The 72,089-nt window shown below is 34.4% G+C and overlaps 4 protein-coding genes across 6 annotated transcripts in view; 3 read left to right on the forward strand and 1 right to left on the reverse strand.

Moving 5' to 3' along the window:
• Nucleotides 1-2,196: 2,196 nt before the first annotated feature.
• On the reverse strand, nucleotides 2,197-5,402 carry Atf-2 (Activating transcription factor-2). 2 transcript variants are annotated; one of them, XM_018457469.1, is made up of 7 exons: nucleotides 4,963-5,402; nucleotides 4,755-4,848; nucleotides 4,527-4,672; nucleotides 4,084-4,400; nucleotides 3,555-3,768; nucleotides 3,153-3,492; nucleotides 2,197-2,902 (listed from the first exon to the last, which is right to left on the reverse strand). In XM_018457469.1, the coding sequence occupies exons 1-7, from the start codon at nucleotides 5,011-5,013 to the stop codon at nucleotides 2,490-2,492; spliced, it is 1,575 nt and encodes a 524-aa protein (XP_018312971.1). In that variant the 5' UTR covers nucleotides 5,014-5,402; the 3' UTR covers nucleotides 2,197-2,489. The 2 variants fall into 2 exon arrangements, with proteins under 2 accessions (XP_018312971.1, XP_018312970.1); XM_018457468.1 differs by having other exon boundaries at nucleotides 4,527-4,675.
• Nucleotides 5,403-7,878: 2,476 nt separating this feature from the next.
• Nucleotides 7,879-23,643, forward strand: LOC108728721 (uncharacterized). The gene is made up of 13 exons (XM_018457455.1): nucleotides 7,879-8,069; nucleotides 11,307-11,781; nucleotides 11,860-11,937; nucleotides 13,968-14,050; nucleotides 14,940-15,738; nucleotides 16,380-16,565; nucleotides 19,560-19,910; nucleotides 21,539-21,615; nucleotides 21,874-21,977; nucleotides 22,050-22,149; nucleotides 22,379-22,591; nucleotides 22,941-23,054; nucleotides 23,157-23,643. Exons 2-13 carry the CDS (start codon nucleotides 11,679-11,681, stop codon nucleotides 23,310-23,312), a joined length of 2,364 nt encoding a protein of 787 aa, XP_018312957.1. The 5' UTR covers nucleotides 7,879-8,069; nucleotides 11,307-11,678; the 3' UTR covers nucleotides 23,313-23,643.
• An 8,737-nt stretch (nucleotides 23,644-32,380) lies between these two features.
• exex (motor neuron and pancreas homeobox extra-extra) lies at nucleotides 32,381-54,349 on the forward strand. Its single transcript, XM_018457590.1, has 4 exons — nucleotides 32,381-32,391; nucleotides 32,566-33,816; nucleotides 50,254-50,417; nucleotides 53,977-54,349. Exons 2-4 carry the CDS (start codon nucleotides 32,586-32,588, stop codon nucleotides 54,217-54,219), a joined length of 1,638 nt encoding a protein of 545 aa, XP_018313092.1. The 5' UTR covers nucleotides 32,381-32,391; nucleotides 32,566-32,585; the 3' UTR covers nucleotides 54,220-54,349.
• A 12,554-nt stretch (nucleotides 54,350-66,903) lies between these two features.
• Galk (N-acetylgalactosamine kinase) overlaps nucleotides 66,904-72,089 on the forward strand; it is an 18,451-nt gene continuing 13,265 nt past the window's right edge. For both annotated transcript variants that reach the window (XM_018457592.1, XM_018457591.1), the window contains exons 1-2: nucleotides 66,904-67,086; nucleotides 71,137-71,309. In XM_018457592.1, coding sequence (XP_018313094.1) covers nucleotides 71,149-71,309 — 161 coding nt within the window. In that variant the 5' untranslated portion in view covers nucleotides 66,904-67,086; nucleotides 71,137-71,148. The remainder of the gene's footprint in view (nucleotides 67,087-71,136; nucleotides 71,310-72,089) is intronic.

Raw genomic sequence — 72,089 nt, forward strand, 5'->3', positions numbered from 1 at the left:
CTCTTTCTTTTTTCCCTTATTTTCTCACAATCGCGTGGATTATCTTATTGGCGCCGATTGATGGATTTGTCATGACAGAATTATATCCTTTCGTAGAGACGTAAAGACCCTTTAATCAAAATCTAGCCATGAGATAAATAATCCACGATTGGTTCAACATTTTTCGTCAAATCGTGTTAGTCAAAGCGAGGTAGCACATATTTTTTTCTCTCTCGCATTACTACGCAGTGAGATAAAACATATTTTTTCTCATTCGCACGATTTTGACGAAAAATATCGGTCCTTGTTGTGGCCAAACTCTGATTAGAGAGTGTCTAGTCACTATCAGATTCAAATGTCAGAAATATCAAATTTAGGCAATCTAATCTAACCGACTAATCCGATCTAATTCTGAGATTAATTGAATTGTATTTTTAAGCGGAAATGTGTTTGGACTGCTAAAAGCATCGATTTTCTATTCATATAGTTATCGTTTATTCAGCGACAGCATAATATTATTCTTAAATCATTTAATCTAGTAAGAATATTATAAAATGGGATAAAATATTATGAAAAAATAGAAAATGGATTTTGAAATCACAGATTTATTTGCGGTTTGGAACGTGTTTTATTTAAGCAGATTAACTTGGTAAAAACGGGGTTTATAAGTCGCATGATGCGTGAGATTTATCTCTTTTAATCATACTTAAATATTTCATAGCCCAATATCCCAAACGTAAATGACTGGAATTATTACATCGTAAATACAATAATTCCTAGAGTAGCGTTCACTCTCTAAAAAAAACAAATGTCCTTTATTTGAACCAAGCGTTATTAGTAAGCGTTTCGCTCTCTATCGCGTATTTAGTTAGGATTGATTCATCGCAGAGGACGAAGGTTAAGGAAGCATTGAAATCGGGGAGAGAACAGGGACACGTACTGTGTCCAACCGGTTGCTATCGACGTCTGTTATCGACACGAGAAAGCAGTTGACAGAGTTTACCGAGTAATCGACAGCATACCAAGCCCGCAGGATGCCTCACACGGCCCGTTGTGTTCTCGAACGTGACTCACTCCGATTCGCGAAGGAGCGGAAATCTTGTATTTGTTCGAGAAAGACGGTTATCCTTTGTTGGCGCGCTTATCTATACTCGATTACCCCGAACAATTCGAACAATCCTCGCTTTTCTGACGTAATGCGCGATTGAAGGTTGAAGGAAGTCGACGCGCGCGATACAGGCATAATGCCACGTGTCTCGGAAATCGGGTCAAATATACTTTTCAGGCAGATAAATTACGAAAGAGACTGACTCTTCATGAACAGTAAAATTGAGATATTCTCACTTCTCTTGAGGGCACAAACACTTGCGCGAACATTTTGAATCCAATTATAATATTAGCACGTGATTTCAGCTTATGCATTTCCAGATGAAAGATATTCTATTACGTGTACATCATAAAAATATTATATAAATGACGTAGAAACATATTATTTTCGAACTAACTGTCCCTTTCGAATACGATAACATTTTTTCCGTTTTTATGATTTGTCGAGTATTTCTTGATGAATGAAAAAGTAATTAATCGCTTGGATGTTTTTCAGATATCTCGAACAATACGCATGGAACGTCAGAATGGAATTCCATCTTTCGATAGCCATTTCCCGTGTTTGAAGCAATGCGTGCCCAAAGCCCCTTATCATTCTCCTGTCCGGTGTAGAGTTTGTTAGACGACTGGACGGAGAACTGATAAGGGCCCGAGGGTCACAGAATCATCGTGGGACTGGATACATTGGATGCCTTTCGTCTGCTAAATACCGAAAACATGTGGCTGGATCAATGCAGGCTGTTTATTCTTCAATTTATCATAATAATATAATATTTAATAATCAATCATTATTATCGCTATTATTAATCGTTAATTTATATTCATATAACATTAATAATTTAGCAAGATAAACAAGATTTTTACAAACAGAATTAAATTTATTTAATTAATGCAAAAATAAACAAAAACATTAATTGATTATATCATATAAATATGTTATATAAAATTTATGTTTATAAAGAAAAACTTAATTTGTTTTTATAGGTAATATCTCTTTGATGAAGAATTTGTAATATATAATTTACTTTGACGAGAATAAAATGAATCGTATCTCAATAAAAATGTTATTGTGAACACAATAAATATAAATATAAAAAAATAGTACTCCCTGTATATTACTTCACATTCCTCTATATTAAGAGTGCGTCTGCGATGATTTAAAGTAAACAATTACTCATCAAATGGTTAAAATATAACACAAAAAAATATTATCGAGTTTATCATATAAAATAAAAGTAGAAGTAGATTTTGTGAACATTTTCGTCATCATACAACTTGCTCTATTCACGATAATGTATCGCATAGCTCATAGAATCGATTCATTCGTCTATTCGCTGATCGTCTTAACCACAAGAACTTCGACATTTGAATTACAAATGTACGAAAGTTTTAAAGACGATTAATTACGTTCCCGTACTCTTAGATGCCGCGTTCTCTACTTCGTAATTGGGGTTTATCTGAATAATCTGCCTAGACGTAGCCTCGCACAATTTTCTCGGTTGATTTTGCACGATCAGTATCTGTTTCGTTCCCTCCGACTTCTCCGGCATAAATTGATTGACACCCACGATCTTCAACGCCGGTAGAGTTTTTATGATCGTCGCATTCGGAATCGCGAGATTCGTGGTACCGCAATCCATCTTCGGAAGTATCACCGGATTTTTCGTAATTGACACGATCGATTTTTTCGTCGGTACACTCGGGATCTCCGTTGTGTAAGAGACTGACCGTTTTACAGAGACGTCATTGGTCGATATCGGCACCGTAAGTATCTCCGGATTATCTACTGATATTATCTTAGGTCCAAGGACTATTCCTATAAAATTCAAAAAATCAATTGCAACAAAATTATTGACTAAGAATATTCTTTCTGTATGTCAAAACAAAAACAAAATATTAAAACGCGACAGTGGATCACTTCAATCTTTTTTAATCAGATTACACAGCAGAACATTATTACCTATAAAAGCGAGACATTTAGAAAATAAAATAAACTTGCGAATGTAAAGTATTAATATTCATGATGTTGAGCACATAATTAATAAACGTCCAAATTAATAACTTGCCTTTTTGCATCGCCTTTGTGACCGGACAATCTTTATGAGTCAACAAAAGAGCTTTCAATCTCGCAACTTCCTTGCGTAAAGTTTTCACCTCCATCTGCAAGGCTGTGTTCGCCTCGTTTACATTAGTTACTGTTCTTTGGAGTTCTTGAATCCACTCTTTTCTTTTGGCCCTTGCACGCATAGAACTGGCACGATTGCGCTCAAGAATGTCTTTTTTCTTAAGCTGATCGATCGTTTTCTTGATTCCCTCCTTTTTTTCAGCGACAGTCACATCCGTTTTCGCACAGTCTTCAGTCGCTTTTTGATTCTGCGCGTTCTTAGACAGGGATTGTTTCAGCTTCTGTAACGGTATTTTTAAAAATTTATCTTGAAACGTAAATTATCGACGTAATCAGATGTTACCATTTTTGCTAATGATAATCTTGAAATCACGGCTTTCTTGGACTCCAATTTCATTGCGCACCGTAGAGCTGGTTCAGTTTTGATAATAACGGTTTGCTGTTCAGTATTAACATTCGATATGTTAGAAGGCTCCGATACCGGTGTCGCACACAATTGCATTAATTTACCATCTGCGGTTTTCAGTAACAACTGCACTTCTTCACCATTGATAGACCTTAGCAAAAAAAAAGATATTCTAAATCTATCAATAATATATATAGGATATATAGGATTTCATCGTACATTGTATAGTAGCTGCAAATATTTTTATATTAAAGAAGCACGTATTAATTATCTTGCACAAAAACATCCAACAACAAAAGCTTGATTGATTATTATATCTAAAAATAACTCTAAAATTAAAGAATTAATGTGTAAATTATATCATTATGGAAAATATTTAAGTAATACAAACGAAATAAGAGAAATTAAGGCTTATTACGATGAAATGCACGGAGTAATTTTATAACAATAAACGGGGCATTCTTACAAGTGAGACGTAGGTTGTGTCGGTGAAAGCTTAGGCGCTATAGGTATATTTGTATTTGAAGCAATAATATCCGCTGGGAGAGTATCACCTTTCGCAGACGTGACAGTCGAATCTTTCATCAGTTCCTGCGTCTCGTTTGTACTTAATTTAATACTGTTACATTCATCAGTCTTTATAGCGCTTTCCTGCTCTTCATCTTTTTCGGCAAGAGGGACTTCGACGTTGTCTTCGGAAAGAATTTGACTATTTGCAGGCAATACATCTGATATATAGGGAAAAATATGAGGGGTATGCAGCGTATCATCCGTTATTCCAACCTATATGAAAAAGTGAACCAATGTTGAATGATATCTTTTATAAAAGTAATGTACTTATAAATAAATATTACTTTATGAATTTTATTAATTATTTGAGTCAATATATGTGTGATTTTCTTGTCTTACCTCTGATACTATAAGCGTGCCAGTATTTCCAGCCTCAACGGCCCTTCGAAACGTCTCTTCAAAAGGATTGACTACGTTTTGCAGATCTTGGAATAAACCCACTTCCTCACAATTCTTCAAAAACCTTGTTGGTGTTGGAGTTTGATCTGCTACAAATATTGATCAATCTTTCAGCACATTTCTATCTTTGACACATAAATGAATCAAATTGTTCACGTGATATCTTACCAACAAATCCAGCACTCTTAGAGTTATTGTTAAGATTTAGCATCATGTCATGTTTCTTTTTGTGCACTGTTAATTGATCCTCGTTTGTAAAGCTCTATAAATAAAAAATAATTCTATTATTTCTTACATTATTATAGTTCTTTAAGGTTTTTGTAACCTCGAAATAAATTACTTTTTTTCAGTAAAAAAGACAATAGTTATCTCATACCATATTGCAACCGGATGTGGAGCAAGCGAAGAGTTTCTCTGAGTCGGTCATTGTAAATATATTCTGAACACTGGTTCCAGATTTTTTTCACTCAAAACGATGAAATATAAAAATATACACAATAATATCTGCAGAATAAACGTGATTAACTCCTGTTTACGGCTATTCCTGTCACGACGTAGTACATTCTCAAGTTACATTCTCCTTAACAAATAGATTGAATTTCTCAATCTTGAAACAACAAACAAAATTATTTTTGCAAATACACCGGATTTAATCAATCGCAGCATTAAAGGAATGCGTTTCGTTATTCACTGCGAGTATTGAAAATCTATAGTTCATGTTATGTATACTAGACTTTCAGTACTTGCAATGAACAACAAAACGCAGCCTTAGTACTTCGCCCGCACTCATCTGCGTCAGCTGTAGCCATGTTGGCACACTACTCCACCTCCACTCTATACCATATCACACTCTATCGCTGTTACCACAACGCGTGCTGACATCTTGTATAAGATAAAAGAGAATTTAGAGACGACTGTAGCCGGTATTATACTCTGTTAAAGTAAGATAAAAAATGCTCCAACATTTCCTTACCTCTAGTTTTCTTTTACTCTTTTTTTGTCTTTATATCATTTTTTAACACTCAAGATACACATATTATGTACTGATAAATTTTTCATAAAATTATTTAATTGATAATTATAATAAAAATTACAAACAAAATAGGCTGATGAGACTGCGGTATTGTATTCAGTGCGTAAATTAATATTTTTATTTCAACATCACGAGTTCTGTAATTATTGTTTTCTTAATTAATAATTATAACGTGATATTAAACATAAATAATAAGTGCGAGTTCTTTAAAATTTTATATTGGCCATCACAAAATTCGAGAATGTATTATATTTTTAAATATTTACGAAAAATGAATGTAAGATTTTTTTATTATCTCGATAAAAAATCATTCGCTGGTCATTCACGTCAACCATTCTATTCTAAGCCGCAGGCATATGCGGAATGTAAATATGGGTAAAAGACCGTGAGGTAATTGCGTAAATGACACAGAAATAGCATAGTAATGGCACAGAGTGATGTGCCTTGGCAATGACTTCAAATTTATGCATGACGTTTCATTATTCATTATATCATGTTATTATACAGCAAATTACGATGGCTGGTTTGAAAGTATAGTTTTAAAAAAGCCGCTTTTTTCAAATTGCTGGAAAAAAACCGGAAAAATTGCTGTTTTTGCTATGTAAGACATAATAAGTAACTTCTAAATTCCTTTATAAAATTAATGCGATCTATGAAATATATTATGTAGCATTATTTTTATTACATTATTTTTTAGTTATCCCCCTCTTCTATTTTTATAATAAAACCTAATCTAACCTTCTCTGTAGTCTATTTTTTTTTTTCAAATATTTTGTTACGAATTCAGTTTAAATCTAAATTATTTTCTAGACCTACTATTATCATATAAACATGATGTTTGGACTCTATATTTTTAATTCTTACATTAACGATGCAATAGTGTATGTTTTGTATGTTTTATTGAATACATTGTGCGACCTCAATCTTTTATACAATTTCAAAATTTCTATAACTTATCCCGCTGTGTACCTTATACGCAATTATTTTCTTTACGGAAAGAACTGAGAAACAAACGTGGTAGGTTTTACGAGCACGCGTGAATTTTTCCAAAATGAATTTTTCTACCTTTGGGAAAAAACCGAAAAAATCCGCGGAAAAATTGGGTTTTTTCCGATCCTTTAAAACTATATTTGAAAGTAATGAAAAAAATATAGGTAAATGTATCTTCTGCGTTGGATAGCGATATATCAATATGAAAACTTTTTGGTATTTACAATACTAGCATAAATTATTAAAAAATTACATAATACAAATTATTATATAATTTAATGAAAACTCGACTCAATAAAATATATCAAAAATTTATAAAGATTTGATCTTTATTTCTATATATTTACTTATATTTAATTCTACCACGTAGATTCTATCTACTAGATAGACATATTTAGTTATATGTGTATCTTATTGTTACTCGTAGATAAAAATAAAACTAATGGAGTATCCAGATATCTGAAAAAGAAATTTTCCTTCCGTTTGTCATTTTCGCAAAACCGTTATAATTACTCGCCGCGTAAATGAGTAGTTACAGAAAACTGCGTATCGTCGTGTCTCTATAAAAAATAATTTCTATGCAACAACATTTCAATGAAAATGAAATTTCGCATGGAAAAAAACAGATTGTCCTTCGCAATTGTGGGCTCTCTATGAAAGTAAGTTTCGGGATTACTAAGCTTTCGGATAGTGAATCGAACAACAAGTGGTGTAGTTTACATATATTACCATAATTAGCGTCTTGCTAAGAATAGATCCATGTCAAATGCGTAAGAATGGGTAATTAAAATTACAATCGTAATTTATGAAACACACAGTGATTTTTTAGAAATACAAAAATAAAATATAAAAGAACAAATTAAATTTCAAATGTTCACAATTCAGAAATAAAACCATCAAACAGAAAGAAATAGGAAAAATTAAATATTTAATTTTCAATTAAACAAACATATTAAATTAAATAAATTTACGATTAAATAATTTACGATTAAAAAGACATTAATTATAAAAGAAAAGCACATAAAAACTTGTTAATATGCTAAGTAAAAAAACAATGAGAAAAAAGATCTGGTTAGAAAGTGATGAGTTCCGTCGAACGCTTTTTATCCGAAAGGAACGGATGTAAAAGACTCTCATTACACTTCGTCGTAATTTCACTGGCTAGATAGAAAAGGAACGCTTTGGGCGCCTTGGGAGAGTGAGAGCAGGCCAAAGAGAGTGGTCTCAGATGCTGATATTTCTGTTCCTCATCAGTAGTTAACCGCGTGTCGCGGTGCTCTATTCATTGGCCCGTCGAACGTGACCACAAACCGTGGTATATGAGTTCTACCGCGCGAATCTCTCAGAAATTTCGAATTAACATTACAACTACCTCGAATTAACAAAGACACGTTCATGAATTTATCCCGAAAGGCCCGAAAATGTGTATTTCCGCAAAGTGATCGGATCTTCAAGCGCAAGTGTGTATAATTGTATAATATCGATAAGATTGTATTTTTAAAAAGGTAGGAATACGAAGATAGAAAAGATACTGAATTACAATCTATTTTATTTTTTGTTAATAAATTGCAAATTAATGTTCACTTTCTAAAAATAAAAATTTTTAAAGCTTTATTAATTAATGCTGAATTATAACTTTACTGATATTTAATTTAATCTTCAATTTTTTAAGTTTCTTTATAGATCAAAAATATTTAATATATCTACATTTATATGATTTCTTTGTGTTACTTGAAATCCCCAAAAAAATTTGCGCTTAAAATGAAATAAATGTATAGTTGAGCGAGAGAGAAAACGGAGATTCTTAGTGTAAAAAGTGCAAGTAACACGAATAGATTTATTATTTCTATTGCCTTCTCTAATATTTATAATAAATAACGCTAATGGTTATCGGTTTAACCGTGACAAACGATAAACGATAATCCATTGAAAAAAGTATGACTTTCGCACTTTCGCATCTCTCTTGCGAATGTCATATCGTGATCCATGGACAAGATTTCAAACTTGCCTTCAACCTTGATCTTGATAAAAATCCAGGTGAGACTGTCGAATCGGATCGTTGCACGTGCTTTCGATTCTTTAGAACGTGACTATCGATACCATCGCTGCGACACATACAGAAATCGTCGTAACAATGTACTTGCTCGCTCGTTTGTAAAAGCATTCATCTCTAATTCCTCGATATCAATTAATGCCTTCCACGAACATGTATTCTCGCTACAATTTTTCTCTTTTTGGAACAGTGGTCGACCAAGAATTTACAGTTTTACGCTTGAATGATTTAAATAATATATCTATATAAATTAAATAATATATCTTCTGAATATATTATTTATCTAAATAAGTATATCCAATTTTCCATTACTTATCTAAATAAATATATCCATTATATATACACATATATTTACATATAACATATTATTTGACATACAATGACATAACAAAAAATTATAATTTTTTGGTTGCTAGCAAAAAGAATGAAAACAAAAAAAAACATTTAAAAGTATATACTTTTATTCTTCTACAATCAGTTATTACATCAAAATTGTATTTCAAAATTAAAATTTTAATGATTTAAATATTCAAATTTATTTTCTGAAAAATTCTCGTTCTTCGACTTGTGTCGTTGTTGTAACAAATAAGTAATATAATTATATATTATATATAAATATATATTTTACTGAATAATATATCTAAAATCTGAAAAAAAGTGTTAAACAGCAGCAGACTAATTGTGAAAGCATATCAATTAACAGGATACATTTAAATTACACGAATGTGTGTCAGACATGCACATGATCCCACTTGTTTATTTTTTACTTTACTTAATACAGAAGAAGCGCAAAGAAAGTCGAGCAATCAAAAACAATAGTGTGCTCGTGTACGGGTTTTAACTCGTAACTTACAACACGGTGGTTGAAAGTGATATTTCAAAATTCCTTCGTCTTCAATTCGCCGCATACTATCTAAATGAAACAATCGAAGTTCGTTCTAGAGTAAAGCTTCTATGTATTTCACGAAATAGAACTGTCGCACGAGCATAATTTATTTCCGCGATACTTCTATGGAAAAGTAGATTTTTCTATGAATTCAATCATTTTTATAATCATGAGGCTTAAATACTAACAAGATAGAAAGTTAAATGGACTAATTTTTAGAAAAAGAAACATATCTATCATATCAACCGTTCATTTATAAATTTTTATCAATCTTTCGTATAAAGTGTTTAATATTTATGGAGAATTGGAATACACCTCTTCAAAATAATGTTCTTAAATACGATATAGGCCCAGTTCCATATCTCACGATTATAATTCTTAACCGAGATTCAGCTTATTTCCCTTTCCAATTGTTTAAGAATTGGAAAGAGATGAGGAATAAGTTGAACCTCGGTTAAGAATTAATCGTGAGCTGTGGAATTGAGCCCAAGTGCTCCAAGAACCCGATGATTCTTCACTCTGCATTCCTCACGAATCGTTGTCGTTGTCAAAGTCGAAAGTTACCGGCTAACTTTCACTAATAACCAAAAGAGAGGGGAAAGGAGGAGGAGAAGAGTACGTCGCCACGCGGACATGGTCTCACATGTAAACCGGCTGAACGTTGCGGAGCTAAAAGGCGTGCCACTTGTCTCAGTGGCCTGGTTTCGTGTCCCACTTTTGTACCAGACTGTACGTGAACGTCTTTGGACACGCTACGTGAATTCGTTCACGATGTGCCGGTGAAGGAACTGATCGAGAATGTGGACAAAGGCTCCGAGATCGACGGGGAAACCAGAACGTCTATGCGATCAACCCTTTGACATGGCACATAACAACATCAAAATATACTTGCATGATTTGCATTATAATTAGTTTAATCAGCATGCAACTTGTTCGTTACGGGGCCACGCGTAATTACAGAAATCATTAAAAGCGAAAGCGAGACTCGCATATTATTGATTTTCGAGCTTAAAATCCTTAAATTTGATAAGTAATCTAAAAGGAATATTTTGAGCCAAAAGATGATAGAATTACGAAATTCCGAGCTACATCATATTCCATGTTAACCCCTTCGGTCACTCATATTACATTGGATTAGTACATATTAAAAGTACTGCTTCATATAAAGCATCTAATGCATAATATAATTAATTTTGACAAAGAAATAACACATATATTCTGTTAAATATCGTGATAATGTCATTATTAAATATGTAATCGTTTAAAATATTTATATATTTTAACATTAACTTTGCTAATTTGATACACAGCAAATTAGTACACTGAAAAAAAAGTTGTTAACTTAACTAAATGCGTTTAGTTCGTAATGATTATTTAGTTCAAATATTTATATATTTAGATTAACAAAATCTTGTAATTTAAAATATATTATTTGTTTGAATTAACAAATATTTGGTTGAATTAACAAATATTTGCTTGACAGTCCCTGACCGCTACATTTAGTTGAATCAACTAATATTTTGTTGAAACAGCAACTTTTTTTTCTCAGTGTATGTACTAATCTAATGTAACGCAAATAACCGAATTCATCGATTCTCAGCTCGAAATAACATTGTCATGGTATAAATAAATTTTTAATGAAATAAATAATGATACGGGTATAATATAATGTGCTAGAAAAATTGTCGCAAAAATATTTTTTTTTAAATCTGTCGAAATCATATACGATCATGTTTTAAAAGACAGGGTCTTTTACAGTTTCAGCAATTAACACTTTCCAGCGAGATTCGTATCATCAAGTCCCCTTTGAACTCTTCGTAGTTGTTCGATTAAATGGAGTGTCCGCGAGTGTAAAGTGTGAGAGCTTTAACAATTCGCAAACAAATTTTACCACATTCAATTGCAAGCGACTCACGCAGCTCGAAAAAGCGTGTAAAATAAAAAAAGCACATCCAGGAATCTTTTTGGACTTTTAATAGAACTGCTGACGAGACGGATTTCAAAGTGAAATCATGAGGAACGTGACAAAATGATACGGCGTCAGATTAAGAAAAATTCATGACGACGTCGTGAACATGTTTAGCGAATGACAGTGAATCGCACGATCATCACTGACGGCCGAAGAGAGAAATGACTGTTCTCAAAGCCGGAGCGCTTATCTCGCTACTTCTGATCGCCGATACAAGCTGTCTCGCTAATAAAAGAAGGAACAACCGATTTCTGAGAAAGTTTGGTAAATAGATAATGACATTTTTTGATATCGTTAAAAATGATTTACTAGAGGAGAAATTTGATCGTATTTTTTTTTTAGGTCAGCCAGAGAAAGAAGAAAATATCGAAAATGCGATCGATTCGCACGGACAGATGAGATTTTTCGATGAACTTGGATGTAAGTAGTCACTATTATTCAACTTACATTATAATACATTAAAAATGAAAAGGGATTAAAATAAATTTTAAAAAATTACTTTAAAAAAAATTCACTCATAATTAAAATAACAAATTAATTTCATGATTTCGTCGAAAGAACCTCTACTTTCTGTCTTAATTAATAACATGATTTAAATATAATAGTATAATTCAAGCACCTATATTTAATTGTCACGTGTCATCAGATAATACCTCTACCAAATCAAAACGCTGAATAATGCTGACATTTTGATATCTATTATCCCCTTAAAACAATTTCAGTTAATAACTGAATAGCATGCGATAAGGATGATTCAGCTATGTGAACGTAATTGTGTACAATGGTAAGATCTCGATGAAATGATAGATATCGGAAAGATTTTAAGATGACAAACCGGTTAGCCGGATACTCATACTTACACAATCAAAAGAATATAGACTATATCTTTATCTGTTACATTCTATACAATTTGATGTTTTCAATATCATTGCATGTAGTAATTATAAACAAATTAATTTAAAATGAAGTGTGAATTCAGCATATCATTCCTCTTTAATGAAGCCTGCCTTTGATAGGCAGGAATGAGAAAGTTACTTTATAAAAGTAACTAATTACAGTTACAACTTTTTTCAAAAAATAATTAGTTACCGTTACAAATTACCAATTCTAAAAAGTTACAGGTACAGTTAGTTAAAAAGTAACGAATCGTTTTTTACAACTCGTTAATTAATAATTTATCCGAACTTTTCCGAGTTATTTTATTTTAAACTCATCTTCAAGATAAAATATTCAAATAAATTATTAATTTTAAAGTATGTTTTTTTACAGTAATTTGCGCTCTGATTACCGCGCTGTAGCTCTCAGTAGCTTTAGTTAAATATTTATTGTTGCAAGAATGTATTTAAAGATAAATTTTTTAAAAATCATAAAAAGAATTTTGTTAGAACGATATTTTATTCAATACAACTACTTATTTAATGCAACTATCATAACTATTCTCAACGAAAAAATATTGCGATTAGATTTAATAATTTTCCGTAAATGTGGACAAAGCACGAAAGATTTACAACTGAGTTAACAAGAAAGACGAAATCGGAATCGTACTTGAAAGGCCACTTACTGACGCTTACTTTCTACAAGAATATTTATAATGAAGCGCACGGAAGCTCAGTTTTCACTGCGACCTCAGCGCACCTCTTCTCTGTTGTTATGAGCGTTTGAAGATGATATTTTTCCTTTTATTGAAAACGATACCTGATACTTCCTAGCTGAATTATTGAATTACACGAGTAATGTTTTCAAATTTTAATTGGACTTAATTCAATCTTTGATAAGAAATTTAGCAACACGATTTAAGTTCTACTTAATTTTTATTAAAAATAAAAATTAAAAATAAAAATTAAAAATAAAAATTAAATATTTTTATTAAAAATAAAAATTCGCATTTTCATGAAAGATATTAGTCCGAATATTAATCGCTATTTACTCTTTTTTAAGTAAACTTAATAGTAAAAACGCTGTCAGTGAAGCGATAAAATTGGGTCACGAAATCTTAGTCTACCGAACCTATTCGATGTAAATGGCCATTTTTAGCGAATAGCCGCCACAGCGTCGATTTTTTGAAATTATATGCGATCTTATATATTTTATTTATGATAAAACTCTTATGCTACTTATTTTTAGAATTTTTTATTTTTAATAAATCTGTTTACTAAAATTTGATGAGAAACAGAAAATATTTAATCATTCTTCCCAATGATCATTCGTCACTGTGATAAAACTATAAAAAAAATCTTAATGAAGAAATAAAATCAACAAAATAACAGTGAAAAGTTCGAATAAAAATTCACAATTTTTTTAATCTCCTCATTTGAATATATAGAAATAAAATATGATAAAACAAAATAACTTAAACGATTCAACAAAGAATATATAATATTATAAAAATAACTATCTCGGTTTTCCGTTTTCACGAGGCGACTGGCCCGAATCTTGATAAAATTTTCCAGCTATTCAGAGTACGACAATTTCGCGGCGACATAATAATTCAACGAAGAAAGAAATGGAAAATAAGATACAACACCACGATATATTCTGATGGTGAAGGTGGGGAACCAATGTGAGACCAAGGGACGACACCGCCGTTGCGGGAAAGCTGATGCCGGTGAAAGCAGTGGACGCCTTCTTAGATCGAGACTCGTGAGACATCGGTTTAAGCCAGTCCACGTGCAGAAGACGCGTATTATCACGGCTTCTCACCATCACTCCGGTGAAGTGTCATAAGGCGCCTTTAACCTTTTGGCATTGTCTCTCGATAATACATACACGTCAACGGTCTCCAAGAGAAGGCTGCGTCTCCTGCCACCTTCTATAGAAAATTTTCTACGATAAATCGAAACTATTGCAAGAGAAAACCAGTGATATCAAAATGGCGGTGCTTACACAGTGCTTTGGGATTCTAAAATCGTTCGAAATACCGTGACTCTCGCGAAAGCCTTCGACAAAGTGAGAGAAATTGTGAAAGAAATTCGACCATGAATCACATTTGCTACGTTCAAGATTAAGGATTTACAATCCGGGATTAATCAGTAACCAAATCTAATTAAGTGTATTCTGAGATTTTGTTCAAAGTTGAAAGTTTATTGTTCACATGAAATAAGAACAAGCTAGCTTTTTCAAAGAAATTTATGGTGTGCCAATTAATTCCTCAAACGTTTTTGCAAGTGAAATTTCAACTAGTCGAATCTCATAAGAGAAACTTGACTTACAGCTTCCAACTAAGTCAAGTTTCTCTTCGAATAATTTCGGAGAAACTTGATTTAGTCTTCAGGTGTGAGATCTCTATATTGTTCTTCATCGATCGTCGTTAATGGAGAAGGAAATGGACTCGTGAATTATCCACATCGTAGTGCGCCCCTTTTAACTTGCAAGTGTGCAGTGAGATCGCGATGATACGCAAGGTATCCTCGAAGTGACACAAGCGGAAGTCAAAGTCGATCATGAAGCTCGCGCTTGGAGTGCTTCTGATCACCGTGGCGACCGCTTTCGATCACCATGATACTTATTCGTGGAAACACAGGGAGGATTGTAAAATTGCAACTGCAAGCCGATCGATTATACCGATCAAAGTTAAAGAAACTCGTCTACAGCGGTCCGATACATACCCATCGAGAAGGTTAAATCGGCGCGAGGACAATGTTCTCCAAAACGCACCGAGAAGATTCACGATGGCCGATGATTCGAATGAGCATCACGATCTCTGGAAACCCGAAGCCGCCAGAACGAGACAGGATCTCACGCGTGAGAATCGAGCCATCGAGAGCAACCTGAAAAACGTGATAGGCATACCGTCCAAGGTCGAACAATATCACTTTTCGAATTTTCCGTACAGCGGTGATGGAACCACTGACGCCATATTGGAGAACACGGATCATCCAAAGAATTCTATGTTCTCTGAAGATACTCAAGATCGTTTTTTAAATCATAATACAGAAGAAATGGATTGGAGCGAGCAGGAAACATTCGAAAAGGACTCACAGAGCGAAGAGGAAGAGGAAATAAATATCCAAGAAGTACTGAATGAAATCAGACAAAAGAGATTAAATGGAGCGCACGAGGAAATGTTAGACGGACATCGACAGGGCAGAGGGAGGAAGTTGACCAGCAAGCAGCAAGGTGCCTTGCTAGTGGAGACACTCAGAAAGAAGCGAAACTACACCAATGATCATCGAGGACATAACTCCAATCTCCAGAGCAGCCTAATAGAGATGTTGGGCAGAAGTATGTAGGATTCAAAATGGGACAAAAATAGGATATAAAAAAAGATTAGAAGTGCGCTTTTAACTAAATATAAAATATATCAATCTTGAAAATGAATTTCATAAATTTATCAAATGATACAAGGTCGTAAATTATAACTGAAATAAATTATTATATGAAATGGTTAAATGAATAAATAAAAAGAACATAGGGAGACAGATAATTCAACATTTTATATCTGATATTTTCAAGAGTTTGTAAAATGAGATATTGAAATATCAGATTTCCTACTATTTACAAAATACATCATCAATCACACGTAAATTATTAATACGAGCAATTGCACAGGATTCATTTCATGACAACTGATATTGGCGCTAAATACGAAAGAGTGAAATTAAAATTACAATTGCGTGATAATAAATAAACAAATATCATCGATATCACAACAGATTTTCATTATAAAATGTTTTTTATTACAAGACAAATTCTTGACTAAATTATTTTTTAATCAAAATTCTTATTTATTAATCGTTTCTCTATTAATATGAAAATAATCCCATTAATAATAAATTAATAATTTAATATTACTATTAAAATATCGATAAACGTGCGACACTCTATATGTATAGATATTAATTGACATGTGGAATCTATTTCAGTGATACCGCAAACGTGCAAGTACAAAGGTGCGAGGTTTGAGTGCGGCCTCAGCATTAGCTGCGTTATGAATGGTGGTCGACCAGTCGATCTGTGTTCCGGAGGTTTACTATGGAGCTGCTGCGTGGACGACGAAGACATACCCGAAAAAGTACCGCGACCGACTGTGGGTCTGTTACAGAATGCCAGTAAGTTTTCTCGTACTAAAGTAAAACTACATATGTCCCAAATATATATGTATATATTAAAAAAGCATATGTGTTGGATCTGTAAAGTAAGCACGATATTCTCTTAATATATAAAATATAATGCCAGTAGCACTTTTTATAGTTCTTTATAAACATAAAAAAGAGTTCTGCACTAAAAAAATCAAAATTGAAAATATGATGTACTAATTTTGGTTTTTAGTATAAAAAATGCGGAACTCTTTATTTTTATAAGAAACTGTAGAACTATGAAGAGTGCTACTGGAACTGTCATTATTTTTTTATATTAATTTAGGATATCGTGCTAACAACTCTTCACAGATTCATATGTATCAAGTTTAATTAATTTAATTTAATAATATTTTATTTAAAAAACGTTTTTCTCTAATGATTTTGTCTGTTAATGTAGAAGATCTTTCTTCTACATTAAAAACGTTTTATTTTTTAAAGTACTTTAATTATATTAATTTAAACGATATCGCATAGTATATTTAAGCAAACCAAAAGGGTTAATCCACTATTTAAGGATGGAGGAGACAATGAAAATGTCATATGTTTTTCTCAAGGAAGAAAGAGTTTTTAATTCAACGATGTGTGTCTCTCAATTAACTCGTGAGGTCCTTTTATCTACCGTCATGCCGCTGTAAATTTGCGACATCCTGAAAGAAGGTCCGTGTTCTCCAATGTCACTAAACTGAGTTTCTGAACCGAGACTTCGAGACTGTATCGCGCTGTTAGCGTCATTTGCTTGAGAGGAATTTCCGTAAACGCTTTTAAATTTTACAGTTAAATTGTCAAATTTCGTGACGATTACGATAAAATAACACATTCGATGTATACTCCCTGCGTGCAGTATAAGGGAGATTCGGATCATATTTAGTGAAGAAGCGCAAAGAAAATTCAAATGATATTATAATTAACGGAATAGGAGATGTAACGTTACTTTTTCAGATTAATGTTAAGGATCAAGATGAGATTAGATCGCGAGAAGGTTGAGAACGCTTGATAATCATGAACTGAAAGGAGACACCGGCTGGAAGTAACCTGATTTCTATCCGACATCCGAAATTACACAACCAACAGCGTCTAGCTAGTGTGTCGCGCGCGTACCAACGATGCGACAGAGTACGGCCAGTACTTTCAAATACAGTTATTCACACCTAGTTTACGCGACGGCATCGCGTTGCACGCCCGTAAAACTTTACGCGAGAGTGCTTTCCGCAAGTCGCTCACCGTAACCGCGTAACTATCAATACAATGGCACAAATAGAAACAGGCGAGGAAACGATGTCACCGACAGAACAAGACAATTACAAATTGTATAATATTATATTATATTTTCTTATGACATTAATTTTATTCTTTTACATTTGTTTTCATCTCTCTCTCTCTCTCTCTCTCTTCCTCATTATATATTTATATTATATTATATGTATATTCTATATCTCATTATATATTTTACAGTACATGGTTTTGTCTAAGTACCGATCACGTAACTTTTTCCTTAAGGCGGAAACGTAAAAAGTGAAAAATTTCTCCATTAACTTCAATGATAAAAATTTTCACTTTTCACATTTCCGTCCAAGAGACAAAATTACATAATGAATACCCCGATTGTATTTCCTGGTTGCAATGAATAATTAGAGAAAATAATGAAAGTGGAAAAAATATTATTATTATTATAACATTATTAGTATCATAATAATGTTCTATATTTATTTCTAAAATAGATTTATTCTAAAAATTGACAGTCTTTAACTGCAGTGATTAAAATATCAGCTAATAACATAAAGCATAATTATAATAATCACTATGTGATAGGACTTAAGATTGTACAATCTCGATTGAAAGTATTAACCAAAAAATCAGGTAAAAAAAGTCAATATCAGTTAAATTAGCTCAAAAATTGCTATAAATATGTCCGGAAAATCATACTGCAAAAAATAAAACAATAAATAATTTGGCTTACAATGGCTTTATGGAGCAAAATGACTATATTTTGCAGTTTTAAGTGAATAACTTTTGAACATAAGTAAATCCAAATAAATTTTTGCACAAACATTTATTAGTGTACATAGTTTTATTAATATACGCATATAAAAAATTTGATTAATTCGTAATTCTACGACCTTATCAAATTTGCAAATAAGTAAAGGAAGTTCATCGATCTCTAGGTCTCTTAAAGCGACATTCCCTTATTTCTTAGAAACTAACGTTTGCACCTTATTAGTACTAATAAAAACGCGATCTGTTTAGCTAATTAAAGAAGTACAAACTCATAATTCATATATTTGTTTATTTCTATACCAAATCAGCTAAAAACAAATTCTATGAATCCGAGAAGAAGATTCTTACGGTGTTCTTTTGCAAATTGCGTAATTAAAATAATAGTGACTGTATTATTGATAATATTATGTCATTTTAAATGTTTATAGTTTCATAAATTAGTTTTCTTTACAGAATAGGATATATCTTTATTTATAGAATAGGAATGTTGGCATTATTGCTTATGTCAGTTTTGGAGTCCATTTTGTCAGACGCTCATTTTTGCATAACTTACGAAAAACTTAATTATTGCAAACTTGCAAACAGTATTATAAAAACTCCTTACACTATCTGATAGAAGACACTTTTTAGTTTGTATTTATGTTTTTGAAGTTGTATTTTTACCTTTTGTTTAAGAAATATTATCTAAAAACAAAATGGTATATCAGTGACCTTCCCTTACTATCAAAACGCATACATAGGAATCAAAGGGAACAAAAAAATTAAATAACTTTTAAACCAAATTCTATACAGATATTCAAAGATCAAATTTTACACAAATACTCAGACATACAATAAAATAATATCTACGAAATTTTTATATTTTTTTGTAATGTTTTGAAATATGACATATACAACCTTAAATTTGGCCGCAGAGCCACAACGCGAGTGATTCCGAGTAGCTAATAGCGACATCGTTACGTTGCCCAGCGTTTACCCTAAATCTCGGGCACCAACAGCCATACGTGGACGACGACGTGCACGTTTACGGCAGCGCGATTAGGCCCAGCAGGCCCTCGCACAGCCATGAGACCCATCGGCCCACGTATGTGGGTGGCGTCAATAATCCAACCAACATTTACGATTCATCTTACGCGATCTGGAACCACGATCGGCCGAACGATCTCGCAGTCAGCCACAACCGACCAACGTTCACCACTCGTCCGTATCACACAGTTCAGGATTATCCACAGGACGAGTACGACGGCGGCTATTCGCCTGCCGCTTCCGGTGGCCCAATCGAGGACTCGTCCAACGTCATGGACTACTCCAGATACCGTGGTAATCGCATGAGAATGCACACAGATTATTGCACCGAGTGTCGCACGATATGTGTCAAGCGCACGAGTCGGAGGACTCACTGAAAACCTCGGTGAGTTCAGATTCCGAAGATTACAGACACGCAAGAATCCCGCCGTGTCTCTGTAGTATGGGAAATTGAGCTCACCTCGAAATTGTATTCTTTACAGTTAAAACTTATATCGCTTCAACATGCCTGGTCGACCTTCTGCTTTTTATGTTTATTGCTATCAATTTTATTTGCAAGAAATTGAGACCTTGCGAGTCTCTTAGATGCACTTGATTATTGAATATGCTCGATGTTGACTGTCGCGATCGATTGAAAAGACATCAATTTATTCTAATCATACTGGATTATAAGTTTGTGTGCGGTGATATTGCGTGATTTATACCAACAAATATCAACAGATAATTATTAGACCAGATATCAGATATAATTTATTGATATCGAGAATGAAAGTGCTGATTTTAAAAAATATAAAGAATTACAGTTTCGACGAAAATCAGTATGAAAGATACGAGACGAACTGGACGAATTTCATAAAATGGATGGACATCGAGACGATACAAAATATTTATTACTAAATATACCAGATTAATAATAATAATCAAATTGATCTACGGTGGATCCCGAATGACGGAGACAGTATTTAAACACGCATACAATGTTTCGCATGGAAACCGCACAAAAATGCTTTCATCATCACATCGCACATCTTTTTGCACAAAGTATTGCCGGGAAACAATCGAGAAATTAAATTTGGAGAAAAAAATGAGAGATACTAAAATAAAAAGTGATTGGCCGAAAAGGAAAGATAAAACGGAAAAGACGAAAAACAAGGAAGACAATAGGAGACTGGATAACTGTATGAAGCAACTGTATGGAATAAAGAAGAAAATTATATTTTAACAGTCCTCTCAGGTTCTTTTAAACATTGAAATACAAGATAGGAATATGAGACAGAATATTTTAGAATATCAAAATTGATTTTAACTTTAACATACAATTTTTAAATGTATAGCTATGTATATGTATATATTATTGGATTGCATGTTAAATTCAATATATTATTGAATTGCACGTTAAATTCAAAATCTGAAATTAAAAATCTAATAGGTAAAATGACTAATTACACGTGTAAAATTATGTAATGAATACTTCATATTCGTATCTTTTTAGGCAAAATCACTAAGAAAATTTCGCAACGATTAATTGTAGATAATGTATCTCTATATAATCTGTGATAATAAACAGAGTTCCTAAAGTCGCGCGAACTTTCTACACTGCGTGCCATGTCTATTTTCTGCTTTCTGTCTTTCACCAAAGCGCGAAGAATCTTCTAAAGTAGACACCTAGGTACCAGTTTAATTGCAGATAATTGTAGAAAGTATCAGTTAATAAATTTTTAGTGTAAGCTTATCTTCTGCATCGCTATAGTCTCATTTTCTCTTCTATGACACGCACAAATATTATCTCTTCGATCATATGTTGATCCCCAAATCACTTTTGCATCATTACGTGTTATCCCGTGTTATCACCAACACATCGAACATTTTCACTTGAACGCGTATTGAGGTCTTGCAATAGCTAACACAGATCATATTTTCAGGCTGTGGCGAACTCTACACGAGGAGCAACAGGATCGTAGGTGGACACTCGTCTAGTTTCGGTAGCCATCCGTGGCAGGTAAAATCCTTCTCGTACAATTTTCTTCTCTCCGTTTCCTCGACTTAGTTATAAACATATCTCTCGCTCGGCCCTCGTGACACACTCTTCCTTTCCTCTGCATTATTCATCAATTTGCTCGGTTCGCCTAGCGCGGAGAGGGAGGAAAATAATCTATTAAATCTTCTCTAAAAGCCGCGAGCCGTGACGCGGACTCGGATACATATTTCATGTAACGCGACTGTAAATAGGCCTTTAAATAGGTTCTCTTTGTTGCAGGCCGCTATTCTTAAGTCAGGATTCTTACAAAGTAAGAAGCTGTCTTGCGGCGGCGCCTTGCTGAATAATCGATGGGTGGTCACAGCGGCACACTGCGTCGCGACGTTAGTATTGACTATTATTGTCAACGGTTTAGTACGATAGAAATATTGATATATGCATATCTTTTATGTCAGAACACCAAATAACAATTTGAAAGTTCGACTCGGGGAATGGGACGTTCGAGACCAGACAGAACGGCTTGTCCATGAAGAATTTAATATCGAGAGAAAAGAGGTTCTTCCTTTAAATATTAATATTTTAAATTTTATTGATTCAACAGTATACGTCCAAGAATTCCACGTCGCATTGAGAAGTATATAATATTAAAAAATAAATTTCAAAATAATTTAAAAATAATTTAAAAATAAATTTCAAAATACACACTTATTTTATCACGCCTGTCTACCAATAAAAAGCATGATAACTTAATAATAATTACGTTAAAACAACAAAATAACAATAGATACACCCGCAATATTCTCCTACCGACTTTCGAAACGATGTGGCTTTGGTGAAGCTGTCCCGGATGGTAGCTTTCAAGCAGCACATCGTCCCGGTTTGCCTGCCGGCGAGGAATTTGAAGCTCTCCGGCCGAACCGCAACTGTCGCTGGTTGGGGACGAACCAGACATGGTCAAACTTCGGCGCCATCCGTTCTTCAAGAAGTCGACGTTGAGGTAAGTACACTATCAACCAACGTACTCATCTTTGATGATAACTTGTACTCGTCTTTTCAGCTAAAATATGTGCAATAAAAATAATATGCAATGTACCGTACAACACAATTCTGTAAACTATTTTTGCGATGTTTTATATTAATTTATTTCTTTTGTGTTAATTAATTAATTCTAATATTGATAAATCGTATAAGAAAAATTTATTTGCCATAGGTAAATTCATATTAATCAATTATTACTTATGCATATAATGTTCGTAGTATTATTTAACTACACGATAAATAATTTTCCTAATTATTTTTATATGTGTATATATACATGTGTATGTATGTTATATATTTTTATTTAGGTAATACCGAATGATAAATGTCAAAAGTGGTTCAGAGCAGCCGGAAGAAGAGAAACCATACATGATGTATTTCTCTGTGCGGGATATAGACAAGGCGGGCGAGATTCTTGTCAGGTAATCAATCAAAATAGAATCCTCCAAGAAATATTCGATTAATTCACTATTAGCTAAATACATGTGCAATTAGAACACTGTTTACAATTTGACTTGTAATAGGGTGATTCTGGCGGACCGCTCACAATGTCGGTGGAAGGCAGACACGTTCTGATCGGTTTGGTTTCCTGGGGCATCGGTTGCGGTCGCGAACACCTACCCGGTGTGTATACCAATATTCAGAAATTCGTGCCCTGGATCGATAAAGTTATGAGCTAAAGCGGAGGAGCTTCAGTCCTTCGAAGGACGAATTGTTTTACTTGAAAAAAAGGAAGAAGGAGCACAAAAAGAAGAAAGAAGATATAAAGACGTGAAGTTACCAAAGTCTTATTATGCTTTTAAAGACTTTTACAATCGTGCTCGATTATGAAGAATTAGGCACTCTTTCGAAAGTGCCAAAAATCATAATGCTTTTTAAAGCGTTATCGTACGAAAATCGTTCAGTATGTTCGAAATTAGCAATAAAAAAAGTAATCAAAAATTACAGTTGATGTATTCCAATGATTAATTAGCAACGTGAAGTTTTTGAGATGCTAATTAGTAGTAATAAGTAAAGATATTTAATATAAACATCATTTAAGCTTAAAGCTTTGTTGTTGTTACTTGTATTAAATAATTTATTGTCATACATACATATATACGAAAAGATGTTTCCAAATTTAGAAATATTCGTCTTATTAATACGATAAATGTTATTGACATAATTTTTTTATAATATTAATTCATGTTATATAAGAAGTTTTATAAGAATTCAAGAAATAATAAGTATTTTGAATGTATTAAAAAAATTTATTTTGACTCAAAATATAAGATTTATGAAATCTATTATTTTCGTTTTTGATGTTCATTTGCATCTTCTTGCATTCGAGATATGTATAAGCAATGTTTTCTTATCATTTGTCAATAGAAACTTATTAGGACTCACAAGATAGCTTTGCACCGTCTGCAACATCCAGCAGTATTTCGCGCCCAGATCGCAATCTCTTCTTCTGAAGAGATTGCGAAATACGTCCCATTTGAAACGCTTATCGGTGTCTCTTCCATTTATATTTGAAAATTCATTTACCTTCGTGTTATCTGGTTATCTAGCTCGTAAGCTTTATCTGATCGTTAAAAGATATGAGTCTCTATCGATCATTTTTCATACCCGGCATTTCAACATATACGTTTTCTTTTGCCAACAGGAATGCTTAGAGCAGATAGCTTAATTATCTGCTTCAAGCATGCATTCCGCGATTGAATGTAAATTAAATCATGGTAGAAAAGATGATTCTTTGAGAATATCAACTAGAAAATGGCAATTACAAAGTGATTGCAAGATGATCGCAAAAAGCAAATTTCTTGGGAAAAATAATAATACTTTTATCTACCCTACTCATGTAATGTAATTTACTAATCGTATCCGAACATTATAGAAAACATGTGGTTAATAAAAATCATCAAAAAAAGTACAATCAATAAGATTAAAATTGCTCCAAACAGAAAAATATGTTTGTGCCATGCATTAAAGTTTTAAATATTATTTTTAAATAGTGTTAAAGCAAAAAAAAATAGATACTTCTATATGAGTTAAAACAGAATTATTTTTGAGTGAAAACTTGGAAGTACAATACATATCATTTACGTTGAGTTAGGTAATAGATTAATATAATGGAAACTTGGCGCCGGTTATTGATCAAATCTTTTACACAAATAATATATATGATTTGATTTTTTTTAATTTGGTACAACAGATTTTTTTCAAGCAGTGAGTCTATACTTGTGACATCCTGTTTTAAATTTCTTTTTTAAGTAAAATGTATGAAAAAGTTAAAAACAATTAAAAAATAGGAAGAAAGATATGTAGAAAATCTCGTTTGCAATAAATTTCTTAGTATTAATACCTTTGTTTAATTTTATCGATTTTTCGACAAATTTAACATATAAATTCTTCTTTTATTGTAATAAACATAGCTCATATATTTGCTATCATGTTATTAATTCATGATAAACTTTTCGATTTATTTTAATACTTTTAATTCTTTAAAAATCTGTAGAAGAAATCTTTGTTTACAACAAATATAACACAGTTTCCTTCAATCTTTCGTGATCATAGATACGTGCATGTAGAAAGTGTATTTCGCTTCAACGTCGATAAATTACCTTCTGTTATCGACAATCTGCAAAAATGGTTACCATCTATCCATTTGCCCATAAATTCCCAACGCAGGATAACTCGAAAGTTTTGACATGCGCCTCTGATAATAAGAAATATTATATATATATGTGCTAAGATATTTTTAAAGAAATATAATTGAAAAAGACTACAATTTTATAATTCAAAGTCAATTTGTAATTTAATTAATTTCGTTTCATAAATTATCATTACAGTGCTTTTAATCTCTTGGAATGTGTATTTTGCAATATTTAATTATATTTCATAAATGATCCTAAAACACAAACATTCCATTAATTAAAAAATAAAAAAAGAGTCGAGAGAAGAGAAGTTGGCACTCTTGAGGTTAATCGGCGGAAGAAAAAAAAAGAGGTATATTTTAACTCTTTCACACTTTAGGATCCAAACCGTATCTATCCGCTCCTGTCCTCGGTAGAAGTAGAAAGAGAACGGGATTGGTCACAGAGAATGCGCGAGAAGTGCACCTACCCCGATGCAGGAAGGGGAGAGGTGGAAGAAGGGAGAAAGCGAGAGCAATGGTGGAGGGTAAGTTGCTAATTAGAGCCAGATTAAACGCTTGTCTGGGGAGCCATTTTCCTTGCCGTTCCTCACCGTAGCCGAAGGAGGATGAGCGGCGTAGCGAGACGATGAGGGGGAGAGGGGACAGGAAAAATGGGGGGACTTGCGGGGGCAGCTGAGGCTGCGAGAAACGAGGGAGGGGGATGGCGGCGAAGGGACGACGAAACGCCGACGCCGACGCCGGCGGGAGAGGCGGGCTTAATGAAAAGTGTTTGCCCCGTAAAAGTTAAGATTAATTGGCGCTCGGGGGGTGGTTACCGCGATAATCAGCCTGGACCAGTGGTTTTCAAACCTTCTCCGGCCGCCCTGCCGATCATATTCTCCTTCGGGCCGCGATCGAATACGTTAGCCACAAGCAAAAGTTCCTCCCAAACTGCTCGTCGTGTTACATCGTATCGCGCGAAAACATTTATACTTTTTAATACTGTCCCGTATCTCTCAAGAGAATGAAAAGTGCAGTAAAACTTCGCCGATGTAAACACCTCGCTCTCGAATTCAAGCACAATCTCGAGAGATGAAGTCTGGAAGAATCTAAGTAGTTGCAGAAAACCATTTCGAAACCAGATAGGTTTCCTCCAATTATGAGACTCATGTTTTCGTGGATCTGTAATACTACAACGCGATAGAAATTGTGAGAGAAAGAGCAAGATTTTCCAATGATTAAAATTTTATTTTTATAAACTATTCTTCAATCACAAATTCTCGACAATATAACATTATAACATTCAATTAAATGATCATATATACCTTTAATTAAATTTTAGAATTTAAGCTCTGTCTATATGAGCTTTAAAATGTGATCGTTGTTTAATTTTTATATCACAGTCGCTTTTTATTATTTTAATTATTATGATCCGTATTTATCTTTCACTTTTATCAATAAATGTGAGCATAAATTATATGTTAAATGCGTGCATTTGTCGATAAAAGTGCGATATAAATACGAATACTTAATGTTTTACATTTCTCTCTTGTATATATTTATACATAATACATGTCAATTACTGTTGAAGATAATTGAGATAAAAGCCTCAAAAAAGTATTACTTTAAAATCTTGAAAGCTTTCTCTTATCATATTCTGCAAATTTATATGAAAAGTCTATCAAAAGTGATCCGCAAAGCAGCAGTCTATTATCGGCGATAATCATACGGCAACATAATTAGAGAAATTTAATTACGTCTTTCCGCGCAATGCTTTCGTTCACGGTTGAGCACAGCTGGAATGGGAGGTTAATTTGGCGACACCTAGTTTCATTAACAACGCCATTAAAAGTAATGGCCGGTGAGGGGGCGAAGTCGGTCGCGAAGCCTCCTAGGGGGCTGGGAGATTCTAATTACGGAATAGGACTTCCCTGGTGGAGTACGTAAGGTGGTGGGTAGGGAACGGAGAGGAGGTCAAACGCCGGATAGGGAGGATGGGCCATCGAGTCGAAAGACGCCATGATATTCGTTAAACGGCATAATTGCACCCTCCGGAACAGAGCTCGCGTAATTGTCCCGAGCACGACGACGTCGTGAAAAACTTATCGTCCGAACTGATTATTGAAATCGCGCGATTAATTTCCGCATTTGAAATGATAGCTAGAAACGAGCAATGGAAGACATCTTCTATGAAATCTTGTTACACAAGTTTCAATGAAAGTATATAATAAAAATTTATATATTGTCGTACTCATATCGCGTATACGACAATACGGTTAATGTAACAAGATAATAAACGTACGGATAAAAAGGTAAGATGGAATAATAAAGCAAGAATGATAAAAAAAAATGTCTGTGTAAAGAAAATTAATGATTTTCGTTAATTGAATTGTATAGTATTGAACGAATTGTATATCTGTGCGAATTACATATCCAAACTGATAAAGGGGATAATGAAATATATCAAGATGCGATAATATTTCGCACGTAACTTTAATGGAAAACTTATAAATCAATTATATGGTTTCATTTGCCATTATCACTCGTTAATCTAAAGTGGAGCGACGTAGTTAATGACGATGATGGTTAATAACGACGATTATTTATCGCAGTAATAAAATAGCCATTTCATTAACCTATTTATACCAATAAAATCGCCATGCACAATCCGTCTGATAAACAAACCTACAGTGATTCATACGCATTTCTGTTATCAGTCATATTAAACATAATATTGTTTTACGAAATCATGCTAATTAGAAGTAACGAAAAAATAATATAAATGAATATGTTTTTATTATAAATATACACACTTATCAAAAACAGATGTATCGATAATTACCATCGTATCGTTAAACAATATCAAATTAAAGTTTGATAAGGAATCAATGTAACTTCAAATTTTTCACATATATGTGCAAACGTTTCTAACAAAATATAATCACAGAAAGACAATTTCTTCATTTCTTTTGAATTTGCAACGAAATTTAAATAGAATTATAACTGTCACAAATAGGAGAGAGATAAAACAAATTCAATAATACATTCCGCAATTTTAAAATTGAAAAACTTTCCCATGTTAAAATTACGTTTATATTACATCAGCTAATAAAAACAAGAATATCATGTGAACAAATCTTTTAACTTACTGATTTCACAAAATTATAATATATAAAATTTGGGGTGCCCTACCCTAAGTATTACTTTAGCGAATGTAAATGAGCAAAGAATTTAAATTAGTCCGATAAACGAGCAAACGATCGATATGAATCAATTAACGATATTTAATTTTTATTTACATAAATATAAACGTTTTGCGATAAGCGAATATGCGACATCAATTAGGACTTATCAGCGGACACTGATAGCTAATCGAAACAGCAATCTTATCTTTCGGATAAGAAGTACGACGTGCGAATTAAGCATTATCAAATTATTAATTATTTTTTGTCAAAGAGAGACGCAAAAGCACATAGAGTGCTTTCTTCTTTCTCGCACCTGTACTTGGGCCCGCTAATTTATTCTGAATTCTTGATTATCGAAAAAGTCGCGAAATCTAATAGTCTGCCAATCAGCATTACCAAATGAGAGAATAGTTATCTACACTTTGTACAATCGCGTGACGTTTACACCATTCGAAGTGTATAAATCTGTCGACTTAAAAGGAACATTGCCATTTATGCAAACATTTTTTGAAGCGAATATTAATTCTTTTCAAATATCTTACGCGAAATGAATCTGGTTTAATATATTTTTAAAAATACTTCAACTCTCCGAACTCATTAATTTTTAAATGTTAAATTCAATGGCATAATTGAATTGATGAGATCGTACTTATCGCTAATAAGACATATGTGATTTGTTTGCGTATTACTTAGCAATATTATTTCTCGATTGTTATAATATTTTTGAAAGATATGATCCTACAAATTTGTTTTTAAAGGTTATTCTTGAGTAAAAGACCTTTTACGAATTTATTTTCGTACGGCGATACGGAGAATTCTCGCTTATCGTGACGGAGCATAATCGATGGTTAAAAATCGTTTTATGTTTGCTCGGTAGCAAGAGGGTGACAGAAAGTTACCTCTGTATATACCAGAGGTCCACAATATGATATACACATATGTTTGCTACCTGCATGGACCCTGATATATCGACAGTGGCGTAGAATGTATTAATATCCAAGGACTCATATAAACAGCTACGAACTATAAAATAATCAATCGTATTTTGCATATCACGGTTTATGTGTTTATAATCAAGATATTACAAAATAAAAAAGAAATATTTTAAAACATAAGAAGAATATGCAAAAATAGTTGTCCAATATATAACTTTTATGAGATTAAGAACATGTGAGTATAATAAAGAATACATAAATAAAAATATAAAATAAAAGACAAGAAGTCAAGTATTAATATAAAAGAATTAATAATAAATTACAATGAACCATAAATTTCTTCTAACTTATTATCTAAATTTATATCATTAGAATTTTTTCTTATAATAATTAAATTTATTTTGTATGATGATAAATAAAATGATAAATTTGAGGTAAAATAATTAAGACAAGAACAGAAATAATTATTCATTTCATCCTCCAGAAAAATTCGATGAAATAAAGAATTCAGCGAATATAGCAAATTAAATCCCTTCTTAAACACTTGGAAAAATTTAATTTTCTCAAAATTTTCTCTTAATTTTCTCGAAGTCTTAGAAAAGTAGGTTGAACTACTGCCATGTGCACCGTGTTAATCTTTCAAAATATATTTTAAGAGAACAACATATGTGTCCACGACACTGATGCGATAACATTACGAGAGTACGTAGAAACGTATCGAGAGGAGAGTGAAAACGAGTATTCCGTGAGTGTGCTGGACGTGCTTCGGCCCTTAAGTAAACACATACAAGCAAACGAGGAGAGCGAACCATTTACCTTCCAAGCACAATGTTCGTGGTGGGACATCGGGTGATCCATCATTTTTCAATTGTTAAACGCCTCAAGTATCTAGACGCGACGAGTATCTTCACGCATTTACATCGAATTATTATCAATTTTTGCATCACTGACGGATCTTTCCCAAGTTTTAAATATATAATCGCATTCTAAGTATAATAATAGTCACGTATATGTATAACGTATATATATGTATGTAAGTGCTGTACGCTTAATAATTAAAAAATTAATATTTGAGGAAAAAAGATTAGAATATAAGATAACAATATGAGGTACCAAGAATTTTTACTCGACAAATAGATATACCTATTATATTATATGTACAATGATCTATAAAATATGTTTGTATTTTATTATATCAAACTTATAAGATATAAGATAAAATATTTAATATAATAGTTCCGAAATCTAAGAATATTTCATATCCCTAATTTCTACTCTATTGTGATTAATGTATTTTAAGTATTTTAATTCTGGAATACGTTGATTCTTTTGTTACGATTGTTGAATCATAATCGTAATACTAATTTTACAAAGCATTTTAAAGTTCAAAGAAATATTTGTGACCTTTAGACGCATTGTTACCCCACTGATAATCAACTATTCGTTCGACTGATATAAGAAACAGCCGATAAGGGGAACGATTACTCGTAAACGGGGTGTGATACCTATTAGCTGACCATTAGGTACCTGATAACACAACACGTATTATTGATACAATACTTCATTGTATGATGCTATCCGAACGGATATTCACTAATACGCATATCTCTGATTACATATTTTTCAGATAATCAGATATGCGCTATAATTAATCTCAATGACTCCAATCATTGCCACGATAAGAAATATTTTGATTATAAATTTATATCTATTCTTTAAAAATTATATACAACATATATTTTATTATTATATATAATAATATAATATATACATATATAAATATATATGTAATTAACCAGTCTAAAATTAATCAATATGGAAAGTTAAAGTATCAATGCAAGAAATAGAAGAAAAATTGTGATATAGTTTGGTACTTATTTATAGAACAAGAAAACTTGCAATATAAAAAACAGATCAATCCGAGGAGTTTATTCCTCGAATAATTCGAAAGGTTAAGTTCTAGAGGATATTTCAATAAAAAAAGAAGTTTGATTGAATGAAAGAAATATATCAGTTTCCAATGAAATTCACGAATAATTTGCTCTCTAATAATTCAGTATCTCAGTTTCTACTTCAATTTTCCTAATATTGAAGATATTAAGACAATAATTTGTAGACTGAAATATAATTCTCATGAACTATCATGTTACGGATTATGTTAATAAAAAAAGATTAGTTCAAAAGAGATAAAACGGTTTTACCATTTTCTTCAAATTGAATCTTACGAACTTAAGTAGGTGGCCATCGGACTTGAGACAGTTAAATTAATGACACGATAATATCGATTACAATCTTGATACCCGTCGCGCGGATATCAAGAATCCCCAAGAAGATGCCGCGGAATTGTTCATCTGCTTGCACCCTCGCCACATTTTCACGCCTATTTGCTTCTCCTTCAGACTTCCACGGTCACGTGGAGAACCTTCGTGCGTCTCTTCACGTCTCTTTCTATATCTCTCTCGCGCCGATCCTTCACGCAAGCTCTGATTGGTCGAGGGGGAAACTCCAGGGTGGCATTGCTATCCCCGTTGCACTCGATGGAAGTACCTCGCTGTATCTCATTCTCGCCGAAGGATCTGTGGGTGTGTAGCTCGGACACGCCCGATCCGCGATGGGCGTAGTCAAAAGCCAGCTGCAGCGATCCTATCTAGTGGGAGAAGCTTTTTCGGCGGACACGCGGTCACTCGCGACGTCACTTTGCGACGCGACGCCGAGCCGCTTGCTCGTGTCGTCGGCTTCGTGTGAAGATCGTGACTCGTATAATCGCGGAATCGATCGGTTGCGAAGGACGATTATCGACCAAGTGCGTATGACCGAACTATGAATCAGTTAACAATCGCTTCAATGACACGGCCATGTAATGACGTTCGAAATTGTGCAAAACGTTGCTGAGATTTACGCAGCTACTAGATCATCTATAATCAATTGAATTAAGGAATTACAATCGTCGCATGAAGACTTTGTTATAACTAACAGTTAGTTTACGTCAAGTGTTGATTTTGAAGATCATCCTGGTACATAGGTACATCTTGCTCAATCAGTCATTATTGTTCTTTTAGACATTTTTACGTACAATTCGTTTGAATCAGTGATTAGAAACACGAATCGTTATATTGCTCAAGTGACTAAATTAAATTAGATTCCAATAGTGTTGACATTGCAAGAACATAATCACATCAGAAAATATGTGTTAAAGATCTACAGTGATCGCAGGATATGGCAGCTATGCATTACAACGCGCAGATGGTCTCAGAAGACTTGCATCAGCATCCGCGACATCTCTATAACCTTCAACAAAGACTACAAGATCCTGGATCTTCGCCCAGATCGGAGGACGCCCGATCGCCGCTGGACAGTCGAGTGAGATCGCTCGAAGAAGTGCGTTTCGTGGGTGCCAGATCACCAGACGTGGAAGATAGAGTAATCAGATATCATGAAGATGCCGGAAGTAAACGGTTCCCCAAAGACCATACGGGTCCTGTTTTTTTCCAGGACTCAGAAAACCCTTCCAGAAAATGTTTTAGCGATGAAATAACGACAAATCGTTGTCGCGAGCCGGAAAGTTCTCCTGGAAGGACGTCCTCGCCGCAAAATTACATCCTCAGCTCGTCAAATCAACACAATAGCTCCATTGGTAAAACATCCTTCTGCATCGATGCACTTCTGGGTCGCGCCACGAAGCAGAATGAGATAGAACAGTCATCGGCCGACCGTCAAAAATCGTTCTCCAGAAATCACGGTGTCCAATCTGATAGTCTGAATCTTGGTAGCATTCAAGAACGGGAATCTCCCAACGCAATAAGATGCTCCGGAGATCAAAGAATCGCCTTGAGAAACTCTCTAAATCCTTTCATTCAGCATCATGAATCCGATTCGCCCAGTTTGGAAACTCGAGAGAGACACTCTTCCAATCGCGAGACTGTTCTTGGTCTCCATTCCAGCGATTCCGGCATGTCTGTCCAAAGAGGCCAGTTCAGGCCTGAAACGGGGACCAGCAACTATCGGAATGACCGGCTCGAAAATGTCGAGGATGATACGTCGGTCGACGTGGACCCGACGCGAACCGGAAGCGCCAGTCCCGGAAGTAACGCAAGTCGCAGTCCAGCTTCTAGTCCTCCAATATCCCCCGGTTCAGAGGATCCGTCCAGTAACGGAGTGCTAAGCCATCAGAGTCTTGCGTCCGGGCCCTACGGAATGAGCGCAGCTGTAGTCAGGCAGAATCAGGGCCTTCTACTGCATCCCGCGGGACCACTCATTCATCCTGGAGGATTGTACTATCATCCGGCCGGCGGTAGCGCCTTCCACTCGATACACAAGGAGGGTCAGCCGGTCGGCCATCCCCAATCTGGAGGGCCTCATCCTCAGCAGCATCACATCCATCCACTCCAGCTCGAGTGGTTTGCTCGGACCGGCATGTTATACCCGAGACTTCCCGCGGATTTGGCCGGTGAGTAGATTGACGCAATTAATCTAATTAACACAATGGCTGTTTCGTATATCTTCATGTTATTGAATCATTGCAATTCTTGATAATTATTATATGGAATATATAGAAAAGAAAAATACATTTCGTGAAAATAAAACAAATTTTATGTTGAAGAAAATAAGACATCATTTTAAAAATTCCATTGTACCTAAAAAAAACTATAATATATCTAAATTCGTATCTAACAAAGATAACATTGATGAAATTTTTGGCAATAGTGAGAGAAAGATTATAAAAAATTAATTTAGTTATTAAGTATTTTAAATTATAACAATAATTTTTATCAATAAATAGTAAAAAAATTTAAAAGACGTATGTATGTATATCTATGCGTGAATTACAAATTTAATTGATAATATAAATAATACTTTAAATTGCATCATTATCTACAAAAACATAAATCAAGTCCATCAAAGAGAACTTATCGAAATGCTGATGCTTGTAATTAATTGAATATCATAATGATCGCCGCACCGAAGAACAATACAAGCAATTAATCGCATGATATCTGATGAAAATCACAATAATTATCATCGCTATAAAAAACAACGCAAATTGAAATCCGCTATTTTATGATAAGATATCATTCATATGAGTATTTAAGTTATACAATAGTAAAAAGAAAATAAAAAATAACGATAAATCAATAATAATAAATCATACATTTTTAATAATATTTAATTATCATGATATGGCAGAGAATTTTTAATTCCTTTATTTGATAAAAATGTCATAATGAAGTAATTTTAGGTATTTTATTTTAAAAAATTTCTATAAGAGCTTTATCTCAAGATAAAAAAAACAACAATTCTTCGTTTCTCGATCTATGCTTTAAGCATTATATATATATTATTTACAGTAAATATGAAAAAGGTATGCATTTAATTTTCAAAAATGGAATTTCTGAATCCAATTTCCGAGTCGCATGATTTTTATCATAATCTAGAATAAGATTACAAGCACAGTTGGAAAGTACTATTGCAACAGACGATTTGACCTTCACGTTAAAACCATTAATCCTGTTTCAATGCTTGATAAATTAATGATTCGATAATAATTTGTAAGGAAATTGAGGATTGCCGATAACAGTCGTTAAAGTCGATAACGATCCTCATAAATCGCTCTTTCCTAAGCCGACAGTGATGATGGCAGTGCCAATCCCAGAAAAAAACACGTTGATTGCGACTTTATCGCCGACCACGGATCTGCAACAAATAGCGCGCGAGATAGCGCAAGAATAGGCGCGTGCGAATTTGTTTATTAAGAATGTATTTTTAATATAAATAAAAAAGTTATGAAAAAATTCTAAATTTTTCTATATTGTATTGAAAGTAACATAAAAAGTTTATTGACAATTTAAAATTTAGATAAAATTATTTCTATAAGAGAAGTAGGAGATATGTTTTTAAAAAATAATTAAGATATAAAAGACGATTTTCATTTAAACTATAAAATTGTATTGTTAAATCTATTAATTATTAATCTTATTGAACTGTTTCATGTATAATATTCATTTTTATACGGACAGTATAAATTTCAAATTCACAATTCCAGTCACTTTTGGCAGACTATGCACCTGATACATCCTTCAAAGAATGTTTAAAATTAAATTTGAAATTTTTTAATAATTAAAGAACTTATAGCAATATATTTAAGTATCTATTTTCTTATTACAGTAAATAACGTTTGCAATTACAATACATTTCACAGTTGCAAAGAAATAATGAAATCTTATTTTTCTGTAAATTTCGATTAACATTTACTTTAATGAGAATTTAATTTGAACGCTTAATAATCAACGAAAGTCGAGCACACATGATGCTTGCAATCAAATTTTCATGAAAGAAAAAAGAAAAATTAAGCTTCCTCGTCGGAGAATTCGCGGGATCAAGGGGACGCGTATTGCGCAAAATCGAAATTCCTTGCATGGGTGAGTGGATCGTCAAACGATATCGTCGATTGACGGTAACTCATGCGTGGGAGGTTGTGTTATGTTAGCTCTCGACAGCTATTACCAGCTATTAACTCGAAAGTGAGAGGCAACGTCGAAAGACAGATTGCCGCTGCGATGAGCAGATAGTACATGTTTACGCGTCTAATGTACCGCTCCACCAGACCATATTGGCCGACTACACAAATTTTATGATCTCGATAACAGCGATATGACGTTTGCAACTATTATACGAACGTAGATCCTCGAAATTATTTTAAAAATAACTGATGTAAAAATACAAAATATCAATTATTTATAGAAAAGAAAAAGTCGTCGATTTTTTATCTCAATTAGGAAGTGAAATGTATACGTTTTTTTATAGTTTTTGGACTGCACACAGAATCGCGTGGAACAATCAGTTTCCCATAAATATGAAGGGAATATATGTAAAAATGTAAATGAAGTGAGTAAATAAGCATAACATTTTTGCCATAAAAATGAGACACATAATGATCGTTTTTAATGTTTTAACTTTCAAAAACTATCAAATATATGACTTTTTGTCATAAATGAATTGAAATAGAGAAGGAAACAAACGTACGAAAACTCTAGACTCTTAGAGCTTATTCGTGGACTTCTAAACTTCAAACTCATAAATCGTAGACTGAAAACACTTCAATCTCATACGCTTAAAGTGTAGAGATATAAATCCCAGTCTATTAATGACAATTTAATTGTCAATTGAATACAATTATAATTGACCTTTGATGTCAGTTCCACTCATACCGTCATACTGGCATCAGCGTTAGCCGATATACACCTCAGGAAGGTTGCGTAATTGAATTTGAATTGTACATCATTTGGCCCTAAAAAGGGCTGATCCAAATTCATATTTAAAGACCCGCGATTATTTGTGTGCTCCTAGTTTGCGAGTGCTTGTACGGTTGGGGGCAAAAATCGACGACTTTTGTCTGTCCTTCTTACAATTAGTCATTTTCCATTTTACGTGAGTCGAAAAATGTACTTAATAATTATATATATATATATATATACATATATATATTCCTTTTCTGTCATAGAAAGATAATTTTATTATAGGAAATAAATTTCTTTTAAGAGAGTCAGCTATTTTTCGTTAAAATTTCTCGAAAATTTTTGCACAAATTATCTTGAATAATATTTCATTAGACAAATTTCATCAGTTTTTAATTAAACTTTCATAATTCTTTCTGCAAAATGGGAAAGATGCGTCTTTTCACCCAATCGCCGTTTGTCCACAAAACCTTTATTCACGAGATCAACGAACTGCATCGCTTGCCAACTAATTCGCAAACCTTGCCACGAATCACAGAAACTGTCTGAGAAATCCGAAGAAGGAAAAGACGAAGGTATAAGAAAGGAAAGGTGGTACTAAGTGGCGACGAAGAAATTTGGAAGGTAAAAGGCAAAGGCTTGAGGGAGGTTGGGGGTGCAACAAGAGGTCTGGTTACCACGGTAAATTTCGCGCTCGGAAAAAAGAGCCGTGGCCACGTTGTCAGGCCAATCAGTCGAGGGCTTTTATCGAACAAATTGGTCAGTGAACGTTGGCGATGGCGGCGGCGGATACTCCGGGACGGAGGGAGGAAGGGTAGCAGAAATGAGAGGCGGAGTGGCGGCGGGGACGCCGCGGACACAAGTGGCGAACGGTGACGGGTGCGCGGGGTATTTCCTGTCAGATGATCCTGATTGGTAGTTGCCGAGCAATCCAGCGTCGACCAAAAAAGGCGAAAAAAATCGAGCGGTAGCGTAAAACAAGCGCAAAAAAGGGAAAACGCAAAAAAAAGAGTGAGGAAGAGAGAGGGCGCATATACGTGCGCGTGGGCGCGCGTGTGGCACGAAATAAAACGCGCGTTGAATACATTGAATGTGCCCCTGCCGCTACCACCCCCTCAGCATGCTCGATGGAGGCCATCGTCGGTACACGGCTCGACTTGTTAAAAATTGCCGGCGGCCGCGCGGACCACCCCCGCGCGACATTCTGTAAATAACGTGGGGAATAGGAATGATCGGGGGACGAGGGCGCGGACAGCGAAGGGAGAGGATGATGCGAGCTTTTATTTGCGGAATATTTGTCGCGCGTTATGCCCGCGCGCGGCGACGCTACGACAACACCATGTTTCATCTATCCCGTGCCGCGCGTAACGGCGTATCGAAATTTAACTAGCGCGCTATAAGCGGGATGTGTGCACGTGTCAGGGCCCGCGTATTGCACGATGTACCCCGTGCCCGAACGGCACCGCCACCCATCGCACCCTCCAAACCTCACGTCACCGCTGGCTGCTAGATAGTTATCCATATCGCGTTACGAATGGATGGCCCGTACCGCGGCCGCTCTAATTAGCGCGGTTCTGCGGCCATCGATTGCCGCCGCCGAATAGCCATTGAAACGGCAAAACATCATCGTTACTATAACGATCGTATTACTGGAATTATACGAGTACTAGGTGCGAACATCTTAGACAAATTATTTAATTTCGGAATACGTCTAGAAAGATAAGATAAAGGGTTGCACTAAAATAACAAAAAATTATTTTTAGAAACTTTGATCGAATATACTTATTGGAAACACTTCATAGTTTAAAATTTTGAAAATCATCTGGATGAAGAAAATAATTTGATAGTATAAGACATAGAAAATATAAATTTTAGAATTCGTAACAAATAAAATGTTTGTTTCTGCCAACATTTATAATTAAAAAATAAATCCTTTCTTCGAATAGATATTATTTTAATGAAAATTATTTGTAATCGATAAAATTTATTTATTTTTTACACAAACGATCCATAATTATTATTCTACGATTTGCAAGTTACATCCAGAAATAAAAATATTACTTTTTTTATTAAGTAATGACATAAAATGGAATTAAAGACCATTGTATGTTATACATTCCCATATGTATTCAATAAAATTGCATCCAGGAAGCATTAATGGGATAATTATGCAAACTACACTATGTTCACAAAAACAACAAAGTTATTTATCTTTCACTACGCACTGGCGTATCTATATAACATTTCAGATGCTCTACATTTTTTTTAGTTAGCATATGCATACATCAATCAACAATGATCGACAGTAGTCGATAATTGGCTTTTGGATTAGCTTGCGAAACGTCATCGATTTTCCGATGGTGCGATAGTTATATAGGCACGCCAGCAATGATTAATCGTTCGCGCGAGTTGAAGTACAATTGTAATAATTACTGTCCCCCGCCGGGCACATCGGGAAGAAATAAATTATTCATCGCGAATTTATGGCCTTTTTATACGATACGCACGCGCTGAGAAAATCCTTAAGCGTTTTAACGATATTAATTGCAGGTACCGATATCAATGGCAAATATATAAATAATCGCGGAGGGCGCGATAAATCTCGCGTGCGATAAAACTGCTAACACGTGACTTTTATTTTCACTGTTATTTTACATATTTTAATGCCAATGATTTAATGACGGCAAATGTTTAATTTACCGATTATGGAAATACAAAATTTCCGCGCTGACATTTTATTTCGTGCGTTCGAATGCTTCTTATTTCGCAATACTGCCGGTAACATTATTCTAAAGGCGAATTTAATATAAATAAATATTGTATTTAAATATATATATAAACAAGAGTGTAAAATAGTTTTTGATTAAATTATATCGTTTTGATATGGAAAAAAATGTTATCACAATAACAGGATTTGCCATATGTGAGCATTTTCTAATTTCTTAGGAAATCTCTCTCCCATGTAAATGTAAATCGAGTTACAAATTCCTCTCTAATGGCCTGTGAAGGTCTGTGAAGATATTTTTTCAAGTTAATGGGGAGGCTCTTAGTAGAAGGTACAAACGAAATTAAGGGTGTGGTTTTATTTACCGAAGGCCGTCGAAGAAAAAACAGCATTGCCATTTCCTTTTAGCGCCACAGTAAGATATTGCAAAGTGAAATTAAATATCTTGAAAATGAACACCGTAGTTTGTACACCGTAACGCACCAAACGCCGTTTTTATAGCGTAATTTCACTCTAATCGTGCGTGTTTCTATTTTTACGTACCATCACTTGTATTTGCAGAGACTCAAATATTCGTTAAAAATGAATGAAATAATTTCCTACGAAATTGTTTTAGTTCTACAAACATTGTATTAATAATGTAAAGTCAAATAGCAGTATAAAACAATAGATAAACTTAGTCATCCATTTTCGTGCGTCGTTTATTTATTCATAAAATTTCTCATTCTTTCCTTTACAATTATACATTAAAAAATATATTATTTAAATTCATTTTGCAATATTAATTTTTTTTCTTTAAATAAAATCAACCTATAAGGGATAGAAGAGACGATATCTCACGGACCACATTTCTTCAAAATAAATCCAAACTAGAGCGTTCTATTTAACTATTCTATTATCAAGAATCACTCAAATATTCGTACTTCGCGGTATATTTTATTGAGTGAACCGAGTTTTCACCAAATCGACATTGTGTTCGGCCGAGAAAAACAAGAAGCCTCCCCTCGAGGAACCGCAATTAAGGAGGATTCGTTTCTTTACGAACAGTTCGATCGGCAATTTGGCTTAAATCGACTTGACGAACCGTAAGGATAGCGGCGTGACGATACGGCCCGAATCTCGTTTTTTTTTTCTGTTTTTCCTTTCTCTCTTTTTTTCGAACCGATCCTGCCGTCCATACGAACGGGGAGAAACAATGGCGAGGAGATGGCGGCGGAAACTCTACTAACAAAAGGGGGATGATACTCGGGAGACAGAGAGCGCGCGCGCGCGAGGGGTTGGTGGATGATTTAATTAGTTAATTGTGCGTCATTCATCCGTCTATTCATCCCCTTCGCAGCCTCCCACGTCCCGGCATGCTCTGCCACCGCCGTCACCATACCGTTCCCATGGCAACTCCGCGGACTTATAGTCCGTTTAAACGGCCAATTTCGCGTTTCCGTCGGAGACTCGCGAGCGGAAGCCATCCATCCAGCCGCATTACATATTTTACCTTTTACTATGGACCTACAATATCACAGTAACACAATAATTACGAAAATATTATACTAATATGATAATAAATATGTGTTATATTACCGATATATTAAAAATAATACATAATATAAATATAATGGGCGGTGTGATAACAAAAGCAATTAAAAAAATAACACTTAAGCAATCTAATTAAATCGTGTGAATACACGGAAGGAGCTTCTCTTGGATCATACTGTCACCCTTTGTATTCTACGCTCTAACATATGGCGCACCGATTGCGGGAGATTAATTCTATTTGTCCGGAATTTACAGTATTCCTATTAATTCGACCGCAGCGCTTATGGTGTTCCAGATAGCTAGATTTACGCGGCTGATTGCGTGGGTTATCGCCACGTTATCTACTTCCAAGAAGATTTAATCGTGTATTCATTTAAAATTACGCAAAAGTTCGATAAGAACTAAAGAGAAAGGAAGGACACACAACATATGCACAATCCGACATTAATGCATTTGTATATTGATATATGTTTTATCTAACCACTTTAAAATTGATATTATATCATAATATCAATTTTAGAATTATAATATCGATTTAGAATGATTAGGTAATACATATATCAATATATAAATAATTGACATGTATTGAAAGGAATTGGAAAGAAAGATTGTACACATTCTATGAACTAACATATAACGGTACAAAAATTGTAAATGGCTTGGAAGAAAGTATAATTTTTATTAGAGTCATTTTGGAATTCTCATTCTTTTTCGACTTTATTAATCACTTTTTTAAATACACACACACGGAAAGAATTTTCGTTTAAAATTTACCCTAAAAATATGATAGTTATATGTACAATACAATACAATATTTTAAAGACTTTTACCATACACTTAAGTTAAATTGATCAAACTTATTTTATACTTTATTGTAGTTTTATCAATGAATGAGAGAGATTTACATTAAAATTCTTCGAAATACAATGTTGAACCACGACTATCATATTTTCAGGGTAAACCCTAACAAAAAATTCTCTCCGTGCACATATATATATATTTATATACGATGTTATTAGCATTTAAATTTATGAACGCGATATAATAATTAAATAAAAATATTTATTGCTTAATAAAATTAATAAAATTTTCTTTTAAACGTATGTATTCTATATCCTTTCAACGCATATAAAATTCATAAATAAAAAATAATCATACATAATTATAATGCACATTCATATAATAAAATAAAAAACTAATATGCAAAGAGAAAACGACGTCCACGTTTATTTGTAAGAACAACATTAAGGCAAATTAAATCGAGGTTCATTTCCTCGTGCATGTCGGAAATCGGATTCATCGTAATGATAGCAATTTCAACAATTCTCGCCGACATACGAGACCGAAAACGACAAGTCGGCGACGAGCGAATCAGCGTCGTTAGCGATTGACTTCTCGTTCGACCCCGGGGTCGCAACTACGACCTGATGTCAATGTTGTTTCCGGGACGGAGTTTGAAATTAAAGCTCGGAGTGCGGCAGACAGCATGGACGGCGAGCGCGGATAGTTGGAAGTGGGAGAGAGTAAACCGATGCACTCGCTTATTCACTCACGACCGCACGCACGCACGCACGCACGGAGTATATATACATGCGGGTATATATACCGGAAGCCGGTGGCGGCGGCGACGGCGGCATCAGGTCCGCCTATAAGCGTATAGGTGGTAATGGCGTTTCTGAATTAGCTGCCAGCTAGTTTGGCCGTCCGCAAGCAAACAGATCTTGGTTACCCGATGTGTAACATCCCGCGCGCTCGCTCAAACGCGCCATCCCGTGTCTATATACGGTCTTGTCGGTAATACTATTCGCGTAGCTGCGTGTACGCGAATATGTGTGCGCCACGTTCGTGTACGTGTGTGCACGTATAACGTACGCGCATCGGATAGCTGCTGGATACGTGACGTAAACGGTCGAGAGCTCCTTTCGGCCACAAAACGCCTTTGACTCTTTGCCGAGCTTGACCGAGACAACCAAACGAGCTTAATTTTGCAACTGACCAGTGCTCTCCAGCTCTTTTCGCGTGACAAAATGTTTTTCAGCGGCAAAGAAACAGGTATTCATTAACATGTAATGTATCGCAGTAATGAGAGCTAGAGTGCAATCAGTGGTTAATCTTTTGGTGCCACTCTCAAAAAGCATACCCGAATTTTCTTTTATTTCCATAGGCTATAATTTTTGTATTAACTTTTATAGAAAAGCCACTATAGAGTGGCGTTGAAACAGTGTCACATTTTGTGGCAAGGAATACAATGAAATAATAAATTATAACAAATTTTTCTCAAGAAAAAAGTGTAAGATTCAAAAAATAGATTCCTGTCCTCTCTAAAGAGGATTAAATTAATTAAATGATACATATATTTGCTTATTAACGTTATATTCCTTAAAGTTTAGTTTCGATTGGAAAAAATTTTTTTATAAATGTTTATATTTATATGATATATTTTTATACAATACCCAATGTTACATGCATGACAAAATATATAGTGTGGCATCAAAGGGTTAATTACGCTAAAGATCAATCGAAAATTTTAAAAGAAGTGAGTTTTAAATTAAATACAATCAAAGTTAAAGCGGCATCAAAGTGGCATCAGTTCTGCAAATTGTAATTTTATCTTCTCAAAGTTACTGTTACATACTCGATTAAGTGTTAAAAGTAACCACCGACACACTCAGCGTAACGCGATGTCTGCATTCAGAAACTTGCGTATATATCTGGAGACGCGGAAGAAGATGGCGAATCGGACGAGTATCCGGGATGTGCGAGGTAAGAATAAGAAGTAACATCACGGATGTTTATGACGTGATTTGTGGCGAGCTCGCGAGCCCGAGTTCGGGATTAAATTCAGCCATTTCGGGTAAGGAAAATAGCCTGATAAAACTTGCCCAACTTTTCCGTCTTCTCTCTTCCCTTTCTTTCTCTTTCCTATCACCATCTCCTCTCTTTTATATATATCCCTCTCTTTCTTCCTTTCGCTCGCGCTCGTCCGGCTCCATTCCTATCTACGATCATCCCCGGCACGTCGGGGGTGGCTGTCGGACGACGAAGGGGTGGCGAGACGGCGGATAGCGACGTTACTCGCCTAGATTCGTTTAGCTCGGATCTGAGGGGCAGATAATTCGGGGGGCGGGACACGGCAAAGGGGCTCCGGGGACCGCGGGCGGGGCTTGCCGGTGACGCACACACGCGCATACGATACCCCCGCACACGTACACAGAGATAAACACACCATTACCCTCTTCCATACGCATGCAGACACATACACACGCAAATACACACGGACATGGGCTACTACACGGATGCGAGAGCAAAAGCTGAGAGAACGCACCACCGACGAAGTCGTTACCAACCCCTTCGCTCGCCTTCCCACCATTTCCTCTCGCGTGCTATCCACCCCCCGTCTTCCCCTGTTCCATCCCCCTCGAGACGACGAGCGCGCGCGATGCTAGCCGGACCGAGCGACGGAGGGTACAGCGGCACAGTTAGAGGTATACACGCCGATTTAGGACGCTAATTCCAATTTGCAATTCGCTATTGGGTAATTGCTGCCCATTAGAGGGAGGCCATTTTCGGCTGCTACGTAGGCGTAGAGCTGCGTCCACGGCAACTATGTACTGACAGCCGAGCGAGGACAGGATCGATGCACCTCTGAGTAAAAGACGAGCCGTACTATTTCCAATGAAAAATCCGGTGAAAGAATCCTTAATTAAAACAGAATCTCTACTTTAATGATAAAAAGTACAAACAAATCTATCTAGCTTAGATACACATTTTTATCGTTTTTGAAATTATTATTATTATTACGATAAATCCCAAAATAAGAAATTTTATATTACACGTACGAAAAAATAAATCTCAACTTAATTATCGTGATTATATTCTCACAAATTAACATAGAGATTAGTTATCTGCGATGTATTATTTTCATCATATAAACTATTTTTTTTTGCCATAAATTACTCTATTATAATAATTTCTTATGCATGGATTTAATAAGTAAAGTTTTTGAAATATATGGAGTAAATATATTTATTTAAACAACGATTTTTTATTAATTTTTAATTATTGATAAATATTTAATTATCTTTAACAGCAGAAGGAAAACTGGCAAGAAATCTATTTAATTCAATTATTAATTACGATATAAAAATCTAAAATACAAATCTATATAAAATATCTAAAAATAAGAAAATATTATAATTGTACACAGCACATTTTCTATATAAAATATATATACATATAGTATATATATAATTATTTTACCACGGGGAATAAGTGGCGACACTTTTCCATCGCAACATAAAGCATTCGGGTTATTCAGTAACGCGCCAACATTCTGGCGACCGACGCAAAAAGGACTAAAAACGAAGGTGAAGTTCCTGCGGGAGCTCGGATCGAGTAATCAGTTTTAATTAAGCGTACCTTTCGCCCGGGAGTTAACGAGGGTAGTTACTCGTTAGTCCGAGATACCGTGCGATTCGCCGACCCTAAAAAAAAGTCGCATGAGATCCGATCTCGGCTCGGCAGAAGCCGAGAACGAAGAGTTACATGCGGATAATTAATTTCGTAAGTATTTCATAATAATCGCTCAAAATATAATAACGACTCTTGCTCTGAATTTTAAATCATTGTGTTTTAAAAATCAGTGCGTTAGAAAAGACTAATAATATGTTGTAGAAAGACTAGTATTTTATTTACCAACTATAAATTTTAAATTGATATAAAAATTAATAAAAAATATAAAAATTTATTTTTTGTTGAAATTAAAATTATAGAAAACTATCAAAATATTAATATTCATCTCCATTATATTTCTATATCTTTTAACTCGAGGTAAATTCGCTAGAATAACTATCACTATCGCTATCCCTCATTGCGACGTAAAGATATTCATGCGACCGGTAAAGTGTAATTTTTCGGGAAGTAAACGGGGGGACGAGATAGTATGACAAAGAAAGAAAGAGAGAAGGAGAGCGGTCGCTTTAAGTACAGATAATAGGTGGTGTTTACCGCCGCGATGATCGGCACCATTTAAGGGTGACCTGGCATGAAGCGGCCGATGGGACCCCAAATAAATTAAATTATCATGATAAAGACCCCCTCCCGTTCCCTTATTCGATATAAGAGCGCGAATGGTGATTGTCCACTCGATAAAGTCGCCCTTCTCATGTTTACCAACATCTGTCACAGTTTGCGCATTTTCCGATCTTGATCGACGTGCAGTGTGCCAAATGATCAATTTAGCGGGACACGGCGTATTCTCCGCGCGTCAATGAAATTACAACCAATTCAACCGTAAATGTATAGTAAAGGATTGCAGAAATTTTAATTATAGAAATTATTTCTAAAAATTAGTGCTATTTATGTAAAAAGATGTAACTGTTCAATTAAATTTCCATTTAATTTAAACATTCTTCGGTAACTTATATTTTAATTTTTCTATAATTTGTACTGCTAAATTTTAATAAATATATAATTGATACTTGCCATTTGTTGTATCATTTTGCTCCTCGATTATTTTTATCGACTTCGTGATTGCACGGTACATCGCATTGCGTTTATTTATTGGACTACAGGGAGATTGTTTGCAGTTAGTTAGCGCTATAGTTAACGCAACACCCCTATGATAGAAGGGTACAGTACCGTATGTCAGTTACCAACCCCCTCGATCGCGACAGATGAATTTCTTTGGTGCGCTTGTAACGTCGATTAATATGTCGGTGGCTCAATGAATAATTATCGCAAGCCGGCCAATTTGGCGACGAAGGGTTTGATAATTTATAACGGCTATTTGTCTGACCGCTCTTTTCACTTTTTAAACTTTTAAAAGATAATAGATCCTCTTAGATATCAGATCTCGATCGCGTTGTATTTCCGTCTTTAGCAAATTAAAATGTTACAATCTCGATGAAATTAGCTGCTTATTTCTATATAGAATTTCGATATAATTAAATTCTTTTCAATGTTTTAAAGATGCTCATTAGTATTATTAAATTATTTATTAATTTAACTTATGATATTACGTACTGTTTCAATTCAGGACTATATGTTTCAAGACCAACAAATAATTATTGGTGCGCAGTTTGCCTGAATTAGAAATTGTTAAATTCACAAACAAATATTATTAAGAATTACGATCCGCCCTGATCGAATATGACCTTTTTCATTCATTTATGTTAAACATTTTTTGGTCGAGTCATTTAATTTAATTAACATCGATTTTCACTTAATATAATTAAGATTCTCGCTAGCTGTCTCTCTCTCTCTCTCTCTCTCTTACTCACAGAGTTCTAAAATTCTTATAACATCTAAAAAGGAATCGATATAATTAAACATAAAATATACAGTAAAAAAATTGTATGGTTATATCGACGAGACTTATGAAATGATAGTGCATTTTGGTGAAATCAAACAGAATTTTTGATTATCATAAATGGGACTTGATATATCTAGAATGTTTGCTGGACTTAAAAATTTGATTGGATTTATTTATAGTATTTTTAATTGTGATTGAATCTATAAAAGTTGGTTGTATCCATATATATGATGTTCTTTTTACTAAAAAGTTATGCTGACCTAATTAAATAGTATCGTTATCAAAATATATTAGGGAAAAATCAATCATCCTCATCTGATTTCTAGAAACAATTTTTATTTATTCAGTTTTTAATAGACATACTGATTGAATATATCAGACTTCCAATTTATGCAACAAGATTTTTTTGTGCAAAAAATCGAAGATATAAGATGTAGTAGTCACATTTTTGTTGTATGAAATTGATAAAAATTTTTTTTATTTTCACAATCAATTCACATCCACGAATTTTAATCCGGCAATAAAATTCGATTATCGTTACTGATATATTATCATTATCGTTTAAAATTAATTATCAAGAAAATACTATGAGGAATAGATGTCCGAATCTTATCTCAATCCAGTCCTCTCGACCTTTTAATCACGTTGACTAAAAATGATTACAGATTAAAATTTTATGATTGATTATGGAATTAACGTATCAATCATAATAAAGTTAAGTAACTGCGAGAAAACTTTATCTTAAGGCTTAATGAAGCACGATAGTTAGGCCATTATACATTAAAAAATAATTTATAATATTAATTATATTATTTGCGCAAGACTGTCAAGAAAATCTAATGGATTCGAATATCACAGTGTGTCTGGACGATGAAATTGAAAAAAAGAACATAAAAATAAATCATGATGGGACGAGGAGCGCAATGGCGCAAATAATAATTGTTACGAATCAGCGGGAAGGGAAATCATCGGTCAGGCCATATGTGCCCAGCAGGGGAGGGGGAACCGAACTCCACTTTGTCCAACGATAAATAACCCAATAAATGTGCTACAGTCTAAATACTAACAGCTATCAAATGTAGTCTCTCATCCCTCGCGAGTGATGCTTGCTCCCATAAACAATCGTCAAAAATTTCCTGCACGCATTTTTTTCAATTCGTAACGATTATTATTAAATAACACGTAACGCTTTTGTACTTCATAAATGTAAAATGAAAAATCATATTTAGACATTAAATAGAGACAAAAGAAATTTAGTAAAATCACTTGAATCACCTTATTTATAGTTTTATTAAAGCGACATTTTTTGAGCTGCAAGTCGATATTTTATAACGTATTATTTTATTAATTAATACACGTACAGCATTATTTATATATTTTTATTGTGCATGTTAGATCTTAATTTTTTAATTCTTTTTTTATATTCTCAACGATTATTTCTTTCTTAATATATGTACTTATATTATGTGTGTTAAATTCTCGAGAACACGTGCGTCCCGCTATGTAAAGGACCGATAATACTCCATCGAGATATCGAAATTGCCATTTATTTATGTATCGGGCGTGAAATCGCGCGGCCCTAAGTACATCGAAATATTCGAATTTCTCTTTGAGGGAGAGCGAGAGCGCGCGTATACCTGCTCATATACGGCTTAGTGAATCACGCGTCGACCGGTAATCCGAATGCGCTCGACTAAACGCCGCCATGTGTACAAACACTGACAGCCGGTCACGCACTTGCTAGTTAAGTTACGAGGGTGCTTAAGCCAGTGACGCAAGGCCCACCTCCCTGCTAATCGTGGAAACCCAGTGGACATAGCGCGCAACAACAAAAACACGTGACATCGCAGTGACAAAAATAACAGCGTCTCTCACTTACACACCGAAATTCGAAACTTTGGATTAAGAGATATATTCTTCGTATAAACTGGACATTTTTAATTCAAGTTCAGAATTGCATTTTTGTCATTTTATCTCAAACACGTCTCTTCACACGATTTTATTCAATGTTTTTTTCAAATTTATAAAATTGATTTATTTTATTTATAAATAATTTACTTTATATTTTTTAAAAATAATCTCATTAATGCAACTTAATTACAATTTAAATTATTTAAAAAATAATTACTAAGGCCTGTTAGACAATGGAGTCGCAATTCGTAAGCCGTAAGAAATTAACCAATCACAGTCGATTATTTTTGTCATATTCAATTATGATTGGGCAATTTCTTACGGTTTACGAATTGCGACTCTATTGTGTAACAGGTCTAAGAAAAATTAATTATTATTAATTATATTTCGCAACTATCCACATACAGTACAGTTCATTCCAGCAATACTACAAACGTTGCAACAATATTGCTACAACTTCTGTGCTGTATTGGTAGTTATTAATAAACAATTATGTTTAGAACACATAATTTTAGATGATAAATCGTTGATATATACATAAATCGTGTGATGTATAATGCAAACGTGTCTCCATCACACATTGATCAATGCAGTTCTGTCATGTCGACTTTCATTATGTCGACGATCATCTCGTCAGACTCCACGGCGTCCTACGCCTATGGTGTTATAAGTTGGCAATTCTCCCCTGACCAAGAGTCATTCACGGGGCTAATTGCAGGGGCGGCTTTCCGCTCCTATCGTCTAACCCCAAATCATCCCCCGTAATCCATAGGGATTTACACTCGCGATAATTGCATTAGCATTCGATGATTTTTATTGGATCGCCCCGATCGCAATAATGAATCATTTTTGTTCTCCGAAATGTTTGCTGGACTAAAATCGCATTCAATTTGCGACTTTTATCGGATATAAACAAATGTAATAAAGCAATATTTTTAATTGGAAGTTTTCGTTTTACAAAAATCAACACGATGACAAAAATGTAATTGCACGCAGTTTTACATGACTTATTCCATATATTTTAATTATGGAATTTTTAACTTATGCATTTTATTACCGTACAAATATTGTTACTCGAATTAATAATAATATAATAATATAATAATAATATTACTTATGGGGTACTATTAAAAATTACAAATTTCTTAAAAGAAATATTTTTTGTAATAGGTTGCGCGGCACAACATGCATTGCTGGGCAAAACCAGAAGGCCCAGGACCGCCTTTACATCTCAGCAGCTCCTCGAATTGGAGAAGCAATTCCGACAGAATAAGTACCTCAGCAGACCGAAGAGGTTCGAGGTCGCGACGTCGCTGATGCTCACGGAAACGCAGGTAAATCGAGATAATGATGTTGAACTGCGCATTACCTTTCTCTATATCCCAAACTCAATAATGGCCCTGAGCCCGTGAATCACTTCTCGTACGATAAGTATCGCGATTAGCGATTTTTATTACTCACATCCCTGAGCAGACAGAAGAAACGTAATGCGAATCGTGAATCACCTGTAATTCGAGATCCACGATAAAACATGCTGAAATAAAATGGCTTTTATCGATGCCCTACTACAGAAGTCATCAAGCACCGAATAGAGAAATTTGATATAAATTCTATTGTAAAGTTGCCGCTCAGTGTTGTAACAATTATCATCAAAATTGATATGCGAAGCCATGAAAAGATAAAATAAAAAAAGATTGTGCTGTTTTACATAAAATCTATTTCCTCTCTCTTGAGAGATCGAAAGATAAGATCTTTGCATAATTACATATCCGATTGATACGGAATCGCTCGCAGAAATTGTTAAGAAATCGAATCGATAATTTCTTGGGGATAAAGGAGACAGAAGTTGGAATCAAGTTGGCGCTAAGTTAGCATCGAGAGTTGTCCGACGAGAAGTTGAGCGACGTCGACCGGTAAATAGCGCGAAAATGGAAATTCGCGAGGTTACGGGAGCGCGAGCGCGCGGAAAGGGAAAAAGAAGACCCTCGAAAGAGAGAAAATCCCTTCGAATAATCCGGCCCGCCCTTCCTCCGTCCGACGCCGTGTGCACGCGAATCCTCTCTCGCATAGTTCAACAACTTAAACATAACTCCGAAGCTTACGAGCCCTGACGGATCGCTCGGCAAACAGACGTGAAAGTCTGAGTTATGGCGGGCTCAGTCGCTGATTTGTTTCGATATTTTACCGATTCCGCCTCGCTCCTCGCCTCCACCTCGGCCTTCCTCGTCCTCCTCCTTTCCCGGGCCTGTTACCCATTTCACGTCTGAGTTCCGCGCTTGCAGAAACGCGATTACCGGCGATTTACCGTCCAAACGCGAGCATCACGACGAAACGCGTCGCTCGACGAAGAACGCGTTTGTTTAAAAAGGGCGAAAGCTGGCTGTATAGCACCCAATAAATCTCTCTATATTGCAATTTTTGTCATTATCAAACCAAGCGATTCAGAAACGTAGACATGCGTATGGAGATGCCACGTATTCATAAAAATTGTCATGTATAATATATTCACTTGTTATCACAAATTTTATTGCCGGAATTAATTGTTTTTAATATAAATTTAATTTAAAGATTTATTGTAAATTAATTTAATATAAAGATTCTCAAAATGAGCAAGTTTAGAGAAAAGTTTTTGGTAATATAATAAAAGTTTTTGTGTCTCTAATTATATATATTATCATAATTATATAATATAATGTAGTTATTACTGCTATAATGTCTATAATAATAACTACATAGTTAAATTATATTTAACTATATAGTTATATTATATAATTGCAGCCATTTTTATGGTATTAATTATTATAGTAGCCATTTTTTGTACCAACTATATTTGTTGATAGAACTATATAGTCATTATTATTACTAAGTGATTATTATTATAGTACTAATAATCATAGTTACGGTAACATGTAATTATAATCACAAATATAAAAACTTTTCTCTCACATTGTACTAATGCGACCATTTCTTATGAGATTGAGTACATTTTTCAATGTTTTAAGCATTCTTCATATTTTCCGCACAATTATTTTTCTTTGAATTCTTGCCAAATCGATTCGATGTTCGACTTGCAATATTATTGCGACAGTAACGATTTCCTGAATTAATTAAGGTCTGATACTCGCTAATTATCGTGAAATCGCGATCGCAATCGTAATCGTAATAACATGCAAGATCTCTACGCATTGATGGTCATCAATGAAAAAAACATCTCCGATGTTTTAGCGCAATTGTAATTGAGATCGTATTGTAAATAGATCGATCTCGGCATCCCATGATTCACCGTCGTTCGGTTTCCCGTGTACAAGATGTCGATTAATTTCGGTTCGCGAGATAATTTACAGCGCGATTTGTTTCTTCTCTTCCTCACTCACTCGCTAGCTCTTTATCGCTCGTTGGTTTATCGGCGATATAACAAATATTTATTTTCGCGGGCGTCGCCCCCCCCTTCCTCCATTTTTTTCGACCGATTCGCTCGCGCCTACAATTCGCATCTTCTCGCCTGCCTTTCCTTCCCTCTCTCTCAAATTCAATCCCCGTGCTTGTTTACCTCGCGCTCCGAATTATTTGTTAACGCGACGCGAATGATTTACGTAAGTCCCTGTCGTAGCGTTTCGTCTATCAAATCATCCAGCTGATCGAAAAGCGATGGCGCGCGCTGTCTTTTGTAGTACCTATATTTCAAGAGAAATATTTTTATTGCAAATACTTTTAATCTCTCTCTCTCTCTCTTTCTTCAAAGATTATATTATAACGTTCAATCAATATACTTTTCCACAAAATTAAAGTTTTATCACAAATAAACGTTCTATTATATTTCCAAGATTTTAATTCATTTTGAGAACATGTTAAAAGATAATAAAAGATTGAAAAGATTACAATATGTTACGTCGCTAAACTGCATTTAGAAACTTTACCCGAGTACACTCATGTATCATTTTATCTCTGCTGTTCGCCAAATATTAAACATGTATCATAAAATGCATACATGATGACACATAACATGCACTTGCACCCCGAAGTTTCTTGAACGCAGCTCTCTGATGTGTATTTTATCGTGACGCGATTAGAGAATTTTCCAATTATAATCTTATCACACGCGAAATCTCCTTCGGGTAACGAGAATTTGGCAAAACGTTCACAGATTCTCCCATTCGTATTCGTACGAGAAAGCTGCGCTCCTACACGGAGGGTAAAGATATAATACGGTTGGTGTGTCTGGAGGGGATTGGCCCGGGCGCATGATATGTTGTCCGAAAGATTTACATCGTTTTCTTACGATTGGGGAGGAAAAATCGAGTCCCTGTATCTGTCTACCTGATTTACTGCGTCTCGCGGGGTGGCTCACGTGACGTTACCCGTGCTTATAGAGTACGCATTCGCCAAATTAAATCGAGAGTGGATCGAAGAGTCATGCCAACAAATTCGTTAGTTCTTATAACAAGTACTTTTGCGATTGTTGTCGATACGAACTTGAAATGAAACTAAAAAAATCTTTCAACTCACGAACGTATTACGAATTTTTATCATTTGTATCTGGAACATAAAAATACGAAAAACTATTTTTTAATTTCGATATCTATCATACAAAATGATCGATATTTGGTTTTATAAGATAAAAATAAATGACTGCTTATAACAGAATAATCTATTATAGAATCACATTGCGATAAATTCTTTTTTCGCAAATAGTATTTCGTATAATTATCTAAAATTAAATGCAAGATAAATATGATACTCAGTGCCAAAATATTTTATCAAATATCGTGCGTAATAATTAATTTAAAATCGCTTATTACAATGTATGTTGTTCCTTTAATCTATCTTCGCGAAATTTGAAATCTTAATAAATTCATACGTCGTGAATAATTACACGCTGTACTTTTATTGCAGGTAAAGATCTGGTTTCAAAATCGCCGAATGAAATGGAAGCGCAGTAAGAAGGCACAGCAGGAAGCTCGTTCGAGCGGAAAGGTCGAGGAAGCTGGGAGTACGAGGAGCGCTGAGAGGGACACTGGAAGTGACGTCAGTGTGAATGCACCCGGAACACCGGAGGACTCTAGAGGAACGCTCCAGGAAAGTCAGAGGACCGGGACGGATCTCCAAGAACCTTTGTATCGGCCTTATGTGGTCTAAAAAACCGAGACGAAGGCATTTAACTCTTGGAGAACCAACATTTTTTGAAATTGTGCGAAGGGAAAACCAACAATGTTCGCAAGCGCACATAGATATTTCTGCCGTTCATTTCATTTCATGAATAATTATTTCAGAACAGATACAATAAATTATTTTTTTATTTAAATATATCAATTTAATTAAAAGACAATAGAATATACAAAAAAGGAATATTTTTCTTGACAGGTTAAGAGAAAATTAATTGTTGGTCCCTTATAATGATTAAAAAACCATCAAGTCGATTGTTTCTTGGAAAATTATTTCCAGTTGTTCAGAGAAAACAACTTACATTGTTATTTCAGAGTCAAGGCGAATCTAAAGATTCGATTAATAGAACTAAGTTCTGCGTATTAATTTGACACTGCGCGATTGTTCCTGTATAGAAACTTTTATAGTGAAAAGCAAAAATATCCCGCTTTACTATCGATTGCGACATAATTTTGATAGTCGATTGTGATTGTAAAAGTTGTCATGACTTATTAACAAAGATCGAGACGGGTATAATTTTGATTTCTTATCGGTAAAATGCGGCTCATCTGTGAAAATTATTTTTGTGTTCATCGAAGTCATCAAAATTACATCGGTTTCGATGAATTTCGATCTCCGCTTATTAAACGTGGTTTTCTACCGAAAACAGTCGATCTCTCGTGTATATATCTCATCTCTATAATTTATTATACCAAAATTCTGATGTAAATAAGTGCGAACGAGACGATATTCACGAACACGATCATTAACGATACCTCGCTTGTTAATCACGGTTATTAGATACACGAGTGTCGCTGCTGATCCTAGAAAAGCGTCTTGCTCAAACCAGCGGGATATTGATTTTATAATCGAATTATCTTTTTATTGCTTGCCGGAAAGATGGCGGGCAATAAATCACGTTTCGATAAAAGATTTATATATCTGCCGTGATCGTATAAGTTAACGATACCTCCACACGTGACAACAAAGATCTACCTTCGAGAGCTTTGAAACATCGAGATGCCATTTAATCTAAATTCATCGTGTATATAGACATCCTAGAGACTATTTATTCTATGTTCGCTCGGCTTGTAAGATAGAAGAGACACCAAGCAGACGCTGAAATCGCGACGTTGTTCATATAAATGGTGTAAAGAGAAAACAGTAGGATCGTTCCTGATACAGGCGTTACTCGAGTATTGTCTCATACGAGTGCGCGTGCGAGTGAGGAGCATGTATTTATGGCATACGATGTGAGTGTAAATATTATACGCATAGGTTCTAAGTTAGTGAATGCGATGCAAATACACGGTATGATAATATCGCGAGAAGTTCCTAAATAAATTATGAAATCGAGCAAATTCGCTGCGTCCTTCTTTCCCCATGAATATCATTTTCCCCTAATAGACATTTACTTTTAACACTATTGTATAACAGTTAAGTAGACAATTATTTGTTTTCGATATCTATATCACTTATCTGATGAAATTATCACTTATCACATTCGGTCTGAAAATATTAATTATTCGTTCTGTAATCAAACAATTTTTATTAAAAATTATATTTTTCCATTTTTAGAAGAAACAGTTATTTTTTCAACAGCAATTCTATAGAACGAAATTTTTTTCTATATCAGTTATATCTGATCTTTAGACGAACAAATATACTATATCATAATTATTTAACGATATTTCTATACATATATTCTTCAAAGTATCATATACTATCTGATACATTATTTGAGATGACATACATTTCTTATACTCAAAAATTACTTAAAAATAGTTTATTCCAATGTCAAATATGAAATAAATTTTCTCGGTAAAATAAACTAAACCATTTTCGTGGTAAAAATAAACTAAACCGCTAAATCAACCGAAAAATCCGTTACGACCGCAATATCAAATTTTACTTTGTATTTCGAACAATAAATGTTCAGATCCGCTCGTATTCAACCGCATGTACGAGGGAGCCGGGTCTCATGTTATTTGCATGATGGCCGCTGATTGGTATATGGCTTGTAAATGAGAAGCTTCATCCCCTGGCGGGTAACCACCCCCGGATGGTCCTGACTGGTGGGTACTCGATGGAGAACCGAATGGCGTGTTTCGAAAGGCACCCGAAGGAGTAGCGTCGCGCCGCGCCATCAGTATTTATGACATGCTAATCTCCAGTTACGAATTCCGCGACATTCCGCGGGATCCGGCAGAGGAGAGCCGCTCATTCGGAAAACGTCATCACTGAGCGAAACAGTGCAAGAAAGAGGTAAAGTCGTATTTGACGGATGCGGATCGATGATTACTTGCTGCATTCTCCTTTTTTTCGAGTTTGAAAGTTCGCGCAAAAGTTGAAAACATTTTTAGATCCACCGTTAGAAAGGTGTATACCTACATATTTACACATATTATAAGTTACAATTCAAAAATAAAATTATACTCCTTTATAGTAATTTTAAACAGCTTGTAAAAATAAATATACGATTGAACTTGATATTTATAGAAATATTTATGTAATAATTTTACAAATTATATACAAATCTTTTAAACTATATATTTTTGATATATATAAACGTAAAAATGCAATGTTATATAATATTACAAAAATTTATACATTTTTAAATAGAATTAACTATAAAAATATATATATATATAATTTTCTAATATAAAAATATATAGTATAAAAATATATTTACACAATTTTTGAGATAAAATTAATTTTTATAAAAACTCATTTTATATTTTTCTATTATAAATTATATAATTTTACATACTTTTTTACAGTATATAAAGTTCTAATTGTATAGGTGATTTTTAGTTTTTTTTTCATTCACAAATTGAAGAAATCATTCGAACTAAATTTGATCACCAAACATTATCAAGATTGTACCATGAATGCTCTTCTATATTCGAGTTTTCTCGCTTATACGTATATTTTCCTCATAATTTCGCTGTCGCGCAAATTCGTCAGTCAATTTCTCATTCCTATTACTGATTCGATTGCCAAGTTCTTCCTCACCCTCGCTTGTCTTATACTATTTCAATTTTTCGTCTTCATCTTTCACTCGTGAAAAATCCGTGGCGGGAGCAGCTCAAGTAAGTTTTGCCAGGCGTGATTATTTGCGAGGAAAAATCCAGGATTACCCGGACGGGCGAGCAGGACGATCTCGAGAACGTTCTGGCATGGCGCCACATCTCCGTTTACGCCATAGCGCGGTGTGACGGAAAAAGGAAATGGCCGTAAATTTTTTTTTAGGAATATGCCGCCAACCCGAGAAAGCACGAAGGCACGTTAATGTGACGCTGCAGAGAGAATTAGCATAACGGCCAATCTCATTTTGCGTTCTCTGCGTATTCTCTTCTTCCGACACACGAGGATTTATTCACGCATGTCCCGCGATCGTTCGCGCGAACAGAGATTTTGTGAGAATCGCATTACGCGTAATCACGCGTGCACCTAATAACTGCTTCGCACACTGAAAAAAATGCATGTAATTTTACATGAAAATTACATGTTTATGACTGGAAAATTATTTAAATTACATAAACATGATTGGAAATTTACTAGAAATTGTAAATTTCCGATCATATTTAGGTAATTTCCATGTAAAATTACATGCATTTTTTTCAGTGATCGGTTTTAGTCGCAAAGAACTCGATAGATCATAGTATGTATCAGTGATTTCACGATATCCAAATTGATAAAACTACTCTCTGTACATCTACTGTGCGTCTACTGTGCATATTTTGCCGCAGATTTTGCTGAAGTATATAAAAATTTACCCAGTCGACACCAACTAAAAGTAACATTCATGTTATAATTTCACTTCACAATATAAATATTATATACATGATGTTACATAACAATTACATTGATAATTAGATACAGATGGATAGTTAAATACAGATCTGATGAAAATAATTGTGTTGGTTCATTAAAATAATTATGTAGGACGCTTAAACGTTGATAATGATGCTGTAAAAGTTTTAACATTCTAGCTATCAATTTGTATCTACATAATCATTTTGATGGTCCAAACAAAATTATTTTATATCTAGCTAAATTTTTAGATATTTTAGCAAAGCTATTCTTTACCGTGTAGATAATCTTTCATTCACGAAATTGCGATCTACTATTTTTCTACATCATACACACAAAAATTGTAGAATATTTATTATTAATCAATCAATTGATTTCAAGTTTAAACTAGAATAAAAGTATTCAAAATATTATATTACTTAATTATAATTAAGAATAATGTTAATTTTATTATTACTAAATTTGTATGCAATAAAAATGTATAATTTATATGTAATTTGAGTGAAATATAATTTCGAAAAAATTTGATCGAATTTATCGAAAGGCTAAAGAAATTACGTGAAATTCCTGTTACGCATTCTGCGATTAAGAAACATTCTGTTCTCTTTTATTATTAAGATATTTGAAAGAAATCTACGCTTCAAGCTTCTGAGAAATAAATTTAATTTTGAAATTACATGTATTGCCAGATTTCTCATAAAGAGGCTCTCACCATCGCGCTATTCATTTGGCGGACGTTAAATCTCAGTTAACTGATTTCGCTCGTATCTCGTAACGGAAGCTCATCCTCATCGAGAAGGAAGTCGAGAGTCGTCGCGAGAGAGGATTTCGAAGACAACGTGCAGACGGAAGGGAGGCAGTTCAGAGGGATGTGGCGACGACAAGGGTGGGGCACTCATGTTTATATGCATTGTATTGCTAAAACCCTTTTAACCGAATTACATTTAGCGATTCTAGTGCCGCTTCTGTGTCTACGTAACTTTCCCTCCTTCTCTGTCATTCTCGTGCTTCGCCTCGCTCTCTGTCGCCACCTCCGTCTCCCTTTCACACGCTCCGAGATACGGCGCGTGTCTACGTATGCGAAGAGCTACTCCATCCGCCTTCGGAAGATCCCATACGACGGTGGTGAGCTGATGGCAAGGTTGATGGTGTGGGAAGCGGTGGGCCGATGGGCGGAGGGGCTGAGGACGCGGAACGAGCGCGATGGGGCTGGATTCCAAGAGTCGGAGAACGGCATCCCTGAATCCCTGATTCTCTTGGTAAACAAGTGCTTGGGTGATTCACTGCTTGTTCACTCCTATCGGCCGTCGTTTGTTTCTAGACGCCATTGCGTTCTACGATTCTACCTCGTTTTCCGGTCTAATGGATTTTGGGGGCCGTCGAGGGTTGCTTCGAGAGTCCCTCATATTCCCTCTCTTCCTCTCTTTCTGTTTTTCTCTCGAATTAGAGATTTTCTAGCATCTTTCGAATATAGATCCTGTCTAAAAACTTATCAGAGTTTTGATGCTGCCAACGATCTGTGGTAATTTTGGTAATGGAACGTGTTTGATGACAAAACAAGATCCACGACGCGATTTATTGCTTCATCAATATGGTAATTTGGAATTTTCATTAAAGATAAAATTTATTAACGCAAATTTCGCAAAATTTTGTATATCATAATTATATTATCTTAACATAATATAAAATTGAATTTCTTTTTTTTGTAATTGTATATATATATGGAAAAATTACTAATAAAATTACGAAAAATTTGTAACAAATTATCTACAATTTATTAATAATATGAAATCTTTAATTTCATAAAATCTAATGTAATTAATATTTATAATTTGTATTAATTTATGTTCTATTTCTAATACCTATATTTATTGTTAGAGATTTGATTCGGTTCCTACAGAGAAGCTTAAGAAATCATGATCAATTTTCAGGGTGAATCTTGTCAAGCATTTAAACTTCCGATCATCTTTTATAGTAATGTAGAAGAAAAAAGAAAGGTAATTTCAACACAATAGTATTCCGAGATATTTCATGGGTCAAGCACCGCCATCTTTAACTTAGAACACCCCACAAGAATCACGAGATGTACGTCCCTGCCTTGGCTCGTGCGCATCTCGCGGCAGAGTCCGTCATTAGCGCTAACAAGGTTAGCCTGGGGCTGAAGGGGGTGGCGGGGGACCAGTGGGGGAGGGCAAAGGGGGATGCTATCCTCCCCCAGCGACCTACCCTTTGCTCGTGTAACACATACACACGTGTGCACGTGCGCGAGCGCGTGTATAGGCGCGTACATACGTATACACACGTACGAACTTGCGGCCGTAGCTTCCTTAGAACAAGGGGGGATAATAAGATCTGCGACAATCAACCCCAACGACGACGACGCCGTCATGACGCTCTCTCGGACGAGCTTTCAGGCGATGTCCGTCACGTTACGTGCACATCTATCCCTCTTCTCTCATCCTCTCCATTCTCTTGCCTGCCGTCTCTACGTCCCTCTTTCCTTCGTCATACATACCTATCTCTATCTCTATCCCGATTTCTACATGTACTTCTATCCGTCTCCATCTTCATCATCCGTTTCTATTTTTGACTCTCTGTCATTCTCATTCTTTCCTCTTTGTCCTCACATTGTCTTATCCAACTCATTCCTCGTCTATCCTTTTCTATCCTTCCTATCCTCTTCGAATTTCTTGTTCTACCACGGTGTATTCCGCGGTAAGAAGCTATCCAGGTTCCACAACCGCCCTGCACGATTCGTCAACAATTCGTCCCGACCATTAAGACGCGACACTGCAATAACGTCCTTTATGTACTTCCAATAACGACAGTGAAATCATAAAACTTCAATATTTTAAGAATTACTTGTTGATACGAGATATATCTAGAAAACGACATATTGAATGATCCTGAGTTACTTTCACTCATTTTTTTTTATCTTCGAATAAGGCAAAATTATTTATCGTATAATTAGTAATTTAGTAATGTAAGTTTTACCAGATAATAACGATGAGTGAACCATGCTATTTACATCCTACACGTGTAATGGTGTGGAAGGTATTGAATATTCCCATAAAAACCTAACACAAGGATACAATCCATAGCTTCTGCTGAAGTCTGATCTGCTAATATCTTTCGTCATATTTTCCCGAGTGCTGTTTTTACTTTGTCTTCGTAAGAGGCAACTTATCCATTACAAGATAGGTTGTCGTAAGATCAAATCTATTAGGATAAAATCACAGATCACATAAATTATTGTTATGATCGTCATTAGCAAATTACGTATATTTTTATGTACAGGGAAAAAATGTGCCGGTCAAATCAGCTATATTGTTTTTAATAAATCCATCAACGAAGCGAAAAATTACTTTTATCTTATTATTAATCCTTTCTTCTCACAGTTGTTTTTTTTCTCTGCATTCTCATATTTTTATATCGTAAAGTATTTCAGATGGAAGAGAGAAAAAGTCGATTCGTCATAACTCTTAAGATATTATATAAACCAATGACAGAATCATACCAGCATCTTAAGGAGATTGTAAGGGCATAAAACACATATATTAATATTTACGCTTTAAACAAATTACATACATGTGAAAGTTGCGTTCATAACATTCTGTTTTTATTGAGCAACACACACATATTTAGATTATTTATTTTATTTGTTAGTAGTTTTATTATTACTGTTATAAACAAAAATTTTTTAAATAACAAAAATCTAAATTTTTTATATAAATATATTATATATTAAATATGACTTATGCAAAGTTTTATTGAGATTCACCAATAGTTTATAACAAATAAATATTCTGTTTATTTACTGAACAATTAATGTCTGCATCTCAATGTAATTTTACATAAATATTTTCAAATTCATATAGTACTTATATAAAAAAATTGAGATTTTTAAATATCATTATTTTATAATACATTTTCATATACTATATTTCTATTAGAGTACAAATTTAAAAAATATTACTTTTTATTAAAATAACTTTTGATCCAGATGGTCAACTGTCTTTAATTTTTTTGTAACTTTTAAATGTAATTTAGAATAATCTATAATTTTTTCAAGTAATTCTTAACATATTGCATTTGCCTTAAAATCTCCTTAAGATATTACTTAAGACGTTCTTGAAATAAGAATGGACTATAAATACCGGCCCAAGTTTGTAAAAAATTACTTTACAATTTTTTTATATTTCCAAGGCATTCTATCATAAATGCAAAATTTCTATAATTATCTGGACAAAACCAAAACCATAGCGCGCTGTTTGAAATTTATACTTCACTTCTACCTTTTTCTCTGTTACGTGAGAGTCACATGGAAGTAACGTTCGACACGAGGAACACAACTATAGCATTTACAGCACGAACGCTCGCGATATATCGCCGGGCGAAAGAGACTAAGCCGAGATGCCCGGCCGGCGGTTCGGTAAACATGACAAAGACTCATAGATCAGTCGCTGATCCGTGCTGCCGAGCTGTTCTTACCTCACAGGACGGACCACAACGTTAAGTACGGTGACCGGCAAGCATGGATTGTGTTGGTCGAGTCGATTGTGTGTAAGTGCCTCGGAAGGAGAGGAGGAGAATAGAATTAGGCGAGGAGGTGCCGGAGAGGTTGAATAGCAAGGGTGGCGGGATGGAAGGAAGGAAAGCAGTCCGAGTGGAATGAGGGAGTGACTCGAGGGGTTGCGGGAGGCTGGAAGGAGCTAACCGCATCGTAATCAACGTAAAATGGCGTCGGGAACAGGGAACGGAGAACGGAGGAGCCTCCTGAGGTCGTGCCGCCATTGTTGATCACCCTCACCCTCGTATAATACGTGCTATACGGTTCACCCAGGGATGCACTCTCCGTGGGCACCGCGCCGAAGTTCTTACATCTCGGTGGAATTTTATATCGCGTTCAGATAGATGCGAAACATTTTACGATCGTGTAAAAGCAAGATTTCGGAATATAACTTAAGACTTCGATATTGAGTGCTTGCGATAATATATACTGAAATATGATAAGACTAGAAAATCTAAATCCTTATATAAATAATACTAGCAACCCCTTTCGGCTATTATCAATTTCACATTTTACAAAAATGAAAATTAAATTTGACATGTTATATCTGCTCGATTATTTTGATACAAATTTAAAATTTTATTCTTTACGTGAAGATAAAAGAAACCACAAAACGGTAGCTAGATTTTGCGTTAACAATAAGTATTTTCGCGCAAACCTTTTTATTCCTCGAGAAGTACCTGATTCATAATACTGTTCCTTGACGGTTCATTTTGTATTTTACGATAAATCCCCAGTTCACTAGCGAGAAAGTGCGCTTCGCTATCCGAAGTTGGATTCGACCCTGCGGGATGCTCGGCAAGTCGTAATAAATTACGCAGAAGTGGAGCCGTGAGCGGAGATTACTGGCCCGGTTTCTCCCACCATAGCATAGCAGCAGCCAGCTCCTATTTCACCACCAACCACTCCCCTTTTCACCACCGTCTGCACGATGGCGATGGCAGTTTCTCTTAAGCTCCCGCCGCCTGCCTGCTACTGCAATTTTGACGGGCGCACGCCAAATGCGACGCTAATGAAATCGACTCGCGATTCGCGCTGTGGATTCAACGACACGGAAACCGCTCCGCAACATTATACGGAGATACATTTCAATCATGCTATATGATCTCGTTCGCAGCTTCCAATGCTCCAGTATTATTCAATGTTCTTTCGAGCGATAAGAATATTCTCAAGTGAAGATATAGTAACGTAACGTCGTCGATTTAACTCACAATTTTTAATACGTTCAAGTTCCAATTAATTTAACATAAATAATTTAACATTATAATAAATTAAATAACTGATAAATCTAATGTCCATTTTTACCAATATAGATTAATTTATTCTTTATCTTCTTCTTATTCTTAGAATTAGAAAAAGATAAAAAGTAAGTTAAACTGAGATTAAAATTAATGTACGTTGATAAAAATGGACATTAGACATCCCTGACATTCGACCACCCGTATCAAAATTCGAACGTCGATTTGCAAATATATTCAATATATTTTGAATATAGTCGACCGCGTTTTTCTTCTGTAAAAAAAAATACGAGGATAGATTCGTTTGCTCTGGAACATACTCGAAAACGGCGCGGCGAATTAACAAGCCACTCGTGATTTCGAATCCGTCCGCAGCAAGCGTCGCCAACAAAGTCGGAGTAATTCGGATTGGCTGCGCGCGGCAGATCACATAAAAATTCAGGGAAGTACTCTCTGAACGGTTCATTTCACCCGAGCTGATCGTGTTCGACTCAGCCTCGAGGGCAACATACATTATGGTGTGCTGACTGCCTACCATCTTATCCGATAATGCAATTTAATCCAGAGAATGATATAAGGAACGCTTTTGTGTTATCCGCGCCGTTTCCGGAATACGTATTCCTCCTTTCTTTTCGAAATTGAGTGAGCTGCACGAGTGAGATTTAAACGCGTTTTCTAATTCCCAGGATTACGGTACTCACGATAGCTGTATCAGCTTACAAGATTATAGAGGGCAGAATTCAGTTGGATAAGATTTCTTTAATATGACTCAAAAATACATAGCACGTCGAATTTCTTTTATGGAAGAAAAAAATTACAACCAGCATTCTTGTGCTTTCAATTTAAAACTTACACATTTGGGATTATTCTTTATCATTTTCAACTCATCTCTCGATAATTTTAACTTTTATCAAAATTTGATAAATTAAAATAGTCCTAAAATAGTATTTGTCAATATTTAATCTTGTGCAACTCACAATCAGTGGCACATGGAATATAAACATGATCGAACAAACATGTGTATGCGTAGAGCGAATACCTACTTCTACTTACTACTTCGATATTCCTATCTTATCGATAGAACAAAAAACATTAGATGTTACTCAAAATTTAATAACTGCAGTCCAATAACTGCATAAAATAAAAACATTTCAATATCTTCGATGAAATCTTTAGTAGTGGTTATTGGTAACAATTATTAATGAAATCGACTAAAGATAAATCATTCGCTATGATACTGTACGACCGTAATACTATCGTACTGACTGCTGATACTATTGCTAACTGTTGTAATCGATAATATAACTTCTGTAAAAATTTAACGTATGATTTCTGTCTATTTCTACCAATGTAGATCAATTTTAATTATCTCTTTAGCTTTTTCTAATTCTTAGAACTAAAAAAAGATAAAAAATAAATTAAACCAAGATTAAAGAATTAAATAATACATTTTCTTAGCAGAAAATCTTCATTTCGTTCAAAAAAAATTCTTTAGATCTTTTAAATATTATATACATTAAGAATACAAATCAAAATATATTTTATGGTAGAAAAGGATAAAAGTTTTAAATAAAACTGGAAATGTACGTTATTGTTACATACAATATTTATTTTAACATATGCCTAATTTAAAAATAGATATCTCCTATTACTTCGATATTGTACAAATTGCGGATAAGTTCCTGTGTTTAAAATTCGAGCAAATGAACTCAATATAATCGCAATAATACGGTCCAAATTTTAAGAAATTCTCGATACTAGAACTCAAAGGTTAAGGGGATGCTAAAGTTGTTCTACTTTACCATCATTTCCATTCGGTGAAATATCTCCGAATTGAATTGACGGATTGCAAAATTGTTTTTACAGAATTAAAGTACGCACAAATAGGACCTCAGCTATATCGGATTTTATGAAAAAATCGAAGAAAAGTTTAAAAATTCGCTTACTTTTAGCTCGTACAGCTGACACCTCAGGTCTATATTTGCTTCATACAAGAGTTTTATAGTTTATATCTTGAAAATAAGCATACGGCTGAGGTCACATTATTGTAACGAACGATACCGAGTTTGTAGAACTAAGATTGAAAGTCTAGAAGAAAAGCTTTTTCACCGAATGGAAAATACGTGTATACGGATGCTTTGCGAAGACTGGGACTGTCAACAGAGCCGAAATTCCGTGTAGTAATAGTTGCGCGATCTTGCGATAGATGGTGCTGGCATATGTTAGATAAGGACAGATGTATGCGTTTAAGTGAGATAGAACGATATATAATATAATGTAAGAAATGAATCAAAGATGTCACTATTATCGAATTTGGAATTAAAAAAGTCTGCACTATCGACCTCGATCAAGTTCGGTAATCAGTTTAGGAGCCCCTTAAAGGCTAAAAGCATTTCGTTAGTGATGCACGTTTTATTATGAATATGTTCGAATAACCCGCCACGGTAGCACGGTGCTACGATAGGTAAGGCCGCATTCATCATTATCGAAGTGTACCCAGGTGTTGTTTCATCTTTGTTTAAAGGGATGCTGAAGCCGCCTGTATTACCGATAAAACTAGTGTTTTTCATGTTTTTGTTCCTGTCGAATTTCTTCATAATGGTTTCATAGAATAAAAATTTCTTTTTCACGATTAAAACGTACACGCTAATGTATTTGTCGCTGGTGTATTTTGTGTTCAAAGCCAGAAAAAATAAAAAAATACAAATTTCTTTATTCATTTTACCTTCAGCGTTGGTCACCATACTGAGATAAAAATGGATAAAGAAATCTGTAATTTTTTATTTTTTCCAGCTTTGAACATAAAATACACCAGCGACAAATACATTAGCGTGTATATTTTAATCATGGAAAAGGAATTTTTATTCTGTGAAACCATTACGAAGAAATTCGACAGGAACAAAAACATTAAAAACTAAACTTAAAAGCTAATTTTATCGATAATACAGGCGGCTCCAGCATCCCCTTAACGACAATGATAAAACGACACCTGGGTGAACCTAGGCGAAGATTCTGAACGCAAGTATGGCGAATCATACAGATCATACACCAGCAACAGCGACTCATTCGACAGCGTGTTGTACTTCGTAAGATGACAGATCGATAAGTAACACGTCGTGGTCCACCAGTCAAGAATGCAAGTACGCCGTAAAAACGCATCACGTGTTGATAAGGTTAATCAACGACGATAACGAGTCACGTCATTCAGTAAGTCGTGGCGAGCTCCTGCAGAACGAGGTACGTCCCTACCGTCTTGTCAAAGTTTTATCGAATCCCGAGACGTTTTATTAAAATCCGCCGCCACGTAACGAGATGTCCCTTCTGCATGCTTCACGACAATAAACAGCTGATACGGCACAACCGGCGCCGCGCCGCTATAGTCGCTCGCAAACAACCTCGCGCGCGCTCTCGCGCCGTATCGCTGACGGCGCTATTATGAATCGTTCATCGTAAAATAACGTGTGTGACGTATCAAATATTCGGGAGATTTTAATATCTGATTGGTAGCTCTCAATTGTGTTCGGTCGTACGACGACGTTCGATTGTAATTTGCAAAAGTTTTTTCCTTATAAGTAAATGGAGATTTTCTAAAATATTTATGGGATTTTTAATCGGAAATTTTAAAAGAAACTTTATACAGAAACAGATTAATTAATTAATTAATTAATCGTGTAATTACACTGAAACCTCGTGATAGCGCGCGATTTGGGAATCTGAACGTTAGCGAGATTTGTCCCTCCAAGTTCCCGAAGTTCAATCCGAAACAATGTAATTCAAGATTTTGGTGACTACTCTTTTCTTATGCTACTTATAGCGCGGAAGAAATTTTTCGCACTATTTCGAGATTCGTTATTATGAGGTTCCAGTTTGAATGAAAAAATTACTGTTTCTATTTCAATCGTATCTTTATTTTTCGGAGTAGGAAAGAAAGAGAGAGAAATCACAGCTTTAAAATGATTATGATTTTTACCGGAAGGGTCTTTCATAATCTCTGCGGTCGCATCCACACTGAACTTTCTCTTATTCATAAAAAATAGCTAGATTTTACGATTGCGCAATTAGCAGCAGATGTTCTTTCTATCGAACACCTGTATTTATTATATAACAAGAACCTCAAGATAGCACCTATATTGATATCGATTTTTAAAAACTAATAAAAAAAGATATTTGATACGATTGTGTGTTAAAATCTCATATCCAATCGGCACGATTTTCACCAACACGTCAAATTAACAATTTGATTTTCAATCGTTTAACTGGTAAATAAATTGTTGATCTTTTTGTATTCTTACTAAGGAAAGGCAAATATTAAAAATTATAAATTAGATGCAACAGAATCTTTCGTATAAATAAAAAAAAACAAAAAACGAAATCTGTAAATCATATATATATATATATGTGTATATATATGTGTCTCTGTATACATCGATTTCTAATATATTATATGTATTACAAAAATATTCACATATAAATTACAATAGCTACATAAAATCTGTAAAATATATTATTGTTATCGTAATTTATCCTCTAATACAAAGAGACATATTTATACAATTAGAAGAAGTACGTAAAACGTACAATTTTTCATTTATTTATACTATACATATATACATATATAAACAATTACATAAATATATAAATAAGGGCTCTCAATCTTAAACAATAAAATAAAAATTCAGACAAGGCTAATGAGAGTCAAACGCTGATGTAAGAGCAAAGAGTTAGAAGATGTAGATAATATTCAGGTGTTAATGTCAGGGTTATCTTCATTTATTGTATCGAACGTTTCGGCTCACTTTGGAGTCATCCTCAGTGAAAAACAGAAATATAAAATCCTCCATTGAGAGCAAGTCACTTGCAGATTGTGACAAGGGGGAAAAAGGGGACGACAGAGGGAGGGGGAGAGCGAGGGAGGGGAGAGAGAGAGAGAGAATAATATTTAACAATAATAAGATTGAAAGACCGCTAATGTTAAACATAATACTTTAAATTAAGAAGCGCCATAACGGTCAGAACGTTAAGATGTTGAACTATTGTAAATTCATTTTAAATGAATTAATTTCAGAAATGATAATTGCGTGCCGATATGGTTGTCGGACTTTCAACGCAATCAAATATTAATAATCCCCCCAAATTTCCCAACTTAAAAACTGTAATAAACTTATTGCGAAAAATAATGCCTCGGCCGGGAGTCGAACCCGGATCTCTTGCATTCCGTGCGAGCGTCCTAAGCCTTTAGACTACCGAGAATAATATTTAAGCTAGGCGATTCCCCTTTATTGATAAATTAACCCTCTATCATGCATAACGTTCACTACACGGAAAAAAAAGATTGATTGCTGCAGCAAATTAGATGGTAAAATATGGCATAGCATCATTTTTAATTGGCTGCAGCAGCCAATTTTTGATTGCGTTAGCCTATCCGCAATGTCAATATAGGATTTCGATAGGCTAACACAACCAAAAATTGGCTGCTGCAATCAATTAAAAATGCTATGCCATATTTAACCATCTAATTTGCTGCAGCAGCCAATCTTTTTTTTCAGTGTATGCAAGTTTAAAATATCAGTTTTAATTAATTGATGTAAATATTAATTGATATAAATACTTGTATATTGAAGTATTATGAAGCACTCGACCATATCGACAACATTATCATTTGTACGTGTATACATCTTATCATTTGATAAAAGAAACAAATATTAAAGCTTATAAACTGGATAATGCAAACTGCAAATAAGACCTAATTATTGTAAGGAAGTTTTCATTTTGTGCTTGCAATACCTTCGGAGATGGTACGAATAAATATTTTCAAGAGAAACTCGTAAAAGTAAAACATCATATTAGGTCGATATATTGGGTCATCGTATTATTGCAACGTTGATCGTTTGATTTCTGGCGCAACAACAAATATAATTATGCCGTCATGTATTAATGGCTTTGCAAATCTTATTCAGTTTATAATGCCACATTAATTCGTCACTAATTTCTCGATGAAGCAGATTTGTTATGCGGTTTGCGTTGCAAGCCACTTCGCTGTGTGTACATATTAAACGTCATTTCCATCAAATGCCATTCCTAGAATTAAAAGGCGAGCCGTACTCCACGACCTCAATGAACGTTTGAATAAGAGCAGTGAAGCCAAGAGATAGAAGCTTTACACTGTAATGAAATTTAATCGCTAATAATTTAGTATGTACTTTTATTATTTATTATTGCTTGCTTTCATCATATTTTGTAAAAGAGAATCGCCTTTTAAATTATCGTTATGTAAAAGCACGATCAAAGGTAGTCATGAATTATTTTCTTGAAAATATTCTTATCTTGCCTTTTATAAATAATAAAGATATAAAAATCGTATCAACATGTAGTTCCATGTATTTAATATATTAAATATTGACAAAATAAACGATAACATACAAGCATAAAATAGTTGACTACTGTAGAAGAGGACTACTGTAAGAGTCGAAACGTTTCGAATAGAGTACATGTGAATAACTTTATTTTAATAAAATTAGTTATCTATTTTATGCTTGTATATTACCGTTTATTTTGTTATTGTTTTAAAACATAACAAGCGTTTAAATTATACTTTATATTTTATATTAAATATTATTGAAATTATTTAAATGCTATGTATGTTTTAGAATATACTTAAATAATTTCTACTAGATTATTATGTCTTACACACATTTTAAATTATTTAAATATGTCTAGAGAGAAATTGATATATTATTACATAAATTATATATTGTCTTCTAAATGTATTCTTGTTACATAATCCATAAGGTTATATCAAGGATAAGAGGCTTAAATTGGAAATGCGTAATTGTATTGCTACTGATTCCTACGCATTTCCTGTAATTTAACTTGAAATAGTAATTATATCAACAAAGTTGCCGCTAATATCAAAACACAGCATTTAATCATGCATTACATAATTTCGTTAGGTTAATCATGCGATGGAAATGATGAAATTTTCAAGAAGATGTAATGTAAATTATCCCATAATATTTGGGATAATTGGACGAAGGGGTTGGTTTTTGCATACACGGAGAGAATTTTTTCTTAGAGTTTACCCTGAAAATATGATAGTCGTAGTTCAATATTGTATTTCGAAGAATTTTAATGTAAATCTCTCTCATTCATTGATAAAACTACAATAAAGTATAAAATAAGTTTGATTAATTTTACTGAAATGCATGTTAAAAATCTTTAAAATATTGTATTGTACCACAACTACCATATTTTCAGGATAAATTTTAAAAGAAAATTCTCTCCGTGTAGGTGGCTATTGAAATGTCCCATCAAGCTAACGGAACCCGGATCGTCGAGGCGGATGACCTTGTGCCTATTTTGGCACCTACCGCTGATATTTCACCGCGATTGAAGACTTTGGCAGCTCATTTCATCTCCAAATACAATGTAGAGCCGTCCTTTATCGTCAGAGTGCCAGGAAGGTAAATTTCTTTTTAATAAAAAATGTAAGCTTTACAAGCTCTACCAAATAGTTAATATGAAATTAATTATAATTAATAATAATTAATTATAAGACATTATAAGACATAACACAATACGGATTCTATAATCATCAGATAAATTTATGTCTTAATTTTGGAAACGCGGCACTTAAGTTTTATAAATAGGCCCAGAACGTGCTTTTATCAATGTGCGCTTTTATTTCTGAAATTCTATATATAATGTAATTATACAGGGTCATCGAAAAGTATCGGACCCCCTTAATATCTTCAGTTAGAATACGTTTTGGAGAAAATGTCCAACAGCAAAGTTGTATGGTTTCAAGCGAGGAGTAAGATGATGACCTTGACTTTGATCTTGACCATGTCCTTTAAGGTCATTTCAAGGTCAACCTTATTTTTTTAAATGGAACCCCCTACATTTTATTGCATATTTTTATAGCTTATCTCGAGAGCTTTCCAAAACACTATAATAAAAAGTATTTTCATTAAGTACTTTTTGAGTTATAAAGGTTTGAAGTTAACAATTCTTACTGAAAATATTAGGGGGATCCGACACTTTTTGATTAATGTATTTTCTTTAAACCAATTAATTGGTCTCATTATTCCGCGCACAAAAGTATTAAGGTTATGATTACTGAAAACTAAATAATATTTTACAAGATTACAATATTTTTACAATATTTACATTTTGTGTCAAAAAATTGTTAACTTCAAACCTTTATAACTCAAAAAGTACTTAATGAAAAAACGTTTTATTAT

This window comes from Mycetomoellerius zeteki, unplaced genomic scaffold (genome assembly GCF_001594055.1).
Source record: "Mycetomoellerius zeteki isolate Tzet28-1 unplaced genomic scaffold, Tzet1.0 scaffold64, whole genome shotgun sequence".
NCBI classification, from domain to species: Eukaryota; Metazoa; Arthropoda; class Insecta; order Hymenoptera; family Formicidae; genus Mycetomoellerius; species Mycetomoellerius zeteki.

Bases quoted from the DNA above. Each gene is read 5' to 3' on its own strand.
- exex (XM_018457590.1), top strand. From the start codon at position 32,586: ATGGCAGCTATGCATTACAACGCGCAGATGGTCTCAGAAGACTTGCAT. The intron at 33,817-50,253 runs GTGAGTAGATTG...TTTTTGTAATAG, and splicing joins ACTTCCCGCGGATTTGGCCG to GTTGCGCGGCACAACATGCA. The intron at 50,418-53,976 runs GTAAATCGAGAT...CTTTTATTGCAG, and splicing joins TGATGCTCACGGAAACGCAG to GTAAAGATCTGGTTTCAAAA.
- LOC108728721 (XM_018457455.1), top strand. From the start codon at position 11,679: ATGACTGTTCTCAAAGCCGGAGCGCTTATCTCGCTACTTCTGATCGCC. The intron at 16,566-19,559 runs GTAAGTTTTCTC...TACGTTGCCCAG, and splicing joins GGGTCTGTTACAGAATGCCA to CGTTTACCCTAAATCTCGGG. The intron at 21,978-22,049 runs GTTAGTATTGAC...CTTTTATGTCAG, and splicing joins GCGGCACACTGCGTCGCGAC to AACACCAAATAACAATTTGA.
- Atf-2 (XM_018457468.1), bottom strand. From the start codon at position 5,013: ATGACCGACTCAGAGAAACTCTTCGCTTGCTCCACATCCGGTTGCAAT. The intron at 4,676-4,754 runs GTAAGATATCAC...CAATATTTGTAG, and splicing joins TAAGAGTGCTGGATTTGTTG to CAGATCAAACTCCAACACCA. The intron at 3,769-4,083 runs GTAAGAATGCCC...TTTTTTGCTAAG, and splicing joins ACACAACCTACGTCTCACTT to GTCTATCAATGGTGAAGAAG.